The 72089-nt window shown below is 35.4% G+C and overlaps 5 protein-coding genes and 1 long non-coding RNA gene across 14 annotated transcripts; 3 read left to right on the forward strand and 3 right to left on the reverse strand.

Moving 5' to 3' along the window:
• The first annotated feature begins 4908 nt into the window (after positions 1-4908).
• On the forward strand, positions 4909-8056 carry LOC122298554. Its single transcript, XR_006239442.1, has 3 exons — positions 4909-5181; positions 5499-7035; positions 7583-8056. It is a non-coding gene; the product is annotated as an uncharacterized LOC122298554 (long non-coding RNA).
• Positions 8057-20985: 12929 nt separating this feature from the next.
• On the reverse strand, positions 20986-22083 carry LOC122298801. The gene has a single exon (XM_043108656.1). It carries the CDS (start codon positions 22081-22083, stop codon positions 20986-20988), a length of 1098 nt encoding a protein of 365 aa, XP_042964590.1.
• A 102-nt stretch (positions 22084-22185) lies between these two features.
• Positions 22186-23243, reverse strand: LOC122298802. Its single transcript, XM_043108657.1, has 2 exons — positions 23160-23243; positions 22186-22503 (listed from the first exon to the last, which is right to left on the reverse strand). The coding sequence occupies exons 1-2, from the start codon at positions 23241-23243 to the stop codon at positions 22186-22188; spliced, it is 402 nt and encodes a 133-aa protein (XP_042964591.1).
• A 4358-nt stretch (positions 23244-27601) lies between these two features.
• On the reverse strand, positions 27602-33603 carry LOC122299664 (uncharacterized protein At1g01500). Of its 3 annotated transcripts, none has more exons than XM_043110062.1 (3): positions 33469-33603; positions 31777-32586; positions 27602-28154 (listed from the first exon to the last, which is right to left on the reverse strand). In XM_043110062.1, the coding sequence occupies exons 2-3, from the start codon at positions 32473-32475 to the stop codon at positions 27924-27926; spliced, it is 930 nt and encodes a 309-aa protein (XP_042965996.1). In that variant the 5' UTR covers positions 32476-32586; positions 33469-33603; the 3' UTR covers positions 27602-27923. The 3 variants fall into 3 exon arrangements, with proteins under 3 accessions (XP_042965996.1, XP_042965995.1, XP_042965997.1); XM_043110061.1 differs by lacking the exon at positions 33469-33603 and adding an exon at positions 33179-33411; XM_043110063.1 differs by lacking the exon at positions 33469-33603 and adding an exon at positions 32806-32856.
• A 6445-nt stretch (positions 33604-40048) lies between these two features.
• On the forward strand, positions 40049-49681 carry LOC122299453 (phosphoribosylaminoimidazole-succinocarboxamide synthase, chloroplastic-like). Of its 7 annotated transcripts, none has more exons than XM_043109759.1 (16): positions 40049-40184; positions 40459-40806; positions 40931-40972; positions 42564-43100; positions 43215-43316; positions 43452-43581; positions 44873-44965; positions 45045-45133; positions 45706-45786; positions 46500-46589; positions 46709-46798; positions 47124-47174; positions 47265-47311; positions 49038-49095; positions 49164-49342; positions 49572-49681. In XM_043109759.1, exons 4-15 carry the CDS (start codon positions 42783-42785, stop codon positions 49221-49223), a joined length of 1209 nt encoding a protein of 402 aa, XP_042965693.1. In that variant the 5' UTR covers positions 40049-40184; positions 40459-40806; positions 40931-40972; positions 42564-42782; the 3' UTR covers positions 49224-49342; positions 49572-49681. The 7 variants fall into 7 exon arrangements, with proteins under 7 accessions (XP_042965693.1, XP_042965694.1, XP_042965699.1 ...); XM_043109760.1 differs by having other exon boundaries at positions 40062-40184; positions 40542-40806; XM_043109765.1 differs by having other exon boundaries at positions 40080-40806; positions 40928-40972.
• A 17418-nt stretch (positions 49682-67099) lies between these two features.
• LOC122298567 (ataxin-8-like) lies at positions 67100-68525 on the forward strand. Its single transcript, XM_043108376.1, has 2 exons — positions 67100-67681; positions 67776-68525. The coding sequence occupies exon 2, from the start codon at positions 67786-67788 to the stop codon at positions 68212-68214; it is 429 nt and encodes a 142-aa protein (XP_042964310.1). The 5' UTR covers positions 67100-67681; positions 67776-67785; the 3' UTR covers positions 68215-68525.
• Positions 68526-72089: the final 3564 nt, after the last annotated feature.

Below are 72089 nucleotides of genomic sequence, written 5' to 3' on the forward strand. Positions count from 1 at the left end.
TTCATCCATTGAACAACATTGGAAACATTTAAATACATTCGTTCAAATTATTAAACAAAATGGATTGGTAGTTTCATCATCTAAGGTTAAATTATTTCAAAATAAGATTAAGTTCCTTAGAGATGACATTTATCAAGGAACTATTACACCAATAAGTAGGGCTATAGAATTTGCTAACACATTCCCTGATGAAATAAAATATAAGCAACAACTACAAAAATTTCTAGGAAGTCTAATTTATGTTGCTGATTTTTATTAATCACTTAGACCATTATGTAAACCATTATTCAAGAGATTAAAAAAAAAATCCACCTCCATAAACAGAAGAACATACAAATATTATAAAACAAATAAAGGCTCATGTTAAGAAATTACCATGCTTAGGATTCCATCTCCTAATACTTTTAAAATTATTGAAACAGATGCCTCCGATCTTGGTTATAGAGGAATTTTGAAACAAAAATTATCAGATGAAAATGAATAGATTATTTGATTCCATTCAGGATGCTGGAATTCTGCTCAAAAGAATTATAGTACTATTAAGAAAGAAATTTTGGCTATTGTATTATGCATTTCTAAGTTTCAAAATGATTTTTTGAATCAAAAGTTTTTACTTAGAATTGATGGTAAATCAGTCAAGGAAGTTTTAATCAAAAATGTTAAAAACTTGGCTCCTAAACAAATATTTGCAAGATGACAAGTTATTTTAAGTATTTTTGATTTTGATATTGAACATATTATAGGAAATTCTAATTCTCGTCCTGATTTTCTATTCTGAGAATTCTTATAGGAAAAATCATGTCTTCCTCAAAGTTCAGAGTAAAATCCAAATCCTCCTATGCCAGACCACATTCTCCTTCTTATTCTTTACCTTGTCCTTCTGCCACACCAAAACCCTATACAGTACTAGGGACATTACCACGAAACATTAGGCCATCCTATAATCTATTTTCACCATTATCATCTCTAAAATTACCTGCATACTCAAAAGCTGCTTCTTCTTCTGCTTCTACTCCTTCACAAATTATCAATCCTCCATCATTATCTCAGCCTTCTGCAACTCTTATTATCTTCAAAACTTATTGGCATCCAGTCTTTCTTATTGAACCCGAATTACAGCACTTATCTGATTTTCAAAAATTACTTGATGTTTTTCTATTACCAGATTGACATTACATTCCCCAAAACATTACGAAGACCCATAATTTTTATGAATTTATTTTACTAGATACAAATTCTATTATTATCTTTGAAATCTCATGTTCTCTCCAATCCCAACTTTCTCCACCTGCAATTCTGATTATTGCATTTCACAAAGTCACTATTAAACAAGTTCTTACCTTAGAACAATGGAATAAAAGCCCATATATGACAAGAATATTTTCTCAGCCATATGATCCTCTCTATTTTAATTATTATGATTATCAGCAAGCATGGAGCAAAACATTCCTAAGACAGAACAATAATTTACACAATTCCTAGTTTCTTCATTTTGACAAATTACAATAAATTAAAACTCTCACACAATGGTTTTCTATTATGGTGGGATCAGTTTGGACCAGAATCTCTCATTCTCTCTACACCTCTCTAAGAAAGTCTTCAGTTTTTTATATTACAAAATGATTATCCACATTCATTATCACACTGTCTATCACTTCTCATTTTCTTCCTTAAAACTAAATTAAACTGGATTATGAAGTGAGAATAGGTTATTAAACCTCGTCCTTCACTAAAAAATATTATGTTCTTGGCCCGTCAAGTTTTTGTAAAATAATGAAAAAATACAATTATAATCATGTTGTAAAAATGTTTTCAAAGATTACCAAGGCCCCTGATGTTCTAGTTTAGAGAAGCAGATTCCAAACTCAATTAGCAACAATTACCAATAATTAGGATTTGAAAAAATTAGTTGAGGCAATGTCACAAGTCTCGAACAGTAATAAAGAAGAAGACCATCAAGTCAGATTATCTCCAGCACAGCAGACAACATCATCACCATAACCATAAGATATATATACTAATATAATAACCGTTGGCTCTGATACCAACTATGTATACCAGTATATATAATTAATATATAATAGAATATATATAATACTAATTAAATGCATGAAGTGCAGAAAATAAGGGCAAAAGGTACAACCATCCTTGATGTATGAATAAAAGTAAGGAACAATATAGGATAAAATCAACTTCATTAAAAACATAATACTTACAAGGAGATTAATTCTCAAATGATTGAAGGGCATGAGACATGAAAATGAGTTTACAAGAGAGAGAGTATTTGAGAGTAACGAGAGAGAAGGACTGGGAATGGCTTCAGATGGAAAATTCTGAATGCCTTCATTTACTTTCAATCTGCCTATTTATAGGTACAAAAACAGTAGTTTACAATAATATTACTGACATATATAGTGACTCTAATAACTCATACACAATAAATAGGAGGCTACATTTATTAAACGTGGGCGGTTGAATAGTAAATAGACAGCTGGACGATTCTTAACATGCTCTAACGGGCATCTTGAATAGTATTCTGATAATAGTCAAAATGACAATAATCTTCTGGAATTACATAATTTGAGGGTCATAATTTGCCAATTTCAGTTCAAACGGATCTAATGAATCTATCATCTGGGAGAGATAATATGGTGAGTTGTCATGAGAATGAGAGGTCTGTTTAGAGGGAGAGGCTTGTTGTAATGGTAATGATGTTGTCTACTGTGCTGGAGATAATCTAACTTGATGGTCTTCTTTTTCATCACTGTCTGAGACTTGTGATATTGTCTCAGCTAATTTTTTCAAGTCATTTTTATTGGTAATTGTTGCTAATTGAGTTTGGAATCTGCTTCTCTGAACTAGAACCTTAGGGGACTTGGTAATCTTTGAGAACATTTTTATAACATGATCATAATTGTACTTTTTCCACAATTTTACATAAACTTGACCGGCCAAGAACATAATTTTTTTTAGAGAATAATAAGGTTTAATAAAATATTCCCACTTCATAATCCAATTTAATTTGGTTTTAAGGAAGAAAATGAGAAGTGATAGACAGTGTGATAATGAATGTGGATAATCATTTTGTAATATAAAAGCTTGAAAACTTTCCTAGAGAGGTGTAGGGAGAATGAGAGATTCTGGTCCAAACTGATCCCACCATATTAAGAAATATTTGTATAAAAATTATGTTTCAATGAATTCTTTATTCAAACCTGAAACATCTACTACCAATACACCTATAGAAATTGAAATTGTAAACCAAGAAGATTACAGTATAATAGACATAGAAATAAATTTATAAGATTGGATAATTCCTAATGTACCTAAAAATCAAATATATAAACAATCAAAATTTCCCTCAAAATTATCATTTCTTACTAACCATACAATTAAACCAGTAGAGAAAACTATCAGCTTAAATAATATTATAATATATGTTATAATTGTATTATATATTATAGTAATACATTATAATATATAATATAGTGATATATAATAGTATATTAAAATATATATATAGTGATATAATATTAGTATAACTATTAATACACACTATATAATATTAATATAATTATTAATACAATAAACTATAGTGATATAAGATTTTAAAATTTAATATTATATAAATTACTAATTTATCATATAATACAAAACTATTTTATATATAAAAGTTATATACAATATAAAAAATTAAATATATATATAAACAGGTTCAGACCGGTTTTAGAAAAAGAGAAATTAGAATCGGATCGATTTTAATTGGTTTTAAGAAAAATAAAATCGGGACAAGACCGAAACAAACTCGATACCTGACCAAACTGGGTTCGGTTCGGTCTAATCCGGTGTACCTATTCATTGATTTTTTTTACACCCCCTAATGAAGGTCTTGAAGTTTTATGCTTGCGAGAAACATTTTAACAATGTCATACAAGGGTTAAGCAAAGAAAAATTAGGGTGGATATTCATAGTTCTATTACAGATAGGATACTATCTGATAAGGTTAAGGAAAGAATAATTACACTTTTGTTCATTGAAGTAAAGGTCTCTTGGACACGGATTGTGAAATTTTTAGAGGCACCAGAGTTGCAGAGCAAAAATAAATGACAAAAGTATAAAGACAGAGAGCAACGGAGGATAAGGAAAGAGTAGAACTGTAATGCCATTTGGTTGTTCAATTCAATTTACCTTAATTGAATTTAACTGAGTTAAATTTAATTTTAAGGTAGATCACAAATTTTTTTAACTCAATATATTTTTATAGGTAAAATTTATAATCTTTTTTAATTTTCTATAAATAGTATTAAATTTATCTTAATATTTAAATACATTTAAATTCATTTTAAATCAATTTTATATAATTCACTTTATCAATTTAATTCACTGTTATTAATAAAAAATTCAATTTAATTTAACTAAACGTAATATCTAAATGATTAAAAAATAAAACATATATATAAGTTTATATTGTAATTTATCATACCACCTACATGGCAGCTTGTGATTTGCTGGCGTAAAATCTAAAGCAAATCACCCGACCGGCCTCACGTTTCTATCGTGATGTTAACATGAATGCATGATTGCATTCCAATATAATTATTTACTAATTGAAAACAGGCTGTACTCCTTGACCGACTCCGAGATAATTGACGGCTGCTATTTGTTTAAATAAAAGTAGAAAGGAAATGAACGGCCACTACCCAAAACACGTGTCACTGATCGAAATATCTCGAACCGAAAATCGAGAACGTTCTCTCGCGCATCAGAGCCGTCAATCCCTTCAACCTAATCTTTTGCCCTAATGGCACCTACTCCCTCTTTGTCGTACATATCCAACCGTCTATCTTTTCTAGTAAACCAATTACATCCGTTAGATAAACCAAGATTCCGCTATAAATATTGTTGCTTTTCTCCTTCATCTGTAATTCCAGCTGAAGCAGCCGCTGGCTTTCCTCCACACGAAATCTATTCTTTCTCGCTTCTTCCAGATCTATTACAATCCCTCCTCGTTCCTTCAAATCTTCTTTCAGATTTGATCAGATCGTTTCTCTACTTGCAATTTGATGTTGGATTTCTACTATTTCGCTCTATGAGTCTCTTTTGGTCGTTGTTCTTTTTTATCGCCAAATCTGGTTCGTTTTCGCTTCGGATGGGTAGATCTTGGATGAGAGAATTATAAAGGTATGCTTGGATGATGTTCTTGCAAGTTCTGTTATTTTGGATTTTTTGGATTCTGAATTGAAGGATCGTAGTTTTCTTCCAATCAAGAAGCCGGGAAAGAATTCAGATCTGGTTATTTTTCATTTCTTCCATTCAAGAAGTCTGGAAAGGAATCGGATCTGCTCGTTCTCCGTTTCGGATGTTCTATATTCATTTAGAGGAAGGGATACTGAGTTGAAGCCTTTTTTTTTTTTTTTTTTTTTTTTTATTATCTTGTTCGTAGTTATATTTTTCGGTTTCTTGGCTTCTTATGATCGGTAATTGTTGTTGGCTTTCAGAATTTGAAAAGATTATTGATGGGTCAGGGAATTGAATTGTTCGTGGTGGATTAGCGAGCTTTTCTTCTTTTCGATGGCGAGCGAGTCGCTCGGAGCAGAAGACAGTGGACAATCTGATTATGAGAAGATAATAAGCGGGTTTGATATTATGAGTGCATATTTAACATTTCCTGCATGATTGCTAAGATATCCTATGTTATTTACATCAACATGATCGGTCGAGAGGTGAGGATGGTGTGGGGCATATGATATTGTAAGGTTTTTTGGGCATGTATCGACCTTTGCCATGACAGGTGCGCTTGCATGGCAGGTCAACCACGCTTAATAAAAGTATTCATTTTTTGGTTTTGGGGGGAGGCGGCCCTGAGCTTCTTTTTCATTTTGGGCCGGCCTCCTCCTATGGTTTTGTGGGTGTGTGTGTGTGTGTCTCTCCCTCTCTCCCTCACTCTCTACACGATCCGTTATTGGTTCTATGATCATTCAGCCAACTAAATGCTGCCTTGGACGTGGCTTTATCTTTGACACAAACACTATATAAGGACGAGGCAACCTGATTTGGGTTGGCATTGATGGGATTGCAGTTCTAGATTTCCATCCGAAAGGTATATCAATCTTCTATGTCAAATTTATAACCCAAAAGTATTATTTTGTGTCTAAACTTAAATTCTGCACACTGGTTTTATGACTATAAAAGCATTAGGATTTGCAATATACTATTATCAATATGAATTTACAAGCATGAAAAGCATTGAGTTTCAACTAGAACATGATATTTTTTCATGCTGACAAGAATTATTCCATTAATTACAAACCACAAGATGCAATCTCCCGTGGCATGCATTCATAAATGAAGAGTAGAATTGGTGGTACTTGCACGGTCAATTTTGTAGTAGCCGTATTCAATCAGTCACTTAGGGAATAGCTATTTATCTTTTTTATGAATTAACAAATTTTATTGAGACAAGTAGCAAAGCAAAGCCAATAATACAGGAATAGCCATCTATTTTAACCTAAATACTGGAAACTCTATTTGTAATACTGTTGTCGACCTTGACATTCATGTTAACAAAAGTGAATTTGCAAATCTCTGCCTGAATCTTTGTTATTTTTGTTTTCTACCGTTCATACTTGTTCACAAGTTTACGGGTGTTTGTCCCGGTTTGTTATCCTTGGGAGTGTTGTTATTTTACCCACTGTCAATGGTGGATGTGTTTGTACATTTAGGGGTTTGTTGTATAGACGTCCTGTTGAGGAATCTTGATTTTGCATTCTGTAAGCTATTGTTGTTGTTGATTAAAAGCTACTGTATTTGGAGAAATGTGCTCCTAAGGGTAGGATTGGGTTTCTGCTGATATGCACAAGTGAGTTCTGGGATCGGCTCTGGATGGTTGGCTGTTTTTGCAGCAAGATCAATGATGTTATTGGTGGCATACGGAAGACATCAAGTGGACTGTGGCAGCAGGTCATTATTTCAACCCAAAGGATGACTCGGCATGGCTCTGTCAACTTCCAAGCCAGGTGATGGGTCTATTTTATGGTAAAGTTAAATGGAAGCTTTCTGTTTCTTTTTAGTTCTCTGCATTTGTGTTTATGTTTTTTGAATTTGGATTTGGTTGGTTGTTTTTCTTTACCTCGCTTTAAAAGATTGTCAAACGTTTGGGAGTATCATTCTGGAATGTGTGTGTAATTTGATTGTTCATTACATACATGTAGCAATCATCAGCCATTGACTATGATTTTGCAAACTTATTTCTTTTATTTTGTTTAGAATTTTTCTTGCTTGCTTATTAATTGGTGCAGTCATTAGTTGTTTTTGGAAGGATTAGCTGTCCATACTATGGGAGTCTTGGGAAATTGGGATTGTATTTTTTTTCTTCTATTCTCGTCTGGTGCATCATGTTTTCTTCTGATAATTTACCATATTTTGTTGTTATAAACAGTGTCCTCTAAATAGTTTTGATCGTATATGATGCCTTCTTTTGTAGATTCTACTCGACCTTGTTTGGGTTTTCTTTGTTTTGTGTTTTTCTTCTTGGAAACGACTGCTTGTGGCATTCTGTTGACAGATCTTTTGTGCTTGTCAGGTGGAAAACATTCTATTCTTTTGTGGTGAAACTCCTGAGATATTCTATTTTTTGATGCAATTCTTGTAAATGCTCGGCAATGCGTTGTCAATTCTGCAACATCTTTTGTGCTTGTGTCGGAGCAGATGACATCGAGAGCGCTATGTCTCTTCCAGATTAATGTGTGCAACAGCTGCTGATTACTACACAATTGTCGTTTTCTTTTGTAATTGACTTACCGAGTCAAGGTAAAATGCTAGTCTTAACAGGAAATTTGATTCGCATGCGTAGATCCTATTTGAATATCATTTTAACGTTGTCATAGTTTCTAAAGTGTGTAATCATGGTTTAAACTTTGTTGTTTGTACTTCGAAGTTGCTTTCATGTAGAGCTACTACGGCTTTTGTTGGGGTTCTTAGCATCATTGAATTTGTATTGTGGCTTTGATTTCTACATTGAATTCTATTATCATATTGTGGCCTTAGATTTCTACAATATATTTCTTAAGATTTTGAAATGTCCTTTAGAACAAGAGTTTGCAAAAAATTGTCTGGAGTCTTTTATTGTCCTATGGTTTCCCATCCTGAGTGGTAAATGTTTTTTTGGTGTTAAACCATGAATCTATATCCAGATTTTCGGTTAAATGTTTAATTAAGTTATAAAAAGTTACTATTTATTGAATTTTTGTTTTTTTTTTTAATAAAATGGTTAAAAAATTTATAAAAGAAAATGCACAGATTGAACTAGTGGTCGTTGCTCAGTGATTAGAGCTGGGTAGCATATTCACCGCCTTTTGGGGTAGTGTTTCTCCTTGTGACAATTCTCTGCTTCAGGACGGCCGGTTTGGGGCCATCCTTCTCATCACTCCAGGAAGGATGATGATGATGATGATGATGATGATGCTTTTAGCAGTGGTCTACTGCTGGAAGGTTTATGCAATCTTAGAAAGACTTCATATGTATGTTTATGATGAAGAAGAAGAAGGCTGATGAAAGGTGTGAACGCAATTCTCTAGCTATTTATTTGTTTTATTCTTGTTCATACATTGAGAGATGGATCCATAAGCTCAAAGTGGTTAGAGCGCTCAAACTACAACGTGGTTTTGGTTTGGGAGGTTGGTGGTTCGAATCCACTTGGATCTCTATTTTCCTTCTTTTGATGTTTGTCAAGATAAGGTCTTAAAAATATATTTTTTGTATTAACTATTTCCAGCCTAAAAATTATTGACACTGTTAGAAAAGAAGTATTAGAACACTTGATATATAAAAAAAAAGAAATCCTGTGGATAAAAAGAAGAAGAACGAACTAATAACAAAAACCCAATTATTCCTGTCTCACGATGACTTAATAAAATTAAAGTATTCTTGAAGCAAAAAATATATAGAACAAAAAGAATTTCGGGGTTCTAGCCCCTGCCTAATTTACTTTTTGAAAAAATTTCCCCCCAAAACTAAAGAAGAAAAAATTTACTAAAGGTGAAAAAATTTCTACTTACATTATTTTTATCTCTTACTAAAATTAGAATATATATGTTGTTTTTATTATAACAGTAAATTTATTTATAAATAAATGTCTATATTGTTATTAGTATTTTTTTTTTAAAGATAATATGTTTCGAACCTATGCATAAATTTTAATTTTTAATTAAAAAAAATTATTTAATAGACATATATTTACATTCTTTTACAAAGAATTTTCAGTCTTTTATTCATTCATTTAATATAATTACTTTAAACAAAAAGGGATTTAGTCTTTATGGGTTTTATAAATGAAAACTAACTTAAAGGAAGAGAAGTTTATATCATCTCACTAAAATATATTTTATACCTGAAAGTATCTTATCTTGTATCTTATCTTGAAGTTGACTTAATAAAACGGGGGTTTTAAATGTTTTTATAATAGACTGTTTTTTTGGTTAAATAATAATAAAAAAAATTTTTGTGGTATGATTTAATATATGCTTAGATATATTGTTATATTACATGTGATCTTTTATTTAATGTTATAAATTAAATGTGATAACATGTGAATATTTGTTTATTTTCATGTTATTTTTTTCCATAATGTTATATTACATGTGATCTTTTATTTAATTTTTAGATTAAATGTGATAACATGTGTGTATTGAACATATGGAAATATGATTATTTTATCATCTATGAATGTTAGACTTCAATGTTTAGATATTAGTCTTTATTTCTTTTTGTGATAAAATAGAAAAATCTCACTAAGTAGTCTTAGTTAGAATTGTCATGTGAATGATAGGTTGAAAGAATTGCAGTGACCCCAATAAGAACTGTAAATATACTGTATAACCAAAAGACCATGGTGACCCCAGTAAGAACTGTAAATGCACTGTATAGCCAAAAGACCATAGTGACCTCAGTAAGAACTGTAAATGTACTGTATAGCCAAAAAGACTACAGTGGCCCTAGTAAGAACTGTAAATGCACTGATGGAACAAGAAAAATGGACTGTAATGGTCTCATATGAACCATCTTTGTAGACTGGCCCAACAGGTTGCCATAGTCTGGGTAGCTGTCCTTGTAGACTGTGGCCCATGCACAGCGAAAAGTACCTCAAGCTCAGCTTACAAAATTGCTCCACAAGTTTTTTCAGATTGACAAAAATTTTCACTTAGTGGTAAAGCATACTACTAGAGTAACGTTTTAACAATCCACAGCTTAAATATTATCTTTAAGAGAGAACAAAAGAAAGATTTTTTGCTTTTTTTTTTTATGATTTTTTAAGAACCAAAAGAGGGGGCTATGTATAGCCCCTACATGGCTGGCCTTAAAGGCCAGTCTGCCATTTATTTGGCAGAAATGCATGGCTTTAAGCCATGTGTTACATGCAAATAACGCATGGCTTAGGTAGAGTAAAGGAGGGGTTTGCCCCACGTGGGCGGCCCTTCAATTAACATCTCCCACTCGCACACAGTGGGCATGATTCCAGGTCAACATCTTTCTATTGTTCTCAATCTTATTCATACAAGTAAATAGGCCGTGTGACCACCAAGCATATCTATAGAAAGGTGGGAGTACATACACTAAATCTCTCTCAGAGAAGACTAGCATAGTAACATCCCTAAAGTGTTTGGTTATGTCCTAGACTCATTCGATTGCATGAGTTCAAGCATTTTCAAAACCCTCTTGAGTTTCAGAAAAACTCAGAACAATGCTTGACTATCTCTAAATCATTTCGATATGTTCACAACCTTAGTCGCTACCAATATGTAGCGTCATAGTTTGACGTCAACAAACACTATCGAAAATGCGATATCGAAGAATCTTCCCTTTGCACTCATATCATTCAATTTTGGTCAAACCGCTTTCCCAGCAATGCCTCTTTAGACCGTATTAATCATGGCCATAGACAACATGCCAAAGTAGCAGACATTATAACCTCCATCTTATGAAATAGTCAAAAGTAAAGGGCACTTAAAAAATGAGCCTCACACAGTGAGAAAGAAGGGAACTTTTTACTCACTTACTCATTTGGTCGAATAAGCACATGTAGTATGAAACACATGCTGCGGTGGATTTCTCTTTCTCAAAGAGCATATGTCTATATCAACACCGTACAGATCTTAGTCTAGCCGCTTCTTAAGCGTCTAACCCGAGTTCCTCTATTTGCTCGCCTCCAAGGCGTCAAAGAGGATCTCATATCTAGCTAACCACAGGTTATATAGGTTGTGGGGTAACCCATGCATAGGCCTCTCATTGGACCTGATCTTAGCTCCCACTAAAACCGACATATCTTTGTGTCAACGAACTTTTCCATTTGGACAAGTATCTTAGAACACAATGTCTCATCTCTACTCGCTTCTCAAGCGCTAGAGGCGATCGCTCGTGTGAGTGAGCTTCCAAGGCGTCAAACGGCTCCCAGTTGGAATCCGGCGATACTCCACAAATTCGACTCTATCTCGCGCTATGTGCTCGGTCGCTCCTGAATCAACAGTCCACAAAGGATAGGAGTCAGCAACCATCACATGGCTAGTTACAAAAACAATGCGAGAAAAGTTAAGAGTGTACCTTCTTCGGCTCAGTGCAGTCACGAGCGAAGTGGCCAATCTTTCCGCAGTTGAAGCACTCTAATTTTGACTTGTTTTTCCCGCGCTTGCCCCTCTTGGTGCGCTGAGAAGTTCCTGACACTTTTTTAATATGTCCAGCAGCTACTCCATTCTTGGACTTCTTGCGCTTAGGCCTTGATGCCTTACGCGGACCAGCATTAGCCACATAGGCCGTATGATTGGGCTTAGCAGCCTCTAGGCGCTCAGCCTCCAATTCCAAGTGACGCGAGACAGAATCAAAGTCTTTGATATTCTCGTTATGTGTCAGGTTCTGGCTCATATTCTCCCAAGAATTCGGTAGTGATCTTATCACTGCCTGTGCTTGCTGTTCATCTGTTAGGTTGTTTCCTGCCGACCTAAGTTCGCGGATCATAGTTGACATAGCCCTAAGATGCTGCTTCATCGTGTGGTCAGAGCGCATCTTATAGGAGTCGAACCTCATGGTTAATCCACGCAACCTAGTGGCTGAAGTTCCACCAAACTTCAACTTCAAAGCCTCCCACATGCTTTGGGCAGTGTCATAGACCTCAAACTCACACATTAGATCATTGTGCATGCTGCTTAACATAATTATGCGCGCGCACCGATTTTTCTTAGCCCATTGGGTATAGGCTTGTTGATCTATCTTGTGTTGTTCCGAATTCCCTTCCCTGGGCATAATAAGGGTGTGAGATAAGGCCTCCAAGACCTCTTGCTCATCTAAGACATATTGGATCTTGTGATGTCATATGTCATAGTTTTTCCCATCTAATTTCTTCCCTTTGTTTAAGTCGGCAACAATATTCTTGGATGCCATTTCACTACAATACGCAAAAAAGGGATATTACTCACACCTAAGAAATCTGCCGCGTCCTTTCAAATTAGAAAAAGAATAATTTAGACATGTCGCAAGATCGAAAAATCGCTAGGCTTCAGAATCATCTCTTGCGCTACAATATCCAATTATTAGATTTCTAGCTCAATTCCCGCACAAATTTTTTAAAAAAAAAAACCAAATATGGGAGAATTTATCATCATAAATCTCAACCATACTCCCACTATCTTAAGTAGTCATCTAGGCCTAGTCATAACAGGTTGCCATAGTCTGGGTAGCTGTCCTTGTAGACTGGCCCAAAAGGTTACTGCAGTTTTAGTAGGTTATGTCTTTACATGTGACTAGGCCTAGATGACTACTTAAGATAGTGAGAGTATGGTTGAGATTTATAATGATAAATTCTCCCATATTTGGTTTTTTTTTTTAAAATTTGCGTGGGAATTGAGCTAGAAATCTAATAATTGGATATTATGGCGCAAGAGATGATTCTGAAACCTAGCGATTTTTCGATCTTGCGACATGTCTAAATTATTCTTTTTCTAATTTGAAAGGATGCGACAGATTTCTTAGGTGTGTGAGTAATATCCCTTCTTTGCGTATTGTAGTGAAATGAAATCCAAGAATATTGTTGCCGACTTAAACAAAGGGGAGAAATTAGATGGGGAAAACTATGACATATGGCATCGCAAGATCCAATATGTCTTAGATGAGCAAGAGGTCTTGGATGCCTTATCTCACACCCTTACTATGCCCGGGGAAGGGAACTCGGAACAATACAAGATAGATTAACAAGCCTATACCCAATGGGCTAAGAAAAATCGGTGCGCGCGCATAATTATGTTAAGCAGCATGCACAATGATCTAATGTGTGAGCTCGAGGTCTATGACACTGCCCAGAGCATGTGGGAGGCTTTGAAGTTGAAGTTTGGTGGAACTTCAGCCACTAGGTTGCGTGGATTAACTATGAGGTTCGACTCCTATAAGATGCGATCTGACCACATGATGAAGCAGCATCTTAGGGCTATGTCAATTATGATCCGCGAACTTAGGTCGGCAGGAAACAACCTGACAGATGAACAGCAAGCATAGACAGTGATAAGATTACTACCGAATTCTTGGGAGAATATGAGTCAGAACCTGACGCATAACGAGAATATCAAAGACTTTGATGATGTCTCGCGTCACTTGTAATTGGAGGCTGAGAGCCTAGAGGCTGCTAAGCCCAATCATACGACCTATGTGGCTAATGCTAGTCCGCGCAAGGCATCAAGGCCTAAGCGCAAGAAGTCCAAGAATGGAGTAGCTGCTGGACATATTAAAAAAGTGTCAGGAACTTCTCAGCGCACCAAGAGGGGCAAGCGCGGGAAAAACAAGTCAAAATTAGAGTGCTTCAACTGCGGAAAGATTGGCCACTTCGCTCGTGACTGCACTGAGTCGAAGAAGGTACACTCTGACTTTTCTCGCATTGTTTTTGTAACTAGCCATGTGATGGTTGCTGACTCATATCTTTTGTGGACTGTTGATTCAGGAGCGACCGAGCACATAGCGCGAGATAGAGTCGGATTTGTGGAGTATCGCCGGATTCCAACTGGGAGCCGTGATATCAAGGTGGGGAATGGAGCTAGCGTGGAGTTACTGGGACTTGGTACCTACAAGCTGGACTTGCTGGGTGGCCGCACTCTTTTCCTCCACAATGTGCTATACGCTCCCGAGATCCGACGAAACTTACTTTCAGTTGTTACTCTATTAAAACTTGGTTTTCGGATTGTTTTTTAAAACAATTATGTTTCCTTTCATTTGGGCCATGTGTTTTATGGCAATGCTTTTCTTCAAGACGGTTTTATGATATTGGATTTGGTTTATTCTAATATAAATGAATCTATTGCTTTTTTTTCTTCATCTATTGATAATTTGGATTCATACACATGGCATGCTAGGCTTGGCCATATAGGGCAAGATAGAATGACTTGATTAGCTAGAGAAGGCCTAATAGGCAATCTTGTTAAGGTCATCTTGCCCACGTGTGAACATTGTCTAATAGGAAAAGCTAAGAGAAAACTGTTTAGAAAAGCCACTAGGGCAACTTTTCCACTGCAATTAGTCCACTCAGACATCTGTGGTCCAATGAGTGTGAGGGCAAGACACGGAGGTGTCTACTTCATCACTTTTATAGATGATTTTTTACGTTACGGTTATGTCTACTTAATCTCCCATAAGTCTGAAGCATTGGAATGTTTTAGGCGATATCTGAGAATGGTCGAGAATCAGTTAGATAAGAGTTTAAAAACTCTTAAGAACTGACCGAGGACGAGAATATCTCTCTGAGCAATTTAAAAGGCTTTGTGATGAAAAAGGAATCAAAAGACAGTTAACGATGCCGAGTACGCCACAGCAAAATGGTGTGGCGGAAAGGAGAAATCGAACACTGCTTGAGATGGTTAGGTCAATGATGGCGCAAGCAAACCTACCAATTTCTTTTTGGGGGGATGCACTTTTGACTGCTGCCTACATTCTTAACCGAGTGCCCTCCAAATCAGTAACTTCCACACCATATGAACTATGGACCGCCGAGAAACCCAATTTGAGTAACTTGCAGCCATGGGGTTCGAACGGGTTTTGTTCATGATCTTTCTCATAAGTATGGAAAATTAGGCCCTAGAGGAAAGAAGTGTATCTTTATAAGGTACTCAGAACACTCTAAAGGGTATGTGTTAATAGGTGAACAAACTGATGGAAGTGTAACTGAGATTGAATCACGAGATGTGGACTTCATTGAAAATGAATTTTCAAGTAGAGGTGAGGTTGATAGGTGTTTAGAACTTCATGAGATTGTGGAATAAGAGGAAAGTGCTCCAAGGAATTTAGTTGAGAATGAGGAATAAATTCTTCAAGCTCCTACAAATGATAAAAGGGACTTAAATCCGAGTGGGAGCACACCGCTTGTCAATCAATCACAACAATCTCAGCCGCGTAGAAGCACACGTGGAAGTATTCCCCGTCGTCGTTTTGAGATTGAAGGGGAAGCTTTTATGGTAGCTCCGTATGATGATGATGAGCCTAGGACAATTCATGAGGCTCTCTCATCTTCTACTAAAGATGAGTGGATGAAAGCTCTTAATGATGAAATTGAGTCTATGAAGACAAACCAGGTCTGGGATCTGGTTGATCTATCGACAGGGCGTAAGACTATTGGGAACAAATGGGTTCTAAAAGTCAAACGCAAGTCGGATGGATCAATAGATAAGTACAAAGCTCGCTTAGTGGCGAAAGGATATACCAGTATCAAAACGTAAGAAATATATATCGTCATCAGAAAGAAATCAAACTATTTAGGGATTACTAAACGTCGGTCCCTTTCTCCTCAGAAATATTCAGTTTTTCAGTAGATTTGTCTGTATCTGGACGTTTAAAACATAAATATAAAGCGAGTCTAATATTTAGTAAGTAGTACACCATGTCGTTAATAAGCATATAATATTTTCTTTTGAAAACATGCATCTATAAACCAATACTAATTCTGACAATACTTCTATGTATACGCTTTCTTTATAATTTCATGCATACATTTACTTCTTACTATCATACATATACTTACTTTATACTTTCATGCAAAATCTATATTTTTTACTTATATATCATATCTTCATGTATACATTTAATTTAATTTTTCACTTTCTTTTGACCAGTACACTATTACGCTCCGTGTGTTGGGGTTAATGGTCCTCTTGAACTTGGATTCCACCCGTGGCCACATGTTAGGAATCCCTTTCTGTCAGGGAGTAGCACTGGGTGCACTATCAATACTACTTACTCGGCATTGTAATCTGCTCATTTCTTTAGTACCCTTTCCCTTAATATAGTCATTACATATTTTTATACATTAATTCATTCCTTTTCTTTATTTGAATTCAAACATCTTCAATATCTTCTTTAGTCCGATACATATGTATTTATTTTGAAAAATAGCATTTCATGTCATGCTTACATATAAATAGAACCTTAGTTATTTCAAGAAGCATGTATGAAAATTCCATGACTTAGAATCTACATGCATGTATTATCATATACACATACAACCAATTATAATCGATAGGATATTTAACAGGGACTATCAAAAAATGTTTATACATAATATAAATTCATTTATTCTTTAATTAGAGGAACGTTTGGAAAGAGATAAGAGTTATATTCTTCTACAAGAGAACTTGGCGTGGGTGCATGATCATAGCTACTTACCTCGATCCGCTACAATCTCTTTAATTTCATAAAATCTTAATCCAATAAATAACAAGTGTGTTAATACTCATCCAACATCTTTTAGACTTCATTTTAACGATAACTAAATATTATAAATCTAACGTCATTTTCTATCATTAACGTTACTTCAAATAACTACTCTCGATAAATCCTTACAAGAGTAACATAAGAAGATAATTAACTTAGTTAATACAACATCAAAACAGCTCCATATATGTATTTAATCACTTAAAACAGAACATAATTATATATATATCCAAAACAGAACATTAAAACAGCCTCTCATATATATTTACACTTAAAACAGAATATAAACATGCATATATTTAAAACAGAATATTAAAACAGTCTCTCATATATATTTACACTTAAAGCAAAACATAAACATGCATATATACAAAACAGAACATTAAAACAGCCTCTCATATATATTTACACTTAAAAGCAGAATATTAAAACAACCTCTCATATATATTTACACTTAAAGCAGAACATAAATATGCATATATACAAAACAGAACATTAAAACAGCCTTTCATATATATTTACACTTAAAACAGAACATAAACATGTATATATGCAAAACATAACATTGAAACAGCCTTTCAAATCTATTTACACGGAAAGCAACCTCTCAAATAGCCTTATATATTTATATACGTGAAACACCACCTCAAAACAGCATTGTATACACTTGGTTAGCAAAACATAACACATGCACTTATATACATACCAAACCACAACATAAGGAGATGAAAATAAAACAAAAATTGACACAATACAACACATCATTCGGTTGACTCTAACACCACCTCAAAACCATGTACATATATATATAAGATGGTTGATTTATTTCAAAAATCCATATATCACTTACACTAAGAAATGAGTTAGGAACCCTTACCTCAAATTTCTTCACTTCTTGAAAGATGAAAACACTTGAAAATTTCAATTATAAGAAACCTCAAAGTGGTAAAGAAATAAATATAGTGTACGGTTTAGAAAGATTTAACTTTCTTTATTTCTTTTGGGAGCTCACACGGTTTAGGTGATGGAAAGAAGTCTTGGTTCTTCTCTTGAACTAGAAAGTGAATGAAGAATGAGAGGAAATGATGTTGTACGATGGCTTGAAGAAGTGAAAAGACTTACAAGTCTTTTGGCCCTTTAACCGACGGAAGCTCCTTAGGAAATGAAAAGTGGTCAAACCTTATCTTCATGAGGTGCATGTTGGACGTCTTAGATTAACCCTAAGAAGATAAATCTTACACCTACCTCAATCCAAGGGTGTAAGTTCAAAGGGGCTAATTCATAATTAATTCAAAGTGAAGGACTTAAAAGAAAGTATATTAAGGATATAAAAATATGCTCTCATCTCATTTTAATAATTCACATAAAATAAAAACACACACATCTTAAAATAAAATAAATTGAATTAATAAACTAATAAAATCTTTACATGAAAATATTTAACTTAAGGATTAAAATAAAATGACGTAAAGACTCACGTAGTAAGACTAGGGTATTACAACTCTCCCCACCTTAAAATAATCTCGTCCTTGAGATTGAACGTACCTCAAAGAAAAAGAGTGGATATTTAATCCTCACGTCGTCTTCATGTTCCCAAGTTGCCTCTTGCTCAGTGTGGTGGTTCCAAAGCACTTTGACCATCGGAATGGTTTTATTGCGAAGTACTCGAAGTCGGACTGGTGCTTCCTCGTACGAGAAATCTTTATGCACTTGGAGAGGCGCATAATCCAACACATGTGTAGGGTCATGCACATATTTTCGAAGCATTGAAACATGGAAAACATCATGCATGACTGAAAACTCTGGGGGTAGTGTGAGTCGGTACGCAATTGCTCCTATCTTTTCAAGAATCTCAAATGGGCCAATGTATCTTGGGGTTAATTTGCCTTTCTTGCCGAATCTTATAATTCCTTTCATTGGAGCTACCCGTAGGAATACTTTGTCTCCTACTTCAATGTGCATCTCCTTTCTTCTATGATCGGCATATTTCTTTTGCCTCTCTTGAGCTAGGGCAAGCCTCTTTCTGATGATATCTACTTTTTCTTGCATATTTTGAGCTAAGTCAGGACCCAGCATCTTTTTCTCACCAACCTCGTCCTAATAAAGGGGCAATCTACATTTGCACCCATACAAAACTTCATATGGCGCCGCATTGATACTCTCTTGGTGACTATTATTGTAGGCAAATTCAACTAATGGTAAGTATTTTATCCAACTTTCCTTAAAATCCAAGACACATGCCCGTAACATATCTTCAAGAATTTGAATTGTTCTCTCAGATTGCCCATCTGTTTGAGGGTGGAAAGCAGTACTATAAGTCAATTCTGTCCCCAAGTTCCTTTGCACGCTCCTCCAAAATGCTGAATTAAACCGTGAGTCCCTATCCGATACTATATTGGACGGAACTCCGTGCAACCTAACTATCTCTTTGACATATATCTCTGCCAACTTACTCATCGAGTAAGTCATCTGAATTGGTATGAAGTGGGCTGATTTCGATAATTTGTCGACAATCACCCACACAGAATCTTGTCCTCCTTGGGCTTTAGGAAATCCCGTTACAAAATCCATGTTGATTTCATCCCATGTCCAAACTGGTATTGGTAGTGGCTGTAGTGCTCCCGAGGGTCTTTGATGCTCAGCCTTAATTTGCTGGCATGTCAGGCATTGAGCTACAAAGTTGGCCACGTCTCGTTTCATTCCGCTCCACCAGTAGTGTTGTCTCAGGTCTCGATATATTTTGGTACTACCTGGATGCACTATGTATAGAGACCAATGTGCCTCTCTCAATATTAGATCCCTTAGTTCCTTTTTAGCCGGTACACACAATCTTCCTTTAAACTGCAAGGATCCATCACCAGAAATCACAAAATCAGGTTGTTTCCCTTCTAAAATCTCTGCTTTGATCTTCTGAAGGTTAAGGTCTTCACCTTGAGTAGCCTTAATTTGGTCCAATATTGTTGGGCCAAGAACCAGGCTATTCAGCCTTGCTTGTACATCCTTCACCATTTCCACTCTCAGCTTCTCCATATCTAGAAGAATAAATTTCTGGGGAGTATACATACTATTGAGAGTGCTAGAAGAAGACTTCCGACTAAGGGCGTCGGCAACTACATTAGCTTTGCCGGGGTGGTAGTTGATATTACAATAATAATCTTTCAATAGCTCCAACCATCTACGCTGCCTCATATTTAACTCCTTTTGGGTGAAGAAATATTTTAGACTCTAGTGGTCCGTATAAATTTTGCAACGTTCCCCATAAAGGTAATGTCGCCATATCTTTAAGGCAAATACCACAACAGCCAACTCTAAATCATGGGTTGGGTAGTTGCGCTCATAATCCTTAAGTTGACGTGAAGCATACGCTACAACTTTTCCATGCTGCATAAGAACACACCCCAACCCTTTGTGTGAGGCATCGTTGTATATCACAAATCCTTCCGTACCCAAAGGTATAGTAAGAATAGGTGCCGTCACAAGTTTCTCCTTGAGCTCCTAAAAGCTTTTCTCACATTCCGTAGTCCATATGAATTCCTCACCCTTTCGGGTCAGGCTCGTTAAAGGAATTGCAAAGCGAGAAAACCCTTTAACAAATCTTCGATAATACCTCGCAAGACCAAGGAAGCTTCTAATTTCTTGGATAGTTTTTGGTCTAAGCCATTCCACTATTGCCTCCACCTTTGCAGAATCTACGGAAATACCATCATTTGAAATTATATGGCTAAGAAAAGAAATCTTTTGTAACCAAAACTCACACTTATTCAATTTAGCATACAATTTCTTCTCCCGCAAAACTTGCAGAACAACCTCCAAATGCTTCGCATGTTCTTCCGGGGTTCTTGAATAAATAAGAATGTCATCAATAAATACCATTACAAACTGATCAATATACTTCTTAAAGACACGATTCATCAAGTCCATGAAAGTCGTTGGGGCATTGGTCAATCCAAAGGACATCACTAAAAATTCATAATGTCCATATCTCGTTCTGAAAGCAGTCTTTGGAATATCCTCCGCCTTAATCTTCAACTGATAGTACCCTGATCGAAGGTCAATCTTTGAAAATACTTGGGATCCTTGAAGTTGATCAAATAAATCATCAATCCGCAGAAGAGGATATCGATTCTTAACGGTCACCCTATTAAGTTCTCTATAATCGACACAAAGTCGCAACGACCCATCCTTCTTCTTCATGAAGAGAACTGGTGCACCCCACGGTGATACACTAGGGCGAATAAAGCCTTTTTCCAACAATTATTGCAATTGATCCTTAAGCTCCTCGAGCTCTACAGGTGCCATCCGGTATGGCGTTTTAGAGATAGGTGCCATTCCCGGAATGAGATCTATAGAGAACTCAATCTCCCTATCCGGAGGTAAGCCAGGTAGTTCGTCTGGAAAAACATCAGGAAAATCCTTCACCACCTCAATATTTTGCAACTTAGGCCCATTTGGTTGTGGCATCACCAAACTAGCAAGAAATCCTGCACAACCCTTCTTTAACATAGTGGTGGCCTTTAATGCAGAGATCACCTTCGGCATAGTACTCTTAGCCGCAGCACAGAAACGGAACTCTAACTCACCTGGTGGTCTCAAAACTACTTTCTTCTTGAAGCACTCCAAGCTAGCATGGTATTGAGACAACCAATCCATGCCCAAAATCACATCGAACTCCTCCATGTCAAATAATATCAAATCAGCAAGGAGATATCGATCTTGTATCTTTATCGCGCAACGCTTCAGCACAAACTGACAATTCACAGATTTCCCAAGAGGTGAAGAAACAGACATCATTGGTTCAAGAGGTTTAGGTGCTCTCTCGCTCAGGCATGCATATTTACTGGATATAAATGAATGCGTAGCACCAGAATCAAATAGGACTAAAGCACGATGCGAAAACAGGGAAAGAATACTTGTCACCACATCAGGAGAAGTATCAGCATCATCAAATGTTAACGCGAAAACTCGGGCCGGTGCTGGATTCTTCTGCCCTGGATTCTGAACTTGAGTATTAGGGGCCACAAGCATTGGACACTCCCGTACCAAATGACCCACCTTACAACATTTAAAACAGATGTTAGTCCCCGTAAGGCACTTTCCGGCATGAGGTTTGCCACAGTTCTGGCATGCGGGGCGAGGTGTTGTTGTACCACGTTGGGGAGGTTTGATCACTTGGATTGGCTTGGGCATTGGGCTGTACATAGGTCTCTTGCCCTTATTTTGCTCCATGACATGAAATTGCCTCTTCCTTTGATTGAATTCCCCTGCCCGGACTCGTAAATTCTCCTCAAGTATCACTGCTCTATCTTCCAAGTCCGCGAACTTCCTAATCTTCAATGCAAGAAGGGAGTCCATAATTCTGGGGTTTAGGTCTCGCTCAAACTTCTCGGCCTTCAATGGCTCGGTGTGGACCAAGTGTGGAGCAAATCTCGACAACACCACAAATTTTGATGCATACTATCTCACTGTCATTGTACCTTGTTTCAAGTCAGCAAACTCTCGAGCCTTGGCCTCTCGAATGGATAAAGGAAAGAACCGGTCATTAAATGCCTCTTTAAATTTATTCCATGATATAGGGGTAGCTTCACTCAATTCCTGCTGAATAAATCCGCGAGTGGCCTTCCACCACCCATTGGCCACATTCGCCAAGTTATACGCTGTAAATTCTACCTTTTGTTCCTTGGTACAGCTGATTACACTGAAAATTTTCTCCAAGCGCTCTAACCAATTATCTGCATCTAGTTCCATACCCTTGCCATCAAACAACGGAGGATGCTATTTGCAGAAGCGATCAAAAGCATTCAGATGTTCCAAAGTGCATAAAGATTTCTCGTACGAGGAAGCACCAATCCAAATCTTAGATTGGGAGGTTCGAGTACTTCGCAATAAAACCATTCCGATGGTCAAAGTGCTTTGGAACCACCACACTGAGCAAGAGGCAACCTGGGAACATGAAGACGATGTGAGGAATAAATATCCCACTCTTTTTCTTTGAGGTACGTTCAATCTCGAGGACGAGATTATTTTAAAGTGGGGAGAGTTGTAATACCCTAGTCTTACTACGTGAGTCTTTACGTCATTTTATTTTAATCCTTAAGTTAAATATTTTCATGTAAAGATTTTATTAGTTTATTAATTCAATTTATTTTATTTTAAGATGTGTGTTTTTATTTTATGTGAATTATTAAAATGAGATGAGAGCATATTTTTATATCCTTAATATACTTTCTTTTAAATCCTTCACTTTGAATTAATTATGAATTGGCCCCTTTGAACTTACACCCTTGGATTGAGGTAGGTTTAAGATTTATCTTCTTAAGCTTAATCTAGGACGTCCAACATGCACTTCATGAAGATAAGCTTTGACCACTTTTCATTTCCTAAGGAGCTTCCGTCGGTTAAAGGGCCAAAAGACTTGTAAGTCTTCTCACTTCTTCAAGCCATCGTACAACATCATTTCCTTTCATTCTTCCTTCACTTTCTAGTTCAAGAGAAGAACCAAGACTTCTTTCCATCACCTAAACCGTGTGAGCTCCCAAAAGAAATAAAGAAAGTTAAATCTTTCCAAACAGTGCACTATATCTATTTCCTTACTACTTTGAGGTTTCTTATAGTTGGAATTTCCAAGTGTTTTCATCTTTCAAGAAGTGAAGAAATTTGGGGTAAGGGTTCCTAACTCATTTCTTAGTGTAAGTGATATATGGATTTTTGAAATACATCAACCATCTTATATATATATATATGTACATGGTTTTGAGGTGTTGTTAGGGTCAACCGAATGATGTGTTGTATTGTGTCAGTTTTTGTTTTATTTTCATCTCCTTATGTTGTGGTTTGGTATGTATATATGTGCACGTGTTCTGTTTTGCTAACCAAGTGTATACAAAGCTATTTTGAGGTGGTGTTTCAGGTATATAAATATATAAGGCTATTTGAGAGGTTGCTTTCCGTGTAAATAGATTTGAAAGGCTGTTTCAATGTTCTGTTTTGCATATATACATGTTTATGTTCTGTTTTAAGTGTAAATATATATGAGAGGTTGTTTTAATGTTCTGTTTTGTATATATGCATATTTATGTTCTGTTTTAAGTGTAAATATATATGAGAGGCTGTTTTAATGTTCTGTTTTGTATATATGCATATTTATGTTCTGCTTTAAGTGTAAATATATATGAGAGACTGCTTTAATATTCTATTTTGCATATATACATGTTTATGTTCTGTTTTAAGTGTAAATATATATTAGAGGCTGTTTTAATGTTCTGTTTTGTATTAAATGCATGCTTATGTTCTGTTTTAAGTGTAAATATATATGAGAGACTGTTTTAATGTTTGTTTGTATATATGCATGTTTATGTTCTGTTTAAAGTGTAAATATATATGAGAGACTGTTTTAATGTTCTGTTTTGCATATATAAATGTTTATGTTCTGTTTTAAGTGTAAATATATATGAGAGGCTGTTTTAATGTTCTGTTTTGTATATATGCATATTTATGTTCTGTTTTAAGTGTAAATATATATGAGAGGCTGTTTTAATGTTCTGTTTTGCATATATGCATGTTTATGTTCTGTTTTAAGTGTAAATATATATGAAAGGCTATTTTAATGTTCTGTTTTGCATATATGCATATTTATGTTCTGTTTTAAGTGTAAATATATATGAGAGGCTGTTTTAATATTCTGTTTTGTATATATATATATATATATATAATTATGTTCTGTTTTAAGTGATTAAGTGCATATATGGAGCCGTTTTGATGTTGTGTTAACTAAGTTAATTATCTTCTTATGTTACTCTTGTAAAGATTTGTCGAGAGGGTAGTTATTTGAAGTAATGTTAATGGTAGAAAACGACGTTAGATTTATAATATTTAGTTATCGTTAAAAGGAGGTCTAAAGGATGTTGGATGAGTATTAACACAGTTGTTATTTATTGGATTAGGATTTTCTGAAGTTAAAAGGATTGCAGCAGATCGAGGTAAGTAGCTATGACCATGCGCCCATACCAAGTTCTCTTGTGGAAGAATATATCTCTATCTCTTTCCAAACGTTCCTCTAATTAAAGAGTAAATGAATTTATATTATGTACAAGCCTTTCTTGGTAGCCCATGTTAAGTATCCTATTGATTATAATTGGTTGTATGTGTATATGGTAATGCATGCATGTAGATTCTAAGTCATGGAATTTTCATACATGCTTCTTGAAATAACTAAGGTTCTATTTATATGTAAGCATGACATGAAATGCTATTTTCCAAAAGAAATGCATATGCATCGGACTAAGGAAGATACTGAAGATGTTTGAATTCAAAGAAAGAAAAGGAATGAATTAATGTATGAAAATATGTAATGACCATATGAAGGGAAAGGGTACTAAAGAAATGGGCAGATTTCAATGTCGGTAAGTAGCACTGGTAGTGCACCCAGTGCCGCTCCCTGACAGAAATGGATTCCTAACCTGTGATCACGGGTGGAATCCAGGTCCAAGAGGACCACTAACCCCAACACACGGGCGTAATAGTGTGCTGGCCAAAAGAAAGTGAAAGATTAAATTAAATGTATGCATGAAGATATGAAATATAAGTATGTATGAAAATAAGAAATAAAGATTTTGCATGAAAGTATGAAGTAAGTATATGCATGGTAGTAAGAAGTAAGCGTATGCATGAAGTTATAAAGAAAGCGTATGCATGAAAGTATTTTCAGAATTAGTATTGGTTTATGGATGTATGTTTTCAAAAGAAAATACTATATGCTTATTAAGTTAACGGCATGGTGTACTGCTTACATTAGACTCACTTTGTGTTTATGTTTTAAATGTCCAGGTACAGACGAATCTACTGAGGAGCTGAGTATTTCTGAGGAGGAAGGGGCCGACTTTTAGTAGTCCCTGGGTAGTTTGGTTTCTTTCTAATGACGATATATGTTTTTTACGTTTTGATACTGGACCCTACATGGGGATGTTTTATTGAGTCAACTTCTAGACAAGATACTTTCGGATATAAGGTATATTTTATGGTGGGGTGATGGAAACCCCTCTTGCTTTAAGTTAGTTTTCTTTTATAAGGACTGTAGGGACTGAGTCCCTTTTTGTTTAAAGTAGTTACGTTAAATGAATGGATGAAGAACTCTGAGAGTCCTTTGTAAAGGAATGTAAATGTATGTCTATTAGGTGTTTCTTTTAGTTAGAAATTAGAATTTATGCGTGATGCGTTCGAACCCGTCACGTATTATCTTTTAAAAAAAAAAAGAGAAAAAATATAAATGTTTGTTGGTTTTAAATAAATACATTACTTTCAGAAACTTTTAAAAACAAAGGAAATAATTACAAACCACTTTGGTTAGTAAAACCGTTTAAATATATCCTTAGTGGTTTTTCTCTTAAGTGCAATTATATTTCTTTAAACATCTTTAAATATTAAAAAAACAAATTCATTAGTAGTTACTTTCTTTACTATTAAAAAATTTAAAAAAAATAAAAATACGGTCAAGCATTTTCCTTTCTCCAAAGTATTTTTTTTTAAAATAAAACCACACCCACGTGTAGATAAATCCGCACATCATGGTTCCAAAAGGCAATGTGGAATGTAGGGCTATGTAACTTTGCTTCTCCCTCTTCCTTCACACCTGCTTGTTCATCATGTGTCAAAAAAATGAAAACTCGAAAACAAACCACGAAGGACTACGGTTGTGGTTACGTCGGACTAGTTGGCTTCAGATTGGGAGGCTGTGTTAGGCTGCCTGGTGGTGGCGATTGGTGGAGAATAACAAAGGGACAAGCTCACAATGTCTGGTTTCGGTACTAGAGAGGAAGATAAGTCATTTAGGTTATTTTATGCAACAATATGATGTAATCATTCTCATGAATTTACTGATTGTTGTTTTTAGCTCCAAAACAAACAACACCGTGCGAAAGAGGAATTGTATGAAAAATATATGTTATATAAAACAAACCCTTGTTGCTATCTAACCTATTTTGATGCAAAGATAATTCATAATTGCACTCCTCTTTTTGCCTTACCCAACTTACTATTAATGGATCAAGTACTTCTTTGATGTAATAAAATTTTTGTATAGTCATTTTTACTTATTTTTTATACACTCTATTAATAAGAAATATGCAAAAATGAAAAAATGAATGTAACATAACTCTTGATGCAAAGACATTCGAGAAGGCAAGTTTTAGTGTGGAGCTCATGAGACATGCATTTTGATTTAGAAAAAAGCTTTGCTACTCATAAGGCTCATACACCACAAGTTTGGAGGAAAAGCCACGACAAATCTGTTGCCTTGCGATTGCAAGCATTTGACAAGAAACTTCGACATGCCGTGCTGGCGATGAGGTGGCTCTAGAGAGAATGTGCTTGTCTTGTGTCGCCGGTTAGTTGAGCTAATGAATGAATAAATTATATTTTCAAGTTGGTGTGTCATTTACGCTATTTCTGATATAATATAATTTGATTTATCTTTATTAATATTTTTTTACAAATCAAATCCTATCATTTCTTTAGTTTAGAAATGCTCTATCTCATATGCACATCCCTTTTCATTAGCTGGCATACTCGCATAAATTTGCCATTCTATTTAACTTCAAAAGATATTTAGACTTAGTTTGGATATAGAAACGATTTCATCTCATTTTATTAGTACAATTTTTCTAAATTTCCACACAAAATATAATAAAAAATTCAATTTTTTCAAATCTCAAAACAATAATATATTAAAAAATAATATTATAATAATATTTTATTGAACTTTCATCTAAAACCATCTCATCTCATCTATCTAAACTACACCTTAGTCATCCCTTAAGCCACACTGCTGAGAGAAATCTTCTTAAAGGTGCCCTTAATCTACATTTGAAAGACAATATGCTCCAATCCCCAGTGACATTCATTTACAGCTCAATAACAGCAGTCATTCTTACTTATTAAACAAAGAAAAACAGCAGTCATTCTTTGGATTCTCAGGAACTAGTTATCTATCATACCTTTCCAAACAAATATTTCACTAAAATTTTAAGGCTGCAAAATCATGCAAAATTAACAGAGTTAGCTACACAGATAATTACTGGGTCAAAACCTGCCATGGTAATGCATGTCAAACAGCCCTGCAAGTTGGAGAAATGACGAAGTTAGCAGCTGGATTTGGATTTTGAAGGAACCTAGTTTATGGTAGGTCTAATGAAAGGGGATCAGAGGAGCCTCCTTTTAAAGTTTCGTGTAGTTGATTGGTATGTACGGACTAGCAACCCAACTCCGATTCCGATTCCAAGGCAAACACCAAGCCCAATCCCAACACCAACTCTCACACCAGCATTAAACCAGGACAATTCACCATCTTCACCATCTATGTATTCCGTCCTCCAAGTCAGGTTGTTGTAGTCATTTTCATTTTCTGGTCTGTAGCTTCTGTATTCTGCCACCTAACATTTCACAAAAACCAAATAATTGGGACAGTGGCACTCGAGGTACAGGCTAAAAGTGCAGGTTCACGGACACAATAAATATATTAAGTATAAAAGCATATATAAATGCTCTTCACATACACATACATGAAGCATAAAAGAATGCAAAAGTTTCAAAAGCTTTTCTTTTAAAGAGAGAGGCCCATATGCTTGAAGGATTTGCTGCCAACCACTAGCTAAACAAATCTCTCTTTTCCATGTAAACTGGCAATTCATCAGTAAATGATAAAATGCTCGATGAACCATATATGAAAACAGTCTCATTGGAGGTTTACATCAATTCTGATTAGCTATTTTTCTGTTCAGATATGGTCATATAAGCAACACTAGACCGAAGAAAAGGGGCCAGTCAAATTAGGAGAACTAAGGAGACTTAGGGGCCATCTGTCAAATCCAACATTTGACAGATCTAAACAGACCTGCATGTTGGGACTAAACCAAAGTAAGCCACTTGTAATAGCCCGGATTGAGAATAGGAGGTGGTGAATGGGATTCCAAATTTCTTGAGAGGGAGAAGTTTTAAGGGATTTCAATTATAAAATTGTGGGTTCTTTTGGAGTATAGAGTCTATAGACCCAGATATGGCTTAGGCCTTCCCTGGATCATTACAACGTTCTGATCTAACAGCTACCTATCACCACTCGCCAGAGGTTAATGGCCATTACTGTGACAATTTAGCCTGATGGATGATGTATGGCAGGAACACCTGAACTAAATCACATTGACACAAGCAAACACGTCTAGTGCATGTATTATCTTTACTCTCATTGGCTGCCCTAATGTCCACGAAAGAATCCAGAGGTGGAACAATCAAAGAAAATATAGGTGGTACATATAAATACTATCACATCCACGATGTCCTTTTGACATTCTTCATATCATCATCTAAGAGTAACATTTAACAAATACAAATCATTCCATGCAAGCACCATGATATATCCCAGATCCAATTCAACTGTGTAACAACATTCAAAACCAGGCATTTTTTAAGCTCAGGAAAAAAGAAGACAGTTCTTTCATTTATAATCTCTGAAAAGAGCATAATTTTTTGCAGCTGCTTAACATAAGTATCTAAGAGATTCAATATCCAAGGTTTAGTCTTGCAGGGAGTTTTCATCATAGCTCAAAGCATCATAACTATGGAGGGGAAAATTGTCACAGTAAAAGGGATCATTTGTCAAATTTATATCCTATGTTAATAATTGCTGAAAAAGTATGAATTTGCAAGACACAAGGCATTATTGATTGAAAAAATCCAAAAATCTTCAAGTTAATTCCACACACCCCCCCCCCCCCCCCCCCCCCCCCCCCCACCCACCACCCCCCCCCCCCCCCCCTCTCCCAACCCCACCCAAAAAAAAAAAAAAAAAAGATAACTGATTTTGAGTTTTGCCCCATTGATTCTAAAAAATATATAAAAAAGTCAAATTGCATGGGAAATACTAGACTTTTTAATATAGACTCCCCTAAATAAACGAAGATCATATGGATTTCCAAAAGTTCTAAAAGTCTCATATGCAAAACAATTGTTCTCTATCTCAGTGACGTGACATTCAGTTACCGTTTTTCTGGGTTTGTCATTTAATCATAGTTCTTATACATACAATGCTACAAGAAACAAGCCTTATGACTTACTATGATAAATTGAGATATATTAGTATTCCAAAGGAAATGTATGTTAAACCTAGAACACAAATAATGTTTGGATCTGACAATACAATACCATAATCAAAAGGAACAACGGCCTGAGCGACCAGACTTAACAAAAATGTAGCCACTGGAGGCATTCTAAAAAGGGAGAAATGAACACTACTTGGTGAAATAGGTTCTTTTAGAATCAATTTTTAACCATCTGCTAGAGGTTGTAACAATCCAAACGATCCCACTACATCAGGCCCCTTTCGATGTTGCAGAAAAGCCATTACTTCACGTTCAGTTAGCACTGGAAAGTTCTCTTCTAGGATAATTTTATAAAGATGTGAATTTTGCATTTAAGTCTTGTTTGGCCTTATTTTTTTTGCATAAGCATGTACCCATATAGAGAGACTATATGTATCTATCTTCTTATGTACTTTTGTAGGTTGTCCCCCCAACTAAATTTCCTAGTTCTGCCTCTGATCACATTCTGTATTTACCAAGATAAGTGAAGATGATATTTCTCAAATAGTGGAACCTTATTTCAGTCTTTCAAAAGTTCCCAAAACTTACACAAACCTAAAACATTGAATTCAGATTCATATTAACTCGATACAAACTTAGGCCTCCCATCCCCACATGCATAAAGGTACACATAATAAACGAATGATGGCTACTCAATAAAATTTATAATACTAATTCTTTACTGCTAGGAGAACAAATGAAGATCATTTTCATAGCAGTTTCCATGGGCATGCATACTATACATTTCCTAAAGGACAATGAGGTGCGGGAAAGAATTAATTTGATCGTGCATGCAAGGACAGCAAGCAAACAGAACAATCTGATATAAAAAAACTAAAGCTTTAACCTTTATTAAGCTAATTAAGTTCCAGAAACATACAATACATTTGATAGTCCTCGAGTATTCCCATCCTGGTTTCTTGCCAATATGGAGTATGGCAAATCTAATTCCAAAATCAGAAGCTCCAATAATTCAGAGTGCATTAATGACCAAACACTGACATGCAAGCAACTATATCTGTCAGGGACATCCAAACAGGAACCACGATTTATTGGATTGGTCTGAGATGCTCATGGAACAAAACAGAAATTATAAACCCCTTTAAGCTCAAGCACGTGTAATGTAGCTCCTAGCTGCTGATAAAGGCCTCGTTTGGATGGAAGATTTATTATTGAAAATTTTTAGGTTTATAAAAGTGACCAGGTCTATAGAAAATATATTTGTTAGATTTGAAAGATATTGGGATTTACAGGAAATGTGTGGGAAAAAGTCCCTAAGATGTGCATTTTTTAGTTTGTACTAAAACTGTTTTTCTTTTTAATTTTCTTGCTACGGAGACGAATAGAGAAAATTTGATTAGACATTTTTTTTAGATATAGAAAATTTGATTAAAAGATTATGTGTTTGGGTAGCCTAGAAAGACTAAAAAAAATTGGAGAGGACCCCACACGTGCAGGCCATGCTCCACTCTGGCTTTGGGATGAGGCCCATGGAAAGGTCTCTCCCCATCATTTAAAAACTTGTGCCCTGCCCATACCCCCATGACACAAGTAAGATAAGATTCTCTTTGCTCTCCCAAACAATCAATGTGTAACAAAAAAACTGGCCCTTTTGTAACAAGAAACATTCTTCAAGACAGGAAGCATGTAGGTGGGTTTACAGACATGTAAGGTAACATTATTATTCAACAGCACTGTAGTTTTTTATCATAGAAACCCGTCCCTCGCCATGAAGGGGTTGTATAGTCACTCATTGATTAGAAAACCAAAAAGAGCCACAAAAAATCCGGCTCCCCCTCAACATGCAAATACCAGCTCTGCACTTAAGCACTAAATGAAAGCCAATAAATAAAAACCAGAGAAAAAAAGAGAACATCTCACAATGAGAATTTCAATATCAAACATGTTCCAGCATAATTACCTGCAGATCTTCAGGGGACATATTTTTGTGGGATTCAGTAGTCTCATGCTCTGGAATCACATCCAACATGCCATTCCTGTTGTGCTTCTTTCGAAAACTCAGTTGTAAAGTCTTGGTTAAGATGATAGGTGTTCCAGAGAAGCAACCTGCGACATAAACCTCCATTGTTGGTGTCGAAAACTCAGGGCCACCTAGTTGTTTCCCCTTTAAGAATCCAGCGCCGGCGGTGATCACTGGCTCACAATTCATATTCCACCGTTTGGTGCTGTTTATCAATTCCCCCATGAAACCATTGCTATTAGACATCTCCAAAACCCCAGAGAGAATGAGATCTTCTTTATCAAAAACCTCAAATTTCACACTCCCTGTCAACCTTATACTGTCTGTGCCCACAAAGGTGGCATCTTCTGATTTCTTATCTACCCGGTCCCTTCTAAGAAGGGAACAGACTCCATCAGAGTAACTGCTACTTCTAGCACCATTGACTTCCAAAACGGTGTCAGGGCTTAGCGGAATATGATTCAGACTAAGAAACTCAGGGGTTGAATCATCAACATGGAAATGGCTGATCCTCACGTAGAAGACTCTCAAATCAAACCAAGGCGATGATAGATTGATACAGGGTTGGTACCTAATAATTTGAAGGCTATGATTGGCCGATTCACCATTGCTCAATGTTGTTTTACAAGAACCCTCCATAGCTCAGCAGGTTGATCTTCACCAATAAACCTTCCAAATTATATTAACTATGAAAATGGAGATGCCATCCCAGAAACTATGCAAGTTGGAATCCGGTCGCCCATGAAAAACCTGGTTCAAAAACCAACAGAGAATTTTGTTTCTCAGATAAACACAAACAATAACTCAGTCTCTCTTTCCCTGGGTCGAATTAAAAAGATGAAAAGGGGAAAAATAAAATAAAATCTCAGGAGTCAATATCAATAACGAACAGAAAAAAGCTAAATAAAGCCCTTGCCATGCCAGTTATCAAGGGATAAAAATAGAAATACCAACTAGAAGAACCGAAACCTTTGGAATATGGAAAAAATGAAGACCTCACTAACGGCAATGGAATGCAAGCTGACCAAAAGCAATCCCACCCCCCCAGAAAAAAAAAAAAAAAAAAAAAAAAAAAAGTGTCAAAAATACAGAGCTCAGATTCAGACAATTGAAAAGTTTTTAGTTGTTTCTAGAACAAGATGTATTGGAGAGGAGACAAAGTCCAATTCATAGATGATCTTATTAGCAACAGAAACTGGCGGAGGAAGAAGCTCACAAGATGTTTAGAAATCAGAAAAGAAGTACCATGAAACAAATTAAGATTTTAGATTGGCAGGCATATACCATAGAACAGGAAATTAGTGATTTGGATTTAAAAAAGAGAGAGAAAAAAGGCACCCACCAGCAACCCCAGGAATATACAGCCAACCAAAGAGAGATCTCACTTTTCTATCTACATTTTAATAAACAGAAGATTGAAGAACCTATCCATTCTCCAAAGAAAATAAGATATAAGAAGGGAAAAATAAGAAAGAAAGAAAGAACAGTTGCCAGATATCCCAACCAAAAGCCGGCTATTTTTGTATAACCCGTACGTGTCCTGTCACAGGCCCCGCCAAGTATACATCTCTCTCTCTAGAATGCTACAGAACCACAAACAATGACGCAGTTTTCACCGGAAATAAAACTCACCCAGAAAATCTTTCATCCCCAAGCTGGATTCGAACTATTATGTTGACACCCATATGATCGGATTTCTTATATGAATTGACGTCTCAAGTCGTTTTCGGGCCGGCTGGGTTGGAGCTTTCGATTCCCGGAAAGCACTTTCATAAAATTTTTTATTTTATTTTATTTAAACTAATACAATATTTTTAAATATTCATATAAAATAAAATAAATAATTTAATTTTTTTAAATTTTAAAATAAAATTAATATTAAAAAATATTTTATAATAATATATTATTTAATTTTTAATTTTTATCTTAATTAATCTAATCTCATCTTATTTCATCTATAAAAATAACCGATCACTTTATGTTTAAACGAGGGATATAGTCCGAGAACTTACCAAATCAACTAATTTTTTTTAATTTTTATTCTTAAATAGTTTTTTAAAAATTAAAAAAAAATTCATAATATCATTAAAAAATATTTATTTAATTATTAAATAAAAAAATTCAAGAAACACCAAATTTGGATCCAAAGGATTTCTCTTTCAGTTTTTCCCCTTTTCGTCTTGGGGGCGTATGTTATCTTGAAATCAATGAAATGGAATGGAAATGGGCCTCCTAACCCAAATATTAGGATCTTATCCGATTGCCGTGGGTAAGAATTTGGATCCACGAGGCCGGCCAGTGCGTTTTGAAAGGGATGTTGTTGACTCATTAATATACACAATGCATTTAGATGTTAAGTTGAATCCAGATGGATAAAATTTTTTATAAATAGTAATAACTTAAGATATTAAAGTGAGTTTTATAAAACTCACTTAAAATGAATTTAGATGTATTTAGATATTAAGATGAATTTAGATATATTTATAGGAAATTGAAAAAGATTGTAGGTATCACGTATAAAGAGTTGTTGAGTTGAAAAAAATCGTAGGTCTTACGTGTAAATAAGTTTTGAGTTGAAATGAGTTTAGTAATTTAATAATTGATTGTTTAGTTGTTAGACTCAATTTAAAATTAGATTCGATTCAACTCAGTTCAAGTTACAAACCGGGCATGTGGGCTGTGTTGGAGCGACAATCATCCCCTCCCCACGACGACAGAATTAACACCTGGCTTTGCATTCAAGGTTTGAAGTTCGCTTGCACTCTGTCTAGATGGATTCTATCATCTTGTGATTCTCTCACCCTATCACAGGATGCCATGTTGTTAACATTAGAGCTTAGGTAAAAAATACTCTAGGAGTAACTAATACTTTTCCTTGGTTTAAGCTTATTTCTGTTGATTGTTTTGGTTCTTCAGAGCTTTAAGCTGTCAACATTTCATTTCATATAAACTTCCCCCTTTACTACAAGCAACCAATGCCCTGGTTGCTAGCTGTCTATGAAGGGAATGCAAATAATGTTGTTTATTTGAAATAAACGATTATGGTATACCTGTGAGAATAAGAAGGCATTTTAAAGTGAAAGAGATTCTGAGTAAACACAAATTAGGAGTAAACTCACAAGTTTATTTGCAAGAGTTATGATATACCTACAACTACTTTACAACTTATTTTATGACAAACCAATGTAAGTTTGCAACTTCATTGAAAATAATTTGAATTTTAATAACTATCTTCTATTTATAATAAAGTTGTAAACTAATTGTAAGTTTATCATTTATTTAAAAACCCCTAGGAGTTGGGTCGAGTTGTAAAGGTTTTGGTCTTGGTAGTATACTCCCTCCACATCTAAAGTTCGAATTCTCTTGGTTGCAAAAAATTTCTAGGAGCCATTAGACTAGATGAACTTTCCCTTAAATTACTCAAGGTGCACTTACAAGGAACTTCTAATTGAGGGCCTTTGCACTCTTGTATTTGTTGGAACTTTGTTCTCGGATACCCGGTGCCAATAAAAAATAATAATTTATGTGAAAATAATTAACATTTTTCAATATATTTAGTTTTTGGGATAAGTAACGAAACTTTTTCAGTAATGATAGATACATATTTTAGCACGAGAAGATGACAAACTCGAAGTTTGAGATGTAAAGTATGGAGGTAAATCAACCTCATCTTTTTAATTTTATACGAAGAAGATAGAAAACATTGCTTTGTTTTTTTATTGCAGGAGCCAATTCATGATAGAATTTCTCGGGATGTTGCACAATCGATGTCATCACTACAATAATTTTAAGCTTTTGAATTATTGGTCCAATGTATTTGTTGCTTAATAAACTTGAAAAGAAAGCGCAAATCTTGTCCTCGCAAAGTGATGTGCATTTGTTCATGGGAAGCACTGTGAGTTCCTAATCTTGAACGCGATTCTCCATCTAAGGAGCCTCTCGATACTTGTTATTTAACTCACCAGCTATTTCAAACTTATTTTACATAGATTGAGTCTATCCTCTTTGCGTCATTTTGTGGGAATGCAGATTTAAGGTGTGTATACTCTACACGGAAGTTTTGAAAAAAGGGAGAATTCACATGAATTTTCATTGTGGATACACTTTTTTGCTGAGGATCTGCATAAAAAATTTGCATACTCTATACTTATATCTAATATTACTTCTTGAGTTATCATATTATCAAGTCGGTGTGTAGAGTGCACAATCCATATCACTTAAATGGTAAGATTTGATTTATAAGATTCAAATTTTAAAATTTATCTTCCAAATCAAATTATACCAAATAAGCACTTTACTAGTATGCTTTACACACTGACTTGAAAATAGAATTTTTCATACTTTTATGGGGAGATGTTTTTCAATCAAGTATTGTGAAGTTGTGTAGTTTGAAAATAGTGAAAAAAATGAGTTCCACTATAAGTGGAATGTTTCACATGGTTTGTAAATAATATGATAACAACAACAAGGATTGCTTCCAACAGTTCAGATTTTAGTCATTTAATGCAGTTCCAATAAAATAGCACAAGTTAGCAAAACATTTGTTTCTAGCCGTTTGCAGTTTAGATTTGACCATAATTGTGTGATTCTAGAAGATTATTACTTTCTCAATTATTCAACATGACAGATGAAAGCTGTCAGAAGTATTATCTCTTCAAGGAATAAAGACAAACAATTTCATTTGATTAGTGTAATTTTTACATAATTTTTATTACTCTTTTACTTATTAAAATTATTAGTTTTCCTTTATTTCTTTTGATTTTATTTTATTTTTACTTATTTTTCTTTATTTGATTGTGTTTGAAGGATTGATGGAAGATGAAAGTTGGATGTGAGAAGGAATTTGTTGTGGAAAGGATTGCATGGCATCTTGAATATTTGAAGCTGGTGTATCAAAGTTGGATGGAACAGTAGTGGAATGTGATGTCATCTTATTTTCAAAACTTGAATTGTGGGGGGAGCCGGCCCTAGTTTAGAGAGAAAGACTCTTCATTCTTTTTGGAAACCACCACCAAATCAAAACTTGCGCAGAGGGGGGAGGAGCTCTCCCTCCCTTCTCTCTCCTTCATCCCTACTCCCTCTCCTCTCTAGTTTTCTTCTTTCATGTTTTTTTTTGATTTTTTTTTTTAGGGTTAAGTATGGTGGAAGGCCAATTTGCTACTCTTTGGCGTTTGTCAATAACCACGCGCCCTACTGCAGGTTTCCAAGATGCCGATCCTTCAGACGGGCGAAGTATTTCGCCTAATGGAGTTGCCCATGATCCACAAGGGGGTCCTAGGTAGGCGCATGAAATTCACGCGCTACTGCTAAGAGTGCTTTTCTAGGTCAGGGGCCACTAGTTACTTTAGACCTCACTGATCGCCATACTCTTAGGGTGGCATGTGGCTCTCATATGCCATTATAGTTATTTTGTTTGTAATTTTTTTCCTCCAAAGTTGAAAATGTGGATCTATATATCTTCAAGATGTAATTCATTTTTTTTTTCATGTATCTTTAATTTTTGTTATGTATTTTGTTTTAGAAAAAAATACATCGTCTCTTGGACTTTTGTCCATAGAGTATCATCTATTTAGTCTTAGACAAAGTATGAGATTTGTTAACTCTATCTTAGATAGAGTTGTGCTGTCTCTCAGATGGTGGTCTGTAGAGGTTTGCAGTATGGATTAGATCATGTTAGTCACAATTGTGTACTTGTGAGCTATTAATGTTGTAGTTGACTTGTAATGTATGTTCCAGGTCAAAGTTGTAATATTCGTTATAAATGAATGCAGTATATTTTATACCAAAACAAAAAATAAAAAATAAAAAAAAAACCTTGAATTGTGGGGTGAGCCTATCACATTTTCAAATTTTGAAGTGGGTCATTATTGGTTTGGTGAGAAAAGGAGCCGTGAGCAACAATTGGGAAAAAAATAAACACAGTAGTAGCATTTTTTTTTGGACAATGATACACCACCAACCACATTACAACCCATTTACCACTCATGTGTATTTCAAATTTTTTTATTTTTATTTCATTTTCTTTTAAGTATTTTTTTAACATCCTTAATCATTAAGAAAAAATTTAAAAAAAAATATAATTTTATTAATACTCACTTCCTTAATCATTAAGTAAAATAAAAAATTAAAAAAAATCAAATACAAAAAAAGTTGTAAATAAATTGTAGTTGAGTAGTAAGAATATCATTTTCCTTTTTTTTTAGAAGGGTAGGTGGATGTATGCTGAAGAGCAGTAAAATAATAAAAAAAGAAAAGAAAAGAAAAAGAGAATGAAGGTGGCTACCAAGTCTCAAGGAAGAGAGATCTTCAATAATTTTGAATGTTTCATCAACCTATTTCAAGCAAAAGACTTTTAATCTTCTCTTTAATTTTCTTTTAATGTATTCTGATAAGAACATGGATGATTTTAGATTTGTTATGAACTAATTTTATATTTTCTAGACTTTTGATGTAGTCTAACTTTGAATACATAATTTAAATTTCAAGTTATTTTATTTCCAATTTTTTATGTTGAGTATTTATCATTGATCTCATTACTTACAATTTTCTGACCAATTATTATTTGATTTATTGAATCATAATGAAAACGAGAGGTAATTTGTGATTATAAGCTTTTAGGATTAAAACATCATTAGTTGAGTGAAAGATAGATGTACTTTACCGTAATTAGTATAATTTTAGATTAATAAAACCCAAAGAACTTAATGAATTTTCAAATAATTTAATTTACATAGAAATATGATGAATTATTAGGTAGAGATATTTCTAATATTATTCAAGAGAAAATATTAAATAACTGAGGGATTTCTTTTCATCAACTTGAAAAATTGAAATTTTATAACAAGGATTAATGAATTGTGTGGAATTAGCTAGGTGAAATTAAAAGCTCTAGATTTATTTTTATTATCTCTACAGCTTTAAGTTTTATTCTCTTTTCTTTTAATTTATTTTCATCAAGCACTTTAGTTTAATTTAGGTTGTAAAATATTTAAAATTTCAGTTTTATTTTTGAATAGTAAATAATTTGGTGAGTTTCAATACTCAATAACATAATTAGTTCTTGTGGGTTCGACAGTCGTTTCTTTAAAACTTTATTATTTGTTGCGATTTTATTCACTTACAAATATTTTCACATTTTAGTATCTGATTATTATCTACTGTTCAAGGTCCAGACAAAAGTTACTATTCAAAATCAAGACAAACAACTTTATATATACTATTCAATTTCACTTATTATTAATTGACGTATAAAGACAAGATTGTAAGTATGAATTATTGATAGTTACTGTTTTAGTATCTATAAAAAGGAGTTTGTAAATAAAGGAAGACATTCAGAAACTCTCATTTAAAACCAGTTATTCTCTTTTCTCCACTCTTCTTACTTCCGAAATACTCTCCCTCTCTTGTGTAAACCTTCCTTTATGTTTTTTGGTTCCAATCCTTCTGAGAATTTATCTTCTTGTAAGTATTATATTTTTAATGAAGTAAATTTTATTATATATCATTTTTATCTTTTATATTTATTCGTTGATATGGTCAATTATACCATTTGTTTATATTAAAATCATGCATATAGCTGGTTATACTGCCTATAATTATCATTTTACCTATTAATTATATATTATCTGGGTTACGTTATTAGTATTAGAGCTAGGTTATTATATTGGTATTATATTGGTATTTTATTGCTTTGTTGTTTTATTGTATTACTAATATATATGATAGCATAGTATATGTATAATGTATATAGTGAATTAATTTATTTTGAAATCGAAGGAAATAAAAATTTAAATTAAATTTCTTATCAAGTATTTTAGTATAAACTCATTTTTCTGTTACAAAGAAATGATACAGTAAGATAAAAAATGGATTTCTCAATATTACTTTGGTGTTAATATTATTTACTAAAATGAATATTGTTTTAAAGTAAATTCTACTATTACAAATTTGTGTATTAAATAATTTATAATTTATATTTAATTTTGTTTCATTGATTTGTAATAGTAACATAACTATTAAAAAAAAAGGAAGCCCAGTAGGCCGGGCCAGAAAGCCCAGACTTCTGGAAGAAGCCCAACTGCACAGACGCCGAACGGCGTTGTTTGCTTAGGGTTAGACTAACCTAACCCCCTTTAACTGAATCGGCGTCGTTTCTGAGCTAAGGAAAAACGACGCCGTTTCGGTGAATGGCCTTAGGGTTTCGTACGGTCGTACCGGTTCCCTCCCATTTCGTCGAGGCTCCACCCTTCGGACTATCACTCGTTTCCTCTCTCACCGCATCCGTCTGAGCCCTCCCCTCAAGCAGCGGCAGCCGTCTCTCAGCGTTGCAGCACCTCTGTGACTCTCCGGTACTTTCTCTTCCTCTCTCTCGCATTTCTCTCCTTCATCAGCCATCACTAACGATTATTTATGATTTTGTTGTTGTTTTGTTTACTAAATTTTCATAACCTGCGTGCATTAGAAATTTACCCATATTAGAAATTTTCACCCTCAAATTTTCATAACCTGCGTGCGTTAGAAATTTAAATCCACATTCTTCAAATTTTCGGAGGGGAAAAACATTGTCCACTCTCACTGTTTGGAGATCCGCATTCTCATTTGTTTCTTTGTTTTTGTTTCAAGTTGAGGTTGTTTCTAGTTGATAAAGATGATGGACGGAATAATGATAATCAAGTTTCTAGCTAATAAAGTTGAGGTTGCTTCAGATATAGACTTGATATATAGTAGAGACTAGAGAGAGAGAAAGACAGGGTGCTGAAAGCTATATAGAATGAGAGGGAATTGAAAAGTGAAAAGTGAAAAGTGAAATACGGAATTATTTTATTTCGTTTCTCTCTCCTTTCCCTCCCCGCGTCTTTCTTCCCCCCTTTCTCTCTTTCTCTCGTTCCATCGATCGAGCACAGAAGCCTGTGGCTTCTTCTCCTTCACGCAAAATCGGAACAAAATCCATGGTTTCTCTCCTCAAATCAGGTGCACGCAATGTTCTTCTCTTTTTCCTCCCCTGTTTTTTGCTCTCCCCCTTTCTCTATTTCTCTCTGTAAACGATAGTTCCTTACCGATTCTTCCTCTTCTCTTTTTCTTCACGTTGAAGCAGAGTGACTCCTTCAGCACTTGGCGCGACAGTTTTCTCCTTCAGGTTCGTCTCCTCTCCAAATCTCCTACAACCCTAGTCCTTCGTTAATCTGTTATGCAACTGGTATATATTGATGATGATAAAAATCCCTAGTTTTTTTTTTGTTGATTTTCTAACTTGTTTTTGATTTGTATGAATTTATTGTTGTGGTCGATTTGATGATTTGCATCCCTAGTTTTTTAAGGTTGATTTTCTGACTTGTTTTTTATTTGTATGAATTTATTGTTGGCATATTTGATGATTTGTATCTCTAGTTTATTTTGGTTAATTTTCTGACTTGTTTCTAATTTTATGGATTTATTGTTGGTATATTTGATGATTTGGGACCCTAGTTTTTTTTGGTTGATTTTGTCACTTGTTTCTGATTTGTATATCTATTGTTGGTATATTTGATGCTTATCAGACCCAGTTTATTTGATTGAGCAAACTGTGAAGTGGCTTTGCAAACATCAAACTTTCTAAAGATTAACAATACGAAGCAATCAAATAAAAAATCTCAGGATGTGTCTTTCTGAATGAACTCTAGCAGATTTTATTTATACAATTCTATTTGGATATTTGGGCGATGTTGGTTGTCTCCATTCTAGCTGCCAGGAAGCAGGTCTTATTTGTGTAGTTTATTCACATGGATATTTTGAGATCAAATTACTTTAGTATTGCACTAATACATAAATAAACTACACTTCGTTAAATATCCATGACCAGCAGTAGTACATTATACTGCAGTATAAACAGGATATTTTTTTACTCACTTCTTTTGCATTGCATTGCACCAATTTTGGGATATATTAACATATTTGTGTAGTTTATTCACATGGTGGAGTAATTTGAGATCAAATTATTAATGTACATATAGTTAGTTTAATTGTAAAATATGAACAAAAAAATTATATTATTATTAAAATAATAATATTATATTATTATTTTGATGAATCCAATGGCTAATCCAATGTGAGATTATGGATAGGAAGATTTTAGATTTATGGAAAACTTGTACTTTTCATCAAATTTTGAAGATGGTTTTGATGAAGCCAATGCCAATGCTCTTAGAGAGTTTAGCCATGAACAAATTTACAATGTCGTCGAACGCCCGCTTCAACTAGCTCAAATCATTGCCCTCTTAAAGGTACTGATACCACCAGCAGCAGTGCCATTTGGCTTCTAAAAGTTTGAAAATTCCCTTCCCCTGTTTCTCCTTTCAAAATATTTTTAAGAGAATTCATCTATGGCTCCCCAAAGATCTTGAAAATCCTCCTCAATCTCCCAAAGTATGAGATGATTTTCATGGCCCAGAAAAATAAATTATAGCCATATTTAACAAAGCCATTTTTCTTTATGTAAAAGGAATTAAAAGCTTTTAATAGAACTAATCTTCCGATTTTTGTTGTTTGACAGATAATTCATGGTAAGTGGGTGAGAAATTTTTCATTTTTGATTTGTTAAATTCCAGGATTTGAAAATGTTTTGTTTTGAACCAGAATTAATATCTTTTGTTTTCTTTGTTAAAATGAGAGGTCTGGATAGAAGAAAGTAATTTTATTTTACTTTCCTGCATTTCTCAACAACTAAAATGTTTTGTCAGTGCTTGTAACAGGAACTTTAGGTTGCTGCAGCCTGAGCAAAAATGCTTCAACATCAGATGGACCGCTGCAAAGCGGTTTTCTAACATGAAATGTTAAAAATAAATTATTTAATATCTTATTAAATAATTACGGAAAAATGGTAAAATAACATCCTTTGCTACACTTCCTAAACCCCCACAACCCAATAAGCCTACTGGCTGGCCACAAGTAGACATTGATAGAGCGTAAAAATGGCGGAGAGTATACCTAACTTAAACCCTACCAAAACATTCAACCCCAGAATTTCATTCACAAACCACACTCTCCCTTCAATCTATTCCTTCAAAATAAAATCAAAATCCAAGAAGTTCGTATCAATCTCTGCATCGGTGAGTTCGAGCCAGAACCAAAGCCATAACCAGCAACGACTGTCTTTGGACTCTTTGATCGGTAATAGCAGTCGCAAAGACGAGCTTATTGGCTCTATCAGAAACTCCTTGCCTCACTGTCTCTCTGAAACGAACCTCCATCTCACTGTCCCTGGCCTCAAATTCAAAATCAGGGGAAAGGTAAATCCTAAGCAAGACAAAAGATGAAAACTTCATTGGTCTAGGATGAGGAATTGACTTACTGCTTTGTTTCCCATCTTTTCTTTTGTTTTTATTTTGTTTTGTTTCTCACAGGTTAGAGATATTTACGAAAGTGAGGATTATCTTGTTCTCGTCACTACTGACCGACTAAGTGCTTTCGACAGAATTCTTGCTTCCATTGCCTTTAAGGGCCAGGTCTACTTCTCTCAATTTGCTTCTTCTTATCTAAAAGATCTTTTATTTTTTTGGATTTAGTTGAATTTGTTCTGGGAAAAGATAATTGTGGTTGCAAAAAGTATTACTAGTCCATTCTTATTTTTCGAATTTCAGGTTCTTAATGAGACGAGTTTGTGGTGGTTTGAAAAAACCCGACACATAACTTCAAATGCGGTCATCTCGTCCCCAGATAAAAATGTTACAATTGTGAAGAAATGTTCAGTTTTTCCCATCGAATTTGTTGGTGAGTTATTGTAGGCATACCGAGTTGGAGTTTCCTTGGACTAATTATTTTTACACTCAACAACTCACAACCTTTCCTTATCTTCTGAGTAATCTTGTGGAATGTTGTTTATGTAGAGGCAGATGAAAATTTTAGTTAAGGGTAATGAGAAGGATTCTGGATATTTTGTCCTGGCTATCTAAATTATAAGTTTAAGATATGATGAATAATGAGTTTTTTCAATGATCAATGTTTGAAAACTATCGTGTAGTCACCTATCAGGATAAAACTATTGTTGTAGTTGGTATCTTAAAGCTATCATTTTAGAGATGGTGGCAAATCTTTTGTACTTTTTCTTGTTTGTATTGGAAGAGCTTTTTTTCGAAGTATCATGTTTTTCATAACTTATACTGATAAAAAAAATGTTTTCTATAACTTTCATTGATAGAAAAGGAAGTCATGTATGTATAATAAAGGGGATATAGAAACGATGATATCGTGATGCAAAATGAACGGTTTATTGAGGGCAAACCATACAAGGGTATTTCATTTTACTTCTTAAATATTTCTCATCATACATTTCCAGATCTCTTTTCTTCTATTCAGGAAAGGATAGTTCCCCTTATCAGAATCTTCTTTAACATTTATCAAATTTAATGGTTTTGATAAATCCCCTATAATAGTTCGTCTAGATATTTTTTTTATTTTTTTCCATATGTGGTAACTGTGTAGTACGTCCTATTACTGACTTTTATAACTTTTATATTTGGATAAAACCTGAGTGAGAGGAGTTGTAGCATGATTTGGTTAAGCATATATATGTTTTCTAATACATATTAGAATTTCAAAATCCATGAAGTGTGTGGTTTAGGATGTGAGAGAGACTCAAGAAGTTTGTGGTTTAGGGTGTGAGAGAGACAAATGAAGTGTATTCCATATCATGTATTGACATCTCTATGAATCTCCTAGACAACGTTAAATAGTCACTTCAAACAGTCATAATGAACTTCTAAAGGTTAATCTACTGTCAAATGGTCTAACTCAATAAATCTGCCCTTTGCGATTAATCTTCTGGCTAGTTGGTTGGCTCTTTGTCATCTTTTTCATTCCAAGTTTATTTTCCCAACCTTGGGTGCATGGGAAGGATTTTGTTTTTGAAATCTTTAAATATCATGGCCTTCTTTTTATTTTGATTGCAACATAATGTTAATGTCATACTTTTGAAGATGAGGGTTTTGTAGCAATCTTTTTCCCATTTGTTTGTTACACCATCAACTCTTCAATTGACACCAAATATGTTGCTAATTTGTAGTTAGAAGTTATGTGACTGGAAGTACTGACACATCATTATGGACAATCTATAACAAAGGTGTTCGAAAGTATTGTGGCAATGTCCTCCCGGATGGTGTGATTTCAATCCTTGGTATTGCTTTCATTTTAATCTAATTTTCCCCTAAACTGATGGTCTCTTAATATGTAATAAGGTTTGGTTAAAAACCAAAAGCTTCCTACAAACATACTCACACCAACAACTAAGGCAGCAGATCATGATGTCCCAGTAACTCCGGATGAGGTTTGATCTCTTGCTTCTATTATGACTAGATTTTTATTTACAATCTACCATTCTTTTGGAGGGGAAGGGAAGAAGAAAATTGAGTGAAATAATTCATGAAAAAAGAGAGAGAAATTAAAAAAAAAAAAGAGCTTCTCACTTTTAGGGTAATAAATTAATTATTGTGTGAAGGTCAAATATCAAAAGATTAAGACTTGCACCAGAAGTTAACAGTGAACTGCTTTCTGATGTCATTAGAAACCTTCACAACTTTTTAAAAATACTTTGTATTCTAGTAGTTTGTAGTCAATTTTATTTTCCACCAACGAAGAAGAGGATCTCTTTATTATTGGTTCTCTTAATGTCATTCAAAAGTTCAGAAAAGAACTGCTGAAGATAGATTTGTTTTATAGACCTCAGTGCCAAAAAATACATTAGATCATATGTTTAATGATCTCAATAAACCTCCATAGATTTGACCCTTTTTTTATGTGTGTGTATAACCAACAAGCAATTAGCCATTGATTTGTAAGGTACTGTTATTTTGAGTTCCAGCTTGGTTATTTGACTTATATGATGCATGTGCCTCACAGATAGTTCAACGTGGACTGATGACTCAAGCTGATTATGATGAAGCAAGTAGGAAAGCATTAAGCTTATTTGAATATGGACAGGTAAATTAGCTTTTGTTTGTTTGCTTTTATTGCTAAGATCTCATGTTCATATCTCATTGAGATGGAATGGTTGGGCTTGTGTGCATGTGTGCGTAGATGCATCGTCATGTGTAACATAATGTAATTAGCTCTATTATTTCTGCTACAAACAGGCTGCCCAAGTACACAAGATATGTTATTAGGAATAGATTATTTGGCATCCAAATTGATGTATATACTTCTGCTTATAACTTTACATTCTTGGTGATGCTCTTCACCAACATTTTTGAATTGGTTTCATTAGGAATTTGCTTGAAAGATGAACAGTTGGGCATATCGTTTGGTGGTAATTATTGTTGTAGCTCTGGCCTTCCATGAAGCTTGAATTCTTTTTTTGCCTGAAAACAACTAAGAGCTACTGACTGATAGTGCACAGAAAAAAGAATTATGTTTTCCTTGTCATAAGTGTTGATATAGACCATAAATCAAATAGGAATAAGTGATAATGCATGAGTTTCTTAAGACAGTTAACAGATACTTTCACTGCTGAAAATGGTGTTAAAAGGAAACTTTTATTTAACTTTGTTGCTCGTATTGACATGACATGACGTCACTTCTTCAAGTAGTTGCTACTTTTAAATCTTAATTTTCTGTATCCTACCTTACAATGTGATTGCTATATGATAATCCTTACACTGTTGAATTTGACTGGCTTACGTTTGGTTATATTGCAGTCTGTTGCTCTGGAACATGGCCTGATATTGGTGGATACTAAATATGAATTTGGAAAGGCAGATGATGGTTCAGTTCTTTTAATTGATGAGGTTTATGATCTTCTTTGAAGCATTTGTATCTATTTGTCTCTGAATTCCCTTTTATCCACCCACTTTACAAAAAGTTTTGCTATTGTGATTGGTGTACATATCTTGATTTGGAATTCTAGGTGCATACTCCCGATTCAAGCAGATATTGGATTGCCCATTCTTATGAAGAACGCTTTCATAATTCTATTGAACCAGAAAATGTTGATAAGGTGTGTTATTTGTGCTGCAACGTTTGCTTACCTCTGTTGCATGTATCGGTAGATAAACTTGAAAGAGCTGATAAGGTTTATGGATCATGGATGTTTGTTGTTCTAGTTACTTATGTTCTCTATCTCAATTTCAAATAATCTTTAAGAAAAGCTTTTTGTTTCCACTGAGTTAAAATGATACATCGATGTAAAGTCATTCTTTAATAGCTATCTTGCTTCAATATCTCTTATGGGACTCATAAAATTGATGATTTAGTTACAATGCATGTACCATGTTCGATATGTTTTATAAACTACTAAAGCTGACTCACCTTTTTCTCTATAGGAGTTCTTGAGGTTGTGGTTCAAAGATCACTGCAATCCATATGAAGATGAGGTAATTCCTATTATTGACCAATGCCAATTTCCTTCTAGAGTTGGTCCATATCCATACACATCTATCTTACAATGGTAATACAATGTCCAGGTCCTCCCTGATGCTCCAGAAGATCTTGTTTGTGAACTAGCTTTGCGGTATGTCTTTTATGTTATTTAATCAGGTGTCCGGTTGTAGACTTCTTTCTTATAAGTAAGGATAAAATGAACGGAGAATGTATAGTTATGTCTGTAGGTCTTCTTAAAAAAAAAGAAAAGTTTTATGTAGGTCTAAAGCCATCATGGGGTTCAATTTTGGAGAAAATGTTTGGAAACTGCCAATTGTCTCTATAAGCCACATCTAATACATATTGTCTCCCATTGGTTTTATAATAATTATTAGCTAGTTCTAGAGTATAGATGCGTGATTCTCTCATCTTGTGATTCTCTCACCTTATCACAGGATGCCATGTCGTTAACATTAGAGCTTAGGTAAGAAATACTCTAGGAGTAACTAATACTTTTCCTTGATTTAAGCGTATTTGTGTTGATTGATTTGGTTCTTGAGAGCTTTAAATTGTCAGCATTTCATTCCATAAACTTCCCCATTTATTACAAGCAACTGATGCCCTGGTTGCTAGCTGTCTGTGAAGGGAATGCAAATAACGTTGTTTATTTGAAATAAACAATTATGGTAGGCCAGTGACAATAAGAAGGCATTTTAAAGTCAGAGATTCTGAGTAAAAACAATGGAGTAAACTTACAAGTTTACTAGTAAGAGTAATGATATACTTACAACTACTTTTCAACTTATTTTATGACTAACCAATGTAAGCTTGCAACTTCATTGAAAATAATTTCAATTTTAATACCTATCTTCCATTTATAATAAAGTTGTAAAATAATTGTAAGTTTATTATTTCCCTACTTGTAGTTTCACCTGGAAGCTATCTAGGGCAACCATGTGTGTAGGCCTGGTCTTCCATTGGTGCTGAACATGTGACTCTGTCATAAAAGCTCTCAATATCATCTTGATAGAGTTGATCATCATGGTCATGGTCGAGTCTTATGTCCAATAATGTTTATGTAGATTCACTCTCTTGGATTGTATGCACTAAGTATCAAACTTTTTATATTTAGATGGTTTGCCTCATTCTTTTATTTTAAAACCCCTAGGAGTTGGCTCGAGTTGTAAAGGTTTTGGTCTTGGTAGCAGTGTTTTAAATACCGTACCGTACCGGCCACTGGTCTGGTACAGGTATTTTACCTGTTTCGTACCGGTCTACATACCGGTCGTATTAGCTGGTATTTCGGTCTTTACTTTTTTTTTTTTTTTTTTTTTTTTTTTTTTTCATTTTTTCAAACTACAAGCTTATTTTTGACTCCGAATTCAGACCAGGCTATTTATAATTTATATATATATGTATTTATGTATAATTTATTCATATATAGACTATTATTTTGGAATATAATTGATATATATATTTATATATATAATTTATTTATATATCGACTATTTTGAAACGGTATACGAAATGGTACCGGTACCGAAATATTTCGTTCTAGTGCCTTGACCGGTACGGCATCTGGTATGGTATTCAAAACATTACTTGGTAGTATACTCCCTTCATGTCTAAGGTTCGAATTCTCTTGTTGTAAACAATTTCTAAGGGTCATTAGACGAGAGAAACTTCCCCTTGAATTACCTAAGGTGTACTTACAAGAAACTTCTAATTGGGGGACTTTGCCCTCTCGGGATTTGTTGGGACTTTGATCTTAAGACACCCGGTGCCAATAAAAAAAAATAATTTATGTTAAGGTAACTAACATTTTCCTATAAATTTAGTTTTTGGGATAAGTAACAAAAATTTTACTTCATTGACAGATACATATTTTTGTACGAGAAGATAACAAATTCAAAGTTTGAGATGCCGAGCATGGAGGTAAATCAACCGCATATTTTTATTTTCATATGAAGCAAATAGTAAACATAACTTTTTTATTGTTGCAGGAGCCAATTCATGATCGAATTTCTCGGAATGTTGCACGAGCATTATCATCACTAGAGTAATTTTAAGCTTTTGAATTATTGGTCCAATGTATTCGTTGCTAAATAAGCTTGAAAAGAAAGCACAAATCTTGTTCTTGCAAAGTGATGCGCATTTGTTCTTGGGAAGCAATGTGAGTTGCTAAGGCCTTGTTTGGTTAGCCAAAACTAAAAATCTCATCTCATCTCATCTCAACTCATCATTATACTTTTTTCAAATTTCAATACAAAATATAATAAACAATCTAACTTTTTCAAATCTCAATACAAAATTAATATTCAAAAATTATATTATAACAATATTTTATTTATTACTATTTAAAACATCTCATCTCATCTCATCTCATCTCATCTGTGTAACCAAGCGGGGCGTAAATCTTGAATGCAATTCTCTATCTGGGGAGCGTCCTGATGCTTGTTATCTAACTCACTACCTATTTCAAACTTATTTTATATATTGTGAGTCTATCCTTTTTGCGTCATTTTATGGGAAGGTAGATTTAAGGGGTGTAATCTCAGAATTCACATGAATTTTTAATGTGGATACACTTTTTAGCTGAGAGTCTGCACAAAAAACTTGCTTACTTTAAACTTATTATTTCTTGAGTTATTCAGTTTTCAAGCCAGTGCGTAGAGTACACCATCCATATAATTTAAATAGTAAGATTTGATTTGTAAGATTTAAGTTATAAAATTTATCTTTTAAATCAAATTATGTCATGTAAGGATTTTACTAGAGTGCTCTATACACTGATTTGAAAGTAGAATTTTTTGTACTTTTATGGAAGAGATGTTTTTCAATCAAGTTTTGTGAAGTTGTGTAGTTTGAAAATTAAAATTAAAAAAAATAAAATTATTCATCATCTTCACATATCACAAACTACACTTATTTATTTATTTTTTCTCCTTACCAAATGTGTAGTTTATGTCTGAAAAGTAGAAGAATTCAATTATTTAAGAAGAATAAAATAAAAAAATTAAAATAAAAATTAATAAAAAAAGTATGATGTGCGGTATGTGAGGATGATGAGTAGCAAAGTTTTTTAAAAATGTGTTTCATTGTAAATGGTGTGTTACACATATGGTTTGTAAATAATATGATTGTTAAGATGAGTAAAAATGTGTTGTGTGTAACACACAACAAGGATTGCTTCAAACTACTCATATTTTAGTTAGGTAATATAGTTCCAATGAAATAGCACAAGTTAGCAAAACATTTGCTTCTAGCTTGAAAGCATTTGTTTTTTAAGTATTGGTACATGTTTATTTTTTGGGATAAGTAGTAGTTATACATGTATTGCATACGATATCCATTTTCTCAGTTCCTTTTTTTTTTTTTTTAAATTCAAATTGTAAATTTCATAATCTTCGGCTGATATTTGACATGTTAGCACAAATTGTTACGGAAGTGAAAATTGTAAGGAAAAATAACATTTTTTTTTCATGTATTTGTGGTTTGTGGTGTGACTGTTGAGATGGGGATTAAGTATATCTTTCCAATTTTATAAAAAAGGTATAATAATAAAAGAAATTGATGCACACTATCCTAGATTTATTAACGGCAAATGTGTTAGTTTTTGTTTAAATGATTATTTTAATTTTAAGTAAATAATTTGTGTTAAATATTTAAATTAAAAATGGACGACTGATTCATGTATAGAGTTTTACGGCCTCTATTTCTTCTTTAAAAGAAAAATAGAATCATTTCAAAATGGACGGATTGACAAATTGATTTTGACCCAAAAAAATCATTAGCCGTATCTTATTATTATATGCAAATGAATAGCAAGATTGAACAGCCATTTCTAATATTTCTTTATGATCTCTTTGGGCTCGTTTAGACATCAAGAGTGTTTCAAATTCTGTGAATATTTATAAAATAATCTGTAAATAATAATTAAATAATTTAAATAAGATATTTTATTGATTTTTCAAAAAGAGAAAAATTTAATAAAAATATTATAAATGCCGTGCGCTACTCCAATGAGTCTCTATTGGCTTGGGCAGTTCTTTTCTAAATATCTAGTTATTTTTCAGTTTACCCTGACTCAAATTTAGGAGAAAATGATGTTGAGATATTCAATAACTTCGGAATAGATGATGGATAGTGATATGTTTACTACTTCCTTCCACCTATTTACTACTTTATAGTGTATTTGAAATTTCTATTTTTTTTAATATTTTCTTTTTAAGTATTTTGTTAACATCTTTAATCATTAAGAAAAAATTAAAAAAAATATACAACTTTACTAATAGTTACTTTTTTAATCATTAAGTAAAAATAATATAAAAAAGAGAGTAGAAAATAGATAGTAGGAGGTGATAAGCCTATCATCATTCATAGATAATTACATAGTCTCCTTTTCCTATGCCAATTATAACTCTATGTGACAAACCGACCAATTTGATTACAAAATTGTTATTTTAGCGGTCCAATCTTTGGACAATGGCTTGGAACAATAACTCACGATTCAATTAGATCCCTCGGTTTATTTTTAGGGTTTTGCTAGAAAGCCTCCTACACTACAAATCACATATGTTTTATTTTTATTTTTTAATTTTATTTCTACTAAATTAATTAGTTTTTCTACTCATCATCCATACATTACATACTTGTTAAGGAAAAATATAAAAAGGTAAAAAATCAAATTAAGTGTGGCGTAATGATAATAAGTAGAATTTTTCTTATTTTTAATTTTTTTTTGAAATATTATTTTTATTTAACTCCACCTTTGTTGCATGTGTTATTTTATATTTTTGGGCTGATGGGTTACCATTTATATAACTTAAATAATAAAATTTAATTTGTAAAATTTAAATTTTAAATGTTTTTATAATTTTCATGTAAATAGAATATTTTCAAACTATAAAGCCGTTATCCATCCCCATTTTTTTTAATTAGCTAGTTTAATACCCTCCGCCCAGATGTACTTTCTTGCTCACCATGTCACCCCCGCGACAACTATGAATCAAACTTCGTCCATTAATCCTTCAGATCCAAAATTTCGCATTCTCTCTTTTGATTCCCAAATCCCTCAGCCATGGATTTCATGAAGTTCTTGGATCAAACAGTTCGAGAAATGCCAGATGATTATGGATGTTTTGTGGACAAGATGATTGAGATTGGCAAGGACTAGCGACATGTCTATTAGGTGAAAATTCCATAATTCCACCAAGCAAGTAGAATTATCCATTCCCTGAACCTTGGTGGTGATAGGTCCCAACAATGAGATAATGTTAACGTAAAATAGCTTTCTCTTCGGGCGAGAAATAAACTGCAATAATTGAATGAAATTTTCTGATTTAAACCATGACAATTTCTGGGCTGCTTTAAATAAGCAAAGCCATTTACATTCATGCCGAAAATGAAGGAAAAACTAGCAGCTAACTAACCGAAACTCAAACACGTAAATACACGTAAAACAGAGAATAAAACAGAGCTCAAAACAGAACAACACTAATGGAAATAAAGATGACGTAAAATGCGTAGCTGCCGTAAACCCATTCGCACGTAAAACTCTTGCCTATCAAGACCCAGTCCATTTCTGCTTTTCACGTACTGCATGCATGCACTGGTTCATCACGTCCATGGTTCTTCACGTCCCCACTTATCCCAAGTATTTGGGATTTGGCTTATGGCCCCTCTCTGAACGACGTGGCCTAACAATACCTCCCCCATCAAGTGGATCCTTGTCCTCAAGGTCCAAATTTGGAAACATCTTCCGTAATGTTTTTATTGGCTCCCATGTTGCTTCTTCAGCTGGAAGGTGCTTCCATTGCACTAAGCGTTCTTCAACCAGGTGAGGTCCTTGCTTGACCCAGCGGTAGTCTAAAATTGTGTGTGGCTCTAATAAGACCACCCCTTCATCGGTGAATGGTGGTAACTCCGTCTGTGGTTTTTCAACGTTCCTCCCGTCATCTAGGTACCGTTTGAGTAGTGACACATGAAATACCGGGTGAATGCGTGCCTCGTCTGGTAATTGTAATTTGTATGCAACTGGCCCGATCTTCTCTAGGATCTGATATAGACCATAAAAACGGCTGGCTAGTTTCTGATGGACCCGTTTGAAGACTGTTTGCTGGCGGTATGGGTGTAACTTCAACAATACCTTTTCGCCGATATCGCGCTTCTTATCTGCCATTTGCTTCATTCTGTTTACTGATCGTTCTAAATTTGCCTTCTGTTGCTAAAGCAGTTCATCCCAGGTTATGAGTTGCTGGTCAACTTCATGTACTGGTGAGAGCCCATCTTTATACGTTGGAATGGAAGGCGACAATCTCCCATACAACGCCTGGAAAGGAGTCATCCCCGTTGAAATATGGTATGTCGTATTATACCAGTATTCCGCCCAAGGTAAATAGCCACTCCATTTCCGTGGCCACTGATGAACAAAACACCGAAGGAATTGTTCGGCACAGCGATTAACGACTTCCGACTGGCCATCCGTCTGGGGGTGGTAAGCGGAGCTGAGCTGTAATTTGGTGCCCGATAGCTTAAAAAATTCCTTCCAGAAGTTACTGATGAAGATTGGGTCTCGATCACTAACAATTGATCTGGGCATACCGTGAAGCTTGATGATGCCTTCAACAAATTTTTCGGCTACCATTTTTGCTGTAAAAGGGTGACTTAAAGTAAGGAAATGAGCGGACTTACTAAGTCTGTCGACAACCACCATGATGGTGTCCTTTCCTTGCAACGCTGGGAGGCCCTCGATAAAGTCTAAGGTGATATCATCCCACACTTGGCACAGGATTGGCAGCGGTTGAAGAAACCCAGCTGGAGCCAATGTTTCGGCTTTTATTTTTTGGCATACCTCGCACCCTTTGACGTAGTCTTGCACTGAGTTATGCATCCCAGGCCAATAAAACTGTTGTCTCAGCTTGTTGAATGTTCGTAGGATTCCCGAATGACCCCCTATCTTGGTGTCATGCATTTCGTGTAACAGTTTTGCCCTTAAGGTCGCATCGTTTGGCACAATGACCCTTCCTTTGTATAGTAACAGTCCTTGATGCCACATATATGATCCTCCCGGTTGCTCAGTGGCCGCACGGCCCTTTGACTGAATGTATTGGTCTTCTTCTGCAGCTTTTTTAATTTCCTCCCATAAGCTAACTTGCGGAAAGGAAATTCCATGAAGAATGGGGTTGCCCTGTTTTCAGGAGAGATCATCTGCTACGGAATTCTCACGGCCCGGTCTGTATTTAATTTTGTAGTCGTAGCCCAGGAGTTTAGCAACCCATTTTTGTTGCTCCGGTGTTGCGATTCGTTGCTCTAGAAAATATTTGAGGCTGCGCTGATCGGTCTGAATATAGAATTTGTGGCTGAGAAGATAAGGCCGCCAGGTACGTATGGCTTCGACGATAGCCAACATCTCCTTAGCATACGTCGACCATATTTTTTTGTCATTCTGAGGGCTCGACTCATGTATGCCACTGGTTTGCCTTGTTGTGATAGGACCGCTCCAATTCCTTCTCCGGACGCATCTGTTTTGATAGTGAAAACATCGTTGAAGTTTGGCATAGCTAATATCGGTGTGGTCGTCATGGCCTGATGGTATCCCGCCCTCAGATCCAGCTTGGTAAAATAAGAAGCACCGTAGAGTTCATCCAACATGTCGTCCATTGTGGGAATCGGAAATAGATCTTTAATGGTTGCGGCATTGAGTGCGCAATAATCTGTACAAAATCGCCAGTTTCCGTCTTTCTTTTTTACTAGCAATACAGGCGATGAGAAGGGACTAGTGCTGGGTCGCACAAGTCCGGATTGCAGCATATCTTGGACCTGCTTCTCAATCTCGTTCTTTTGATAGTGCGCATATCTGTAAGGCCGAACGTTAACTGGTTTGGTTCCTTCCTTGAGGGCAATTCCGTGGTCAACCTCTTGTGTTGGTGGTAAGCTTGAAGGCTCAATGAACAAATCTGAAAATTCTTGCAATAAATCACGCAAGCTTGGATGAATATTCTGTGGAAGTTCCGTTTGGGCAACCTGTAGGCACACAGCAAACAGAGCATGGCTGGGACGAATCCCCTTAGTTATCTCTTCGATTGATGCCGCTTGGATATTTTGTCCGTCTATGCCCACCAATTTCTTTGTCTGGTTTTTCCAGGTGAATTCCATGGTTAATTTCCTCCAATCACACACCACAAAACCAAGAGTTTCAAGCCATTGAATTCCCAAAACCACGTCTATCCCTGAGAGAGGTAAGGAATATAGAGTTAGTGAAAAAATGGTGCCGTGTAAATTGATTTGTACCTCCTCAAACCTCCCTTGACATTTGAGATTTTCTCCATTAGCAACTTGGACCATGAAAGTTTCCGTAGGGACTATGGGTAGACGCAGCAGATTGGCCATACGCTCACTAATGAAATTGTGAGTCGATCCGCTGTCGATTAATACGACGACATCGTGGGCGTAGATTTTGGCTGTGATTTGCATGGTTTTGGGAGCTGTCCATCTCGTAAGTGCATGCAACGTAATTTCTGGTTCAGGAGGCCCTTCGAAATTCTCTTCAACTGGTTGTTCTTCGGTGACATCATCGCATAACAGGTTGTCGTTATCCACGCAGCTCTCCAACATGAGTATTCGTGGGCCCTGACACTTGTGTCCTGCAGTAAAACAGTCATTACAATTAAAGCTTAAATTTTGGGCCCTTCTCCGCTGCATTTCTTCCCAACTAAGACGTCTCACGGGAACGACAGGGGTTGGTGTTGTTGCTCGAGTAGTAGGGGGAAGAGCTAGGGGAGCTCACGTTGGTGGTGCAGGTCTTACAAACCTCCTTTGTCTAGCCAATTGATCATCCTTCATTCGTGCTAAACTGATTGCTTCTCTTAATGTCTGGGGCTTAAACATCCGTATACCATCCGAGATCTCCGTCTTTAAGCTACCCATAAAAGTTCCTACAAGAGCTCTTTGCGTCCAGCCTCTAACTCGATTGCCCAAGCATTCAAATTCCTTCTCGTATTCATGCAAGGAACCAACCTGTCTAACCCGTGAAAGTGCTTCGTCGAAATCCTCGCAATCCGAAGGCCCGAAGCGAGCCCAGAGTTCATCCTCGATCAAAATTCATCCATGACAGCACGCGCCCATCTTCCTGGAATGTCCTACGTATCCACTGCCACCATTGGTTGGCCTCTCCTTCCAAATGGTAGGAGGCTAAAGAAACTCTTTGGGCTTCGGGAGTATTCTGGAACTCGAAAAATTGGTTCACACGGTTGAACCATTTCGTCGGATCATCTCTTGAAAATCGAGGAAATTCAAGTTTTGCTGTTTTAGATGATACAACCAGCCGTCCTCCATCGTTGCCTTCCCGGTGATATTGGTGCCCATGGATGAGATTCTCCTGGTTGTTGGCAAAACATCGTAGAGACGGTTGAGAGTTTCTTCCACATGATGAAGCCGGTCGGCCATGCCGAGCTCCATCTTGTGTAACCCCTCTTGCACTCCATCAAGTCCCGCTTCCAGCTACTCGATACGCTCCTTATTGGTTCCCATAATAAAACCTGGCTCTGAGGCCAATGATAGGTCACAACAATTGAGATAATGTTAACGTAAAATAGCTTTCTCTTCGGGTGAGAAATAAACCACAATAATTGAATGAAATTTTCTGATTTAAACCATGACAATTTCTGGGCTGCTTTAAATAAGCAAAGCCATTTACATTCATGCCGAAAATGAAGGAAAAACTAGCAGCTAACTAACCAAAACTCAAACACGTAAACACACGTAAAACAGAACTCAAAACAGAACAACACTAACGGAAATAAAGATGACGTAAAATGCGTAGCTGCCGTAAACCCATTCGCACGTAAAACTCCTATCAAGACCCAGTCCATTTCTGCTTTTCACGTACTGCATGCATGCACTGGTTCATCACGTCCATGGTTCTTCTGTTGTGCCTCTGGTCTGTCCGAAAATCACACAAAACAATTTTAAAGTGGTTCAGCAAATTGCTTATGTCCACTGGAGCCTCTTTTATAGAATTTGTACGAGATTTACAAAACACTCTACAAAATTCTATTTCTCTCTCTCTCACGTTCCTCTTCCTCTCTTTTACCCACTGCATTTTATCTTCAGAGCTCTCTTCTATTTATAGGAGAAGAGCAGCCCACCTGTTGCAGCTTCTTCTGACTTGGGAGAGGGTGGGTGGCCTAACTATGGTAGGTGGTGGTGGGTGGTGGTGGGTGAGCATGAGTTGGTGGCTGCAAACCCAAACTCATTTCACACTCACACTTACACTTGGGTTGATTTCAACAATCACCCCCTCCACCCAAGTGTGCCATACCAGGATGCTTACAAACTGATTCATTCTTCAAATGAATGCACCACATTCTTTGACATGAGAGACTTCTGCTATCGAATACGCTCCAATGCACCCGAGGGTGCTCAGCAGTGTTCAATACTGATCAAGTCCAAACAGTGTTGGAACTTGATCCCTGTGACGACCTTCGTCAACATATCTGCTGGATTATCTTCAGTGCCAATCTTCTGAAGTTTGATGTCATCTTCTTCCAATATTTCACGTACAAAGTGAAATCTGACATCTATATGTTTTGTTCGAGAGTGATATACTTGATTCTTGGCCAAATGAATTGCACTCTGACTGTCACAGTAAACGGTAACCTCTTGCTGCTCAAAGCCCAAATCTGTTACCAATCCCTGTAACCAAATAGCTTCTTTCACGGCTTCTGTTACAGCCATGTATTCAGCCTCAGTTGATGATAGTGCAATTGTTGACTGCAAAGTTGATCGCCAACTAACTGGTCCTCCAGCCATAGTGAACACATAACCAGTTGTCGATCGACGTTTGTCAAGATCACCTGCATAGTCTGAGTCAACATATCCAGTTACTAGACTATCTTCACTCTTCTCAAACCTCAAACCAACATCTACGGTCCCCACAATATACCGTAGAATCCACTTAGCCGCATGCCAATGAACTTTTCCAGGATTATGCATATAGCGACTAACCAAGCTAACGGCCTGGGAGATATCAGGTCGTGTACACACCATGGCATACATTAAGCTTCCAACAACACTTGCATATGGTACATTCTTCATGTAGTCTCGCTCTTCATCGGTTTTAGGAGACTGCAATGCACTGAGCTTGAAATATGGGGCCATAGGAGTACTCACCGGCTTCGTCTTCGAGTCGATGTTGAATCGTTGCAGTATTCTCTTCAGATACTGTTTCTGAGTAAGGTGAACTATACCTTTCACCCTATCTCTGCTGATCTCCATTCCCAGTATTCTTCGTGCTTCTCCTAGATCTTTCATTTCAAACTCATTACTTAACTGAGTTTTTAAGCGATCTATCTCCCCCTTGCTTTTACATGCAATTAACATATCATCTACATATAAAAGCAAATAAATGAAAGATCCATTTGCAAGTTTTCTGAAATATACACAATGATCGTATTGGCAACGAGTGTATTTCAGATCCAACATAAAGCGATCGAAACGCTTGTACCATTGTCGAGGTGACTGCTTCAAGCCATAGAGAGATTTCTTCAGACTGCATACCCAATTCTCTTTGCCAGCTTCTTTGAATCCTTCTGGTTGAGACAGATAAATCTCCTCTTCCAGATCACCATGTAAGAAAGCTGTCTTTACATCAAGCTGTGCTAACTCAAGATCATATTGTGCAACCAAAGCTAACAATATCCGAATGGATGAATGTTTCACAACAGGAGAGAATACTTCACTGTAGTCAATTCCCTCTGTCTGAGCGTAGCCCTTGGCTACCAACCTAGCTTTGTATCTCACTCCATTTTTAGCAGCTTGATCATCTTTCTGATTGAAGATCCACTTACAGCCAATTGTCTTCTTTCCTTTTGGAAGCGGCACAAGCTCCCAAGTCTGGTTCTGGTGAAGAGACTGCATCTCTTCATTCATCGCCTTTGTCCATTCAACTTGTTCACTGGACTGTACGGCTTCTCTGTAAGTGGTTGGGATCTCACCCCCTTCAGCTGGTAATGCATATGTCACATAGTCTGAATAACGTATCGGTACACGTTTCTCTCGTCTCGGTCTGTTGGTTGCTATTGACTCAGGTTGACTTGGAGGTACTATGACTGGATTATCAACCTCATCTTGTCCATGCTTTCCCAACTTCTTTGAAGTAATAAACTCCACACTCTGCGAATCATCTAATGTTTCGCCATCACTGCTGCTTTCACTGGAATCTTTATGCTTATGTGACTTAAGCATCTCAGATTCGTTGAATGTAACATCTCTACTGATGATTACCTTTTTGGACTCTACACACCAGAGTCTATACCCTTTTACACCGATACTAAAGCCCAAGAATTTTGCTTTCTTGGCTCTAGGATCAAGCTTACTTTCTTTAGCATGATAGTAAGCAGGACATCCGAAAATGTGTAAAAAGTCATAATCAGTAGCATGTTTACCTCTCCACATTTCAATGGGCGTCTTCCCATTATTGGCAGCTGCTGGTAGTCGGTTAATGAGGTGACAGGCATAGGTCACAGCTTCAGCCCAAAATTGTTTACTGAATCCAGCATTCAGCAACATACATCGCACTTTCTCTAATAAAGTACGATTCATTCGTTCTGCCACACCGTTCTGCTGCGGTGTACCTCGTACCGTGAAATGTCTGACAATTCCCTCTCTCCGGCATACTTCCATGAAGGGGTCTGAAGTGTACTCACCTCCATTATCAGATCTGAGCCGCTTGATCTTCCTGCCGGTCTGAGTCTCAACCATTTTCTTCCAATCAAGGAAGATTTTCAGCACTTCATCTTTGTTCTTCATCGTATACACCCACACACGACGAGAATAATCATCAACAAAAGTTACAAACCAATGTTTACCTCCCAAAGATGCATTTTGGGTAGGTCCCCAAACATCGGAATGCACATAGTCAAGAATTCCCTGTGTATTGTGTACTGCGGTTCCAAACTTGATCCGCCTCTGCTTCCCCAATACACAGTGCTCACAGAAAGACAGTTTACATGTCTTGGCACCTTTGAGTAAGCCTTGCTTCACCAGTGTTTGCAAAGCTTTTTCTCCTGCGTGTCCCATACGCATATGCCAAAGACTGGTGGTGTCGGCATCAGTCTCATCTAGCTTCTCACAGCCTGTGGAAGCTCTTCCATCAACAGTACTTCCTTGCAAGAAGTACAAGTTTCCTCGCCTCAAACCCTTCATTGCCACCCGAACTCCCATTAGTACTTTGAGAGTTCCATCTTCAATGGCGATTCTGAATCCCTTTGAATCCAGAGATCCCAGTGAGATGAGATTCTTCCGCAAGTCCGGAACGTACCGAACTTCTGTCAGAGTCTTGACGCTGCCATCATGCAGCTTTAACCGAATGCTACCTACTCCTTGAGTCTTACAGGCACTATCATTGCCCATAAGTACTGCTCCACCATCAATCTTTGTGAAATCAGTAAACCAGTCCCGATTGGGACACATATGATAGGTACATCCGGAATCCATAATCCATTCATCGGAACGACAAATGGATGATGAACTTGCCAAGGCAAAATCTGACTCGTCATCTCTGTCCACGACATTGGCTGTGTTGGGTTGATTCTGCTGTTGTCCCTTCCGGTTGGGACAATCCTTCTTCCAGTGTCCTTTGTTGTGACAAAAAGAACACTCATCTCTGGCGAGTTTTCTGCCGACTGATGAACCACGCGATGTGGCTCGGGTTTTCGAATGAAAACCTTTCCTCCTTCCGGGATACCTTGACTGTGGTCTCCCCCTTGCTGTTAGCGCTTCACTTGATGTATCTTGATGTACCTGTTTATCTTTTCTCCGGTACTCATTGCTAATTAAAGAGCTAGATACATCTTCAAAACTAATCTTTTCCTTCCCATACAATAGAGTAGTAATTAAATGCTCATATGTATCAGGCAAGGAATTCAACAGTAGTAAAGCCTTATCTTCATCTTCGATTTTAACATCCAAGTTTAACAAATCAGCAAGAATTTGATTATAATTATTCAGATGTTCAGACATTGAAATACCTTCACGAAATTGGAATCTGAAAAGCTTCTTCTTCAAGTGCAAACGGCTCTCAATGCTCTTCTTCATGAATTTATCCTCCAATTTCTGCCAAAGTACCCTAGCATCTGTCTCTCTCATGACAAAATACTTTTGTTCTTTGGTAAGGCATAATCGGATTGTACTACAAGCTTGAGTACTAAGCTTCTTCCAACCCTGATCAGTCATATCATCTGGCTTTCCTCCCAACGCAATATCCAACTCTTGTTGGATCAACACGTCCATGACTTCACATTGCCACATGCCGAAGTTGCTTGTTCCATCGAACTTTTCAACTTCAAACTTGGCATTTGACACAGTGGACCGACGTCCCGAGCTACTGGAATGTTCAGAGCTCCTGTCTCTTCCAGATCCTTCCATTTGAATTTTAAAAATTTAGACTCAAAATTTCAAAATTCTAACCGTACGGATGAGTCCGGAACGATCCAAATAGTAAGAAAGCACTATTTGATTGTTGAAATCGGACTCCGAATGGCTTAGATCAAGCCGAAATTGGATCTGAAAAACGGACGGTTGTGATCTGTCTGGAGCGTGGGATGCACGCGCTGAAATTACACGCGCTACAGTACTGTCTGCGCGTGGGGAGCGCGTGAGGCGCGTGTATGTCACGCGCTGAACCTTTGTAGGGCGCGTGGGAGCGCGTGAGGCGCGTGTCTGCCACGCGTCTTCAACCTCTGGAGCTCGTGAGGGCGCGTGGGAGCGTGTAGTTCAGTCGTCTTCTTCCTCCGACGCGCGTGGGGGCGCGTGGATGACAGCAGTGCACGCGCGGACCTTCTAGGGGCGCGTGTGAGCTACTCCGACCTCCGTTTTCGATTCCGTTTGCGGCAACGGATTCGTCTCAACGCGAGGAACACCCTGGAGTTGTCAAAAATTGATTTTGAGCAACTTGAATTTTCAGACAGCTCGAACCAGAGCTCTGATACCAATTGTTGTGCCTCTGGTCTGTCCGAAAATCACACAAAACAATTTTAAAGTGGTTCAGCAAATTGCTTATGTCCACTGGAGCCTCTTTTATAGAATTTGTACGAGATTTACAAAACACTCTACAAAATTCTATTTCTCTCTCTCTCACGTTCCTCTTCCTCTCTTTTACCCACTGCATTTTATCTTCAGAGCTCTCTTCTATTTATAGGAGAAGAGCAGCCCACCTGTTGCAGCTTCTTCTGACTTGGGAGAGGGTGGGTGGCCTAACTATGGTAGGTGGTGGTGGGTGGTGGTGGGTGAGCATGAGTTGGTGGCTGCAAACCCAAACTCATTTCACACTCACACTTACACTTGGGTTGATTTCAACATCTTCACGTCCCCACTTATCCCAAGTATTTGGGATTTGGCTTATGGCCCCTCTCCGAACGACGTGGCCTAACAGGTGGCTCATGGGATTCTTTCATGCCGTCAACTCTTGAAATTGATCGTATATCAGGCACTGGCTGTGATCGAGTATTTGGTGGCACATGGATCTGAACGCGCGGTTGATGAGATTATAGAACATGCTTTCCAAATTTCCGCAAGGACTAGACTCTGCGTAGGCCATGCCATTCGCTACAGTGCAGAATGAGATATGTTCTCTCACATCCTCTTTTGGTTTTGTGCTGGTGAAGTCACTCTCAAGTTTTGCATATGTCGAGCCAAACGGGAAGGATATGGGAATAAATGTGAGGAACAAGGTGGAAAACATTGTGGCCCTTTTGAATAATAAGGATAAAATACAAGAAGTGAGAAATGAAGCTGCTGCAAACCGTGATAAGTAAGGAATGCTTCAAGAACTGAAATTATACAGTCCTGGTCTTCAAGGAATTCTTCTTTTTTCTTTAAATATTTTTTTCCCAGTGAATGAACTGTGTGAATATCAGTACTTTTAGGTACATTAGACTTTCTTCTACTGGAATAACCTGCAAATCAGGTTCTGCCTCATATGGTAGTGATGGGTATGGAAGTGGTGCAAGAGATGGTGATGGTTTAGTGATAGTTACAGAGACAGGGATCAATATAAAGAAGAGAAATATGAGAAGGCTAATTCTGGAAAGTCACGTTTTGGGGTTACGAGCGAGAATCAGGGGAATTTTTTGAAGAAAGGTTCTACACACAATGGCAGGTAGGGAATCTGCATTTTCCTGATTTATTGCCATTTTATATAAATTTTGCACGTATATATCCAAATTGGACCGTGCCATCATAAAGTCGAATAAGCATTTTAAGGAGATTTGTCCGTCATGAGCTATCAATTTTTTGTTGTTATATCTTTCAATGGTACGTTTCATGTTACATGAAAGCAATTCTTGTGATCACCACATACCATTTTTTGTATTCTAGTGTTATGGTTACTAAAGAACTGGGTTGCTGTATTGTTTCTCGTGGATATTATCCTTGCAGAGGAAGTTTTGGGAGAACCTATTAGATCATCTTGTGCATTAACATGCGTCCATTATAATTAGGTCTTGGTTTTTCATAGTCTTACTAGTGTACATGTCAAATTCAACGTGGTTGAGGACTTCGATGTTTCCAACAAGATTTGACCTGGCTAGTTTTCAAGACTCAAAAGTCAAAATCCTTTGTATAGAAGATGGTTTTAATTGCCAATATTTCGGTTTAAGTTTTTCCTCCCCGCAAAAACTAATATGCTATAAAAAATTAATATTTTTAGTAAGTTTCTTTGTAGCGAGAAAAAGTTGCCTCGAAAAACCTTTTTTCATTTAAAAAATTTTTTCTATTAAATTTTTTCTCGTGACAAAAACTAATATATCACAAAAAATTAATATTTCTGGTAAGTTTATTTGCGGCGACAAAAGTTATAACTTATCTTTCTCTTTAAATTATACAAAATATTTGAATACAAAAATTGTAGAGATCTGAAATACATTGAACAAATAACAAATATAGGAATTATCTAAAATTGTGATCTTTTACATATTAAAAAAAAATGTTAAGTTTTTGTTGTTCATTGAAGAAATTAGATATGGTAAGATCTAAACTTTATTTATATCTTCTAATAATATTATAGAGTTTTATTCCTTACAAATCTTTAAATATACAATTTGTTGCGAATCCATTATAATTATAAAAAAAATCAAAATATTAATATCTATATTTTTAAAATTGTTGTGGTCAAGGTTTGTTGAAATGTTTTTGAAAGGTAAGGGTTTCAATTGCCACTTGGTTGATTCAAGACATGACTAAACTACTTCTACATTTCCTCATTGAAAATAAGAATATGCTCAAATCTTGTCCTTGATGTTAACCAGTATTATGCCTAATATTGGCTCTAGTTTGATACATTTTGACACTACTCGAGAGGTGTGGAGGCATCTCGAGCAAATGTATTCAAGTGTTAGGAATATAACTCATATTTATAAGTTGCGTAAGCCAAAGTTTTGAATATTGTTTCGGTGACCGTTCGGTTAAGGCACTGGAATGAATTATTTCGATATCAGTGCTATTTTGGTGTATTGTTTTGGAATTGTCTATATATGAATAAATTAATTATATATAAATTATATTTTAAAATAACATCAATGCAAGTCTTAAAAAGTTAAAACAAATAAAAATCTTCAGATGTGAGAATTTGAGTGAAAATTACGAAAAAGCTAGGATTTTTACATTAATTATAAAAATACCACAACCAGCCGGTATCAACCGAAAATCACTGAAATGACCAATACGCAAAAAACTAATTGGTATTGACCGAAATGGGCAGTATTTTATCCGGTACGAAACATACCTCTCTTGTGCTAGGTACTATTATGGCTCGTAAATAACAGCATGAAGAGTTCAAAGTTGTTCGATTCCTTGTTGGCTTAAAACCTGAATAGGAGTTGGTGCGTTCTAAGATTTTGACAAGTCCACAGCTTTCCTCATTTCTTGATGTGTTCTCCTAATTTCAACATTCCACGTTATCTAGACAAGGATATCAATTGTCTTCTGATTAGATTAGTCAAAGATCCATTTTAGTTGCCTCCTATGTTGCTCCAAGCGGGTGTGGAGGCTAGGGTGGTATAGGAGCACGTGAGAGACATTATGTCAAAGGTAATTGCACTCGAGGTCGAGAATCTTGTAAGTGCACTCATTGTGGTCGCACTAACCACTCAATGGACTATTGTTGGGATCTGGATGGTAAACTATATGGGTCTGCTAATCATGCCATTTGCCAAGATGCTATATCACAATCAACGAACTCTAACTTGACTCCAAATATGATTAGCATATCGAATGATGAGTATGATAAGATTTTGGGTCGTATACGAACTTCATCTTCCATAGTTATTCTTACCCACTTAGGTACAACATCCGTGTGCCTTGTCTTACCGGTTCAAGATTCATGGATCATTGATTCAGGAGCTAATGAATATCTGACTGGTTTGTCTTCTCCTTTATCTAAGTTAGATACTATGACATCTCCAAAAAGTATTACTCTTGCTACTGGCTCTCTCGTTAAAGTTACAAGCATTGGATCTATTAAGCTCACTAACTCTATATCCTTGTCATATGTTTTATACACTCATAGTTTTCCCTTTAGTTTGCTGTTAATTAGTAAGATTACTCAAAATCTCCAATGTTTAATGACCTTTTATCTAGTCTCTTTATATATCTTTCAGGATCTTAAGACATGGAACAAGATTAGTACGGGGCATGAAGCTAGTGGTCTGTATTTTGATGTTAAACAATCACCTACTCGAGCTTGTGGTTAGGGTTTTTCATATTATCTTTATCATCTTCAATGAGACTTCAATTGTATCATTGATTAGTCTTTTTAGAATATAGACCATGTGGTTAGGGTCTTTCATTGGAGAGTTACAAATGGTATAAGAGTTTATTCAAACTAGAAATGTAGAATATGAGCCGTGCCACTTATGACAGATGAGCCTGATGAGGATGTCGAGAATTTAAGGAATGAGATTGTCATATCCCATATAATAAGAGGATAAGATATGTGGTGTATGAGATCTTACATTATTTAGAAATGAGGAGTTCTTAATCTTTATAATGTTTCAATATGACTTTAATGGTATCATTAACTAGTCTTTTGAAATATAAACTATTTGATTTAAGTCTTATATTGGAACTTAACAAGTCACCTTAACTCAACTATGGAATGAGAATAATCATTCCATTTCGGTCCATTCTTTGTGCTAAACCTGACTATATCTAAGAACATAACGATCGAGGAATGATATACCAAATAGTAGTTTTCTATTCATCCTTGTATTAGTCAATTTCAACTATTTTTCAATCATGTAGGAGCCAAAACTCCCAAGGCTGACTTAAATTTTCTTTTATAAACGATTAGTTTTTAAAATAAACTTTTTAATTTAATTGGGCATTTTTTTAAAAAAAGTTTTAAACGGGTACAAATTGATAATTTTGAAAATGATTGCAAATTGATGGTAGTTTGAGAAGAACTCTGTATTTTTCTCCAAATATATAAGCATCGGTAGGTTTTTTGTGTTAAAAAAAAAAGATTTTATTATCAAAAAATGTGAAAAATGCATTTATTTTTTGGGTATAATCTACATTTTTATACATAAAAAATTGGACAGAGCATAGATATTTGGAGCTTGTCCTTCTCGTTTCTCAAATTACAAACTGGATAAGTAAAGTTTTACTTGGTTTGGTTAGGTTCATTGCCGCCGAGCGCCAACATCAGTCATGATGACGTAACTCTGATGCTTTTTTATTTTCCTTTTCTTTTTCCCTTTGGACTCAAAGGGAAACTCGGGAAGCTTGGCTTGAGAAACTCGGAGGGGACGCAATTTGACAAATTGTCAGACCCTCAAACCGAGTCCGAGTCAATACAACAGTTCAGTTCAGTAACCTTATCCACGTGAAAACCACGTGCCCTTAACTTTCAGCACAAAGTCCTGTCCTCCTTCCAACCCTTAACCCTAACCATGGTTACTCTTAGCCAACCCAGTAACCCTTCGCTTTTTCTTGCTCTCCTCCCAGCCTTTAGACCACATTCCTGCTTGGCTGCTTGTCTTTTCATCCGCAACAAAATAATATGATATACATATATATATGTATAGATAGATATAGATATAGTTATAGATGTAGGGATGGTATCGGATGGAATTGAATTGGATGAATAAACAAAAGAAAGGGAAAGACGATTTCGGCGGCTTTTCATAAGCTTTCAAGGATTTGTTTATTCTATTTAACAGAACAGAAGGTTTAGGTTCAATGGGTTTTTGGATGAGAGAGAGAGGAACAAAGGCGGAAAGGGATGGTTGTTGCCAGAATTTGGATGTTGGTCAAAGATACTAATCCAGTTGCTTTATGCTTTCCTACAGAGAGAGAGAGAGAGAGAGAGAGAGAGAGAGAAGGTAGTGATCTGAAAAACAGTGGGTGCCTTTTGGAATGGTTTTTGGGTTCAATACAAAAGCAAATGGTAGGTTGTAGATTAAGTTTCATAAATGATTTGATTTAGGTGGTCTGGTTTTTCTGTCTGTGAGTATATGTTCAGGTATTTGGTGGATACAACAACAGCAATAAGATTACCTTTTTTTCTTGTACCTTTTTCTTTATATAATTTAATTGGCTGATGTATTATTGATAAGAGGAAGATAGATGGGAAAGAAGTCTCGAAAAACGAAGGCACTCTCAATAGCAATAGCAGAATCTTCATCAACAGGAGATATTGATCAATCCCAGCAACAAGCACAGCTTCAGACCCCTAGAAAGAGAGGTAGGCCTCGAAAGATCGTCGAGAGACCTGACATCCAAGATCAAAAAGAAGAACAACTTGTATCAGATGAAGCCCAAGTGGCTGCGAGAGAGAATCAATCGAAGAAAGTGAAAATGGGCAGGGAAGAACAGCAAGAACAACAACAAGTGCAGCATCAACAAGAACAGCAAAAGCTGAAGGGAGAAGGTTCATCTGCCTCCATGAGAGGGATAAAGAAGGAAGGGAATGAATCCGAGAAGATGGAGGTGCCAAGTGAAAGTAGCCTAAGAAGCAGAGCTAGACGCAAAAGCAAACCCAGGAAGAGCAGCTAGCAGCTGAGCTGAGTGGTAATAATAATAAAGCACACATTTTTCTTTATCAACAAGGAACCAGCAATTCAAGGTGCATAAACCCAAAAGATTCTTCCTTGTTTTATGCCTTCCATGCTGTAGCTTTCGGATTCATCATTCGCTTTTCTCTCTTATCCCATTGAAATTTCAAAGAGAGAAAAAAACATATCTTCTTTACCACTTCAGAATCATTTACCACTAATTTATTTCTCTGCAAAGATAATTTTCTGCAGAAGCCAAGAATTTTAAGAAACGTATCACACTTTCAACAGATAAGATATTGGTTTGCATTATCTCTCAGTATTTATTGTACAAAACAAGATTTAGACTTATTAATTATGCTTAGGTCCGTTGGTTAGGTAAACTTTTTCAGGGTTTTTAGTAGAGATATTGAATGAGCTTTTGTACACTAACATAACCCAAAAATGAATCCATATAAATGGAAACAAAGAAAGATGAAAACATGCAGTACAATGGTTGAGGTGGATGGGAATGGGGGCAGATGAAAACGGAAATGAATTTGACTTTTTGCATAAGAGCTAGTTGCAAAAAAGTTAATAATTTTACAATTTGATGTAATATATTAAATTAAAATAGAGTGTAGATTTATTTTTATATAATTTTTTTGTAATTAAAGTATTTTTTATATAGTTTACAAGAGCAATACAGTCTTAAAGAAATTTTATAAAATTAAATTCATAAATTGACGTGGGTCAGAATATTAAATTATAAAATATTTTTATTTTAAACTATATCTAATATATTATATATATATATATAAATATATTAGTTTTTGACTTTATTTTTATAAAAAAATTTTATAATTGTAGATTTTTTTAGTTTTTATTTATTTATTTTTTCTCAATGGTACACGATGAATTGACATATTTTAAATAACTTTTTTTTATTAATTACTTAAATATGATATTTAAGTAAAATGTATCGTATAACTAAATGATTAAAAGAGATAAAAATTAAGATGAGGACCTGTATCATGTGAACGGTGCAGCGCATAACCGCCACCGTCTCAGCCAACCAATGACTACTGAGTGATGGTGGTGGTCGTAGGTAGGGATTGAATTGATTTTGGACATCGATGTGGCACTTGGCATGCACGGCATTGTTGGGCGCCTAAGGAAAGGGCCAAAGTGCCTAATGTATTTAATAATAAGGGATGATAAATCTTATCTTGTCAAGTTGTGAAACCCTAATTTAATATATAAGTGAATTATAACTTAATCCGTTAAATTAAACGTGTCAAATTTTTAATTACTAATTCAATATATTTAAATAACAGATCATGCCATATCACATGTTTTGATCCGTTTAATAATTAATTAGAATTATTTACTTTTTGGGTAATTATATATCTAAAATACTTAAACATATTATATTTATTTAGAAATAAATTAAAAATGTAATTTTTGAAATAGAAATGATGATTATTTGAATTTTCAAATATTATGAATATATTTTTAAAAGTTTAAAAGTTGTAATTATTTTAAAGTTATATAGTTATTTTTGTCTATTGGCAGTCTTTTTAAAATTTGAATTACACTTCACATAATTGGAAAAACACGTTTGAGAAAAAATATAATATTTTTCCTTATATGTATTTTTTAACTTATTTAAGATTAAAATTACTTTTCTATTAAAAAAATTAAAATTGCTCTAATATGTAACACTTGAACAACTTAATTTTTCATGAAAAAGCTTTTAAGACTATTTAAACATTTTTTTAATATTCTTACCACAATCTGAAACTGGCGCTTAGTCTTTCGCTGGAGCAAGATTGAAAATTTGTTTTCAGAATTTTTGAGCTATAAACGATTTCCCAAAAAAAGAAAGCTTTGAATTGTTATTGATTAAAATCGTTTTATGTGTCAGATAGTCAATTGAATTTTGAGAAGGATGATCACAAAAAGTGCTTGAACTATTCTTCTTCTTCTTCTTCTTCTTCTTCTTTAAAAAAAAAAAAAAAAAAAAAACTCTTATGATATGAAACCCAAGCCAAATGACTTTATTTTAATGTGTATGCTTAAGACTAAAACTATACATATATTTTCCGTATAATAGGACTACGAAGGGTGAAAAAAAAAAACCCCCAATAAACCGGATTAAACTGGACTGAACCGGTGAGTTTGGTCCGGTACTATATTGGTTTGGTCTTGTACTGGTTTAATTTTTTAAAAACCAGTCGAAATCGATCCGGTTCTTCTAACATCAGATTGAATCGGACCAGACAAATCATATAAATATATATTTTTAATTTTTATATTATATAAAATATTTGTTTATATGATTTTTAATATTATATATAACTTTTATATCTAATATATATACTTATATATAAAATAATCTTGTATTATATGCTAAATTACTAATGAAAACAATATTAAATTTTAAAGTCCTATATAAATAACTATATATTATCACTATAGTCTGTAGTATTAGTAATTATACTAATATAATATCACTATATATTATAATATAGTATAATATATAACTATATTATATATTATAATATATCACCACAGTTTATAATACAATTATAATATATTACAATATATTATCACTATATTGTTATATACTATAATATATATAGTGTATATATACTATATATATTATATACCGGACTGAAATCGATAAAATCGGAAGTATCGATTTAGGGGTGTACCGGTGCGGTGTTGGTTGTTCAAATCTCAAAATCGGTATATACAGGTTTAGTTATTAAATATGTCCAAAATCGGACCAAACCAAACCAATTACACTCCATGGACTACATGGGTTTAAAGCGGGGTTGGGATTAGATCTCTTAAGAAAAAATGATTTTGGACCTAGTATAATTCCCTGTATTTACGTGTATTTTAATTAAATAAATTATTTTATTAAGTATGATTATGAGTTTTCTTGTTTTAAATTTTAGATGATTTACGTGGTGTTATTTTAAGATTTTTAACTGTGAAATTTAATTTTAAATATTTTCTTGTTTTAAATATTGTTCATTATTTAAATTTCTCTTTATTCTAAATTATTTTATCGTTTTATTATTGGATTTTATTATTTTATTTTATTTAGTCACTATGTTTAAATTATTTTATTTAACTTGTTGTTTTGAAAATTATTTTCGTTGGATTAGTTTTGTGACCCAAGTTGTAAGAACTAGACCTCATTTATTTCCTTTCCTTTTTTCTTTTTGTCATTTTCTTATTCTTTCCTCTTTTTCTCTTTTTCCTTCTTCTTTGCCTGCTTTCCTCCCCGTGCGCGCAAGCCCTCCCCTCCCCTTCACCCCGTGTCTCGGTCTTCTCTCCCTAGCACTGCCGTGCACTGCCCATTTCCCTCACCGCCCCTTCTATTCTCTTTCCCACTGGCCGGCAACCACCCCTTTCAATTTTAGCCCAACCTGTGCCGCCATTCGTCCCCACGTGTGCCTCCTAGCCGTGGCCCAAATTTGCTCCCGCACAGCCATGGCGCCACCTGTCACTACCATCTCTTCAACACATCACCTGCAACTTCCCAGCAATTTAACCCACCCATCCTCACTCTTGATCCGCCACCGTTGAAGCCTCTCTAACTCATTTTCCCATTTGTGCTTTTGGGCCTCCAACCACCGCCCACGCAGCCACCAATGACCAACCATTACCACCATTAGTTTTACCAAAATCTGTAAGTCCTTCCCTAACCATCCCAAGTATTCATTTGTCCTCATTCAAAATTAGGTATTTTGACATGACCATAGTTCAATTTAAACTGTTACATTGTTGTGCCACCACCTCTTGCACCTTCTTGATCCTCTGAAAATTATATTTCAGTACTGTAAGTAATTTTCAAGAAACTTTATAAGATTTAAATATATT

The sequence above is a fragment of the Carya illinoinensis genome, chromosome 16 (genome assembly GCF_018687715.1).
Source record: "Carya illinoinensis cultivar Pawnee chromosome 16, C.illinoinensisPawnee_v1, whole genome shotgun sequence".
Taxonomy (NCBI): domain Eukaryota; kingdom Viridiplantae; phylum Streptophyta; class Magnoliopsida; order Fagales; family Juglandaceae; genus Carya; species Carya illinoinensis.

Bases quoted from the DNA above. Each gene is read 5' to 3' on its own strand.
- LOC122298801 (XM_043108656.1), bottom strand. From the start codon at position 22,083: ATGGACTCCCTTCTTGCATTGAAGATTAGGAAGTTCGCGGACTTGGAA.
- LOC122299453 (XM_043109759.1), top strand. From the start codon at position 42,783: ATGGCGGAGAGTATACCTAACTTAAACCCTACCAAAACATTCAACCCC. The intron at 43,317-43,451 runs GTCTACTTCTCT...TTCGAATTTCAG, and splicing joins CCATTGCCTTTAAGGGCCAG to GTTCTTAATGAGACGAGTTT. The intron at 45,787-46,499 runs GTAAATTAGCTT...GTTATATTGCAG, and splicing joins GCTTATTTGAATATGGACAG to TCTGTTGCTCTGGAACATGG.
- LOC122298567 (XM_043108376.1), top strand. From the start codon at position 67,786: ATGGGAAAGAAGTCTCGAAAAACGAAGGCACTCTCAATAGCAATAGCA.
- LOC122298802 (XM_043108657.1), bottom strand. From the start codon at position 23,243: ATGGAAAGAAGTCTTGGTTCTTCTCTTGAACTAGAAAGTGAAGGAAGA. The intron at 22,504-23,159 runs GTGAGAAGACTT...TTCTGCAAATAG, and splicing joins TTGTACGATGGCTTGAAGAA to CATCCTCCGTTGTTTGATGG.
- LOC122299664 (XM_043110062.1), bottom strand. From the start codon at position 32,475: ATGGAGGGTTCTTGTAAAACAACATTGAGCAATGGTGAATCGGCCAAT. The intron at 28,155-31,776 runs GTAATTATGCTG...GTGAAATGTTAG, and splicing joins TGTCCCCTGAAGATCTGCAG to GTGGCAGAATACAGAAGCTA.